The 58,877-nt window shown below is 49.0% G+C and overlaps 1 long non-coding RNA gene and 1 other non-coding gene across 3 annotated transcripts; one reads left to right on the top strand and one right to left on the bottom strand.

Annotated features, from left to right (window-relative positions):
* Positions 1–7,685: 7,685 nt before the first annotated feature.
* On the bottom strand, positions 7,686–7,820 carry LOC132006629 (U4 spliceosomal RNA). Its single transcript, XR_009401162.1, has one exon. It is a non-coding gene; the product is annotated as a U4 spliceosomal RNA (small nuclear RNA).
* Positions 7,821–24,509: 16,689 nt separating this feature from the next.
* LOC132006411 (uncharacterized) lies at positions 24,510–48,425 on the top strand. 2 transcript variants are annotated; one of them, XR_009401091.1, is made up of 6 exons: positions 24,510–24,577; positions 25,572–25,846; positions 26,704–26,794; positions 28,658–28,820; positions 46,258–46,342; positions 48,218–48,425. It is a non-coding gene; the product is annotated as an uncharacterized LOC132006411 (long non-coding RNA). The 2 variants fall into 2 exon arrangements; XR_009401090.1 differs by lacking the exon at positions 26,704–26,794.
* The last annotated feature ends 10,452 nt before the right edge of the window (positions 48,426–58,877 follow it).

Genomic DNA, 58,877 nt, shown 5'->3' with positions numbered 1-58,877 from the left:
AGGAATCCTGGGCTCTATAGATGCCCGGTCCTTCCCGTTGTGGGATCTCATGCAGACTCTTTCTGTTTTCTGGGTCTTGGTTTCCTCATCTGTGGCATAGAGAGGCTATGCTGACTTACCTCACAGGCTGTGGGGCAGATGGTGTGAGACAATGTGCAGTGCTTTGCCCGGGTTAGTGGTGGTGATGAAGGGGATGGCGCTTTCTCTCCCCTCTGAGGATGTTGCTGCCCATCCCTGGTGTCCCATTGCTGGGGAGGAACAAACCAAGGCTTTCCTGGAAATAGGGGGAATGTCGGTGGGATCTGGGAGAGAGCCTGTGGAGAGGTGAGGTGCCTCCTGTGGGACCATCTCTCCTAAGTGAGGAGAAATCTCTAACCCTGGGGCATCACAGGGGGACAGCAAAGCATTCGTGCAACTGTGTCCATTTCGCTGAGTCTTAATTTGTCTAAGTTATACATGCAATAATGCATTAATGCATTTTGTGGAAAAATTAGAAAATGATCTTACTTTCTGCCATCTCTACCATTGTCAACACCATATGTACATATCCTTCCAGCTTCTTTGTGTGTTTGTTTCTCTATGGAAATCAAGTCCTGTTGTGCACAATATTTCTGAACCGATTTTGAAAATCAACAACACGTCACAGACATTTTTTGCATTGACCCAGATTCCTCTCTGCCACCATTTTTGGTTAGGACTCTTCTGGCAGGCAGTTGGCAGGACCCCTCAATGTGTTGGAGGGGAGGACCTCCCTGGGTTTGTTCTCAGGCCTGCGGACCCCTGTGCCTCTGTGGAGGCGGGTGAGGTTTGGAACACACGGAATTGGAGACCCCGGCAGGGCAGGAGCCCAGTGGCAGGCCTGCCTCTCACAAGCCATCAACGCAGAAGGAAAGGACCTCAGGCCAACAGCTTCCCATTTCTGGGGCCTCCATAAAGGATTGATGGCATGGTGTAAGTGAAAGAGCTTTGTAAACTGGCAGCGACTATTAATACAAACTCATGGATGAACAAAGGATATCTTGTTGCCTTTGCGGGAGAAAATCCAATGTCTTGAGAGCCATAAAATACCATAAACGGATGAGGCTGGCCTGTGGGAGGGAAGAGAGCTGGAGAAAGAGAAGTCGTATTTTAGTTTTGAGAAATGATTTGGACTTTGAAAACTGACTTCTTCGTAAATGAGGAGGTGGGGAAGCTTGATTTGGAAGCAGAGAAAAAAATGATCCATTTCAAGAAAGCCAGAAGCAAGGGTTCCCAACAAGCACTTAATAGTGATTATGATGATGAGGGCTGACATACAGAGCATATATTATGTGTCAGACGCTGCTAGGATCCTCTGAACATCCCCAGGAAGTAAATACTGTCATTATTCCCATTTTATAGATGAGGACACCGAGGCACAGAGAGATTAAGTAACTTGTCCCAGGTCACACAGCCAGTGAGCAGGGGAGCCAGCCTCTGAGCCCCAGGACATGTGTTTCCCTAGACTGAACACACCTGGGACCAGGTAGGCTGGGCTGCAGAACAAGAGTACTCTGGCCAGATGGGATCGAAGACACGAGTATTAAATTGATGTGTCATTGTCTACTTGGAGACAACTTGCTGTGAGTAGCTTCATGGATCCTCAGGGAGACCAACTGGAAGGCATTTTGGTCTGTGACAGCTTGGGAAGTGGAAGGTCAGGGAGTAAGGGAGGTGCCTGCCTTCATTATTTCTCCGGGGCCCTGGGGAGGTGACCAGTGGGAGGGAGTGGTCCTCTGGGCTGCTGAGCCATGACATTCTTGACCATCAGCCTCCCCTATGAGGAACTAAGGCTGGTGAGAACTTCCGTATGGTTTAAGGTGGGCTCTGGGGTCAAGTTTGGGGCCCTGCTGTGGGTGCACCTTTGGCTGCTGTCTCTGTGGTCATCCAGGAGTGCCTACACTGTCTCCCTCTCAAGCATGAGCTGGTGACACAGCCACAGGAGGTGTCAGTGGAAGGGATGCCGAGTCACCTCTCTGTGGGGGTGTTGGAAGACCCATGGGAGTTTCCCTGAGGCCTTGGAGAAGTTTGGAGAAAGTTCCGCATTCCTTCCCTTGCGTTATCAACAGAGAATGGAGCAGCCATTGTGGGGGGCCTGGCCATTCTGTGGCTGCTGCTCTCAGAAGCCACGCCGAGAGGCCGGCAAACGAAGGGTGCGTTCCCACCGGTGGCGGAATGGTGGGGCTGCTCCGAGTGTGTGCCTATCAGAATCAGCAGGGCCTGCGAGGCAAAAGCAGGGGCTTCTGAACACCTGAGTGTGCTCCTGCCACGGGACTGATGCCCCGGGAATCATGGTGTCGAGGAGGCTGTGCTGCAGGGAAAGCAGCAGCAGGACAGAAGGTGCTGGAAGCTGGAGCGGGGAGGTCCCCGCATTGAGAATCCAGCAGAGTGCCTGAGTGGTTGTGAGGAGTGGTTCTGCTGATCTCGTCCGCAGTGGGTCCTGTGATGTGACGGGTGAGGGGGACCAAGGTCACCACCACACACTGGTGCTGTGTGGGAGGGAGCAGGGAAGCAGACAGACTGTCATCGTGAGCACCCAGTGACTGCTGGAGACCAGCCGGGGTGCTGGGTGCACGCAGAGGATGTCAGGTGGGCTCTGCATGGAAGAATCCTCACAGACAGGGAATCCCTGTGCACAGAGCTCTACCCCTTCCCACTAGGATCCCTTTGCAGGGAACTGTCCCTTTCCTGTATGATGTAGGACCTTTTTAAAAAAACCAACAATGTATCACGAAGGCCTGTGCATGTTGATCAAATTCATCTCATCTCCATGTTTAAGCTGGCTCCATTCTGAGGGGCAGTTCTCAAGACCCTTAAATGTGTGAGAAGGGAAAGCTTCCCTGGGGAATGATTTCTTGTCTCTCTGTGTGCATGTGTGTGCATACACATGTGCGCACACATGCGCGCACACACACACTTCCAAACTTACGTACTTTATGTCTCCACATATATTGTTTAAAAGGGCACCTTTTAGTTTGTTGGGGCATCTGGGTGGCTCCGTTGTTAAGCGTTTGCCTTCGGCTCAGGTCATGATCCCAGGGCCTTGGGATCGAGCCCCGCATGGGGTTCCCTGCTCAGTGGAGAGTCTGCTTCTGCCTGCTTGTGTTCCCTCTCTTGCTGTCTCTCTCTCTCTCTGTCAAATACATAACTTAAAAAAACTTAGAAAAAAAAATTAAAAGGATTTAGTTTAGAAATTTTCAAACATACACAGAATTAGACAGAAAAACAGAGTGGATCCTTCTGTAGTACTTATCTCTCAGCATCTGCAATTACCAACATTCTGCTAATTTCGCTTCCTCCTTCTCCTGGGGGTATTACAAAAACGAGTCATGATTCCCTGCTTTTCAACAGTGCTTTACAAAAGCATCACCTCACCCCATCCTTAGAGCGGTCCTGTTATTACACAGCCTTACAGCAGAGTGGGCATTATTCATTTCACAAAGAGAAAACCAAGGCTCAGACAAGTTGAGGAAGTTTTCCAAGGTGACACAGCTAGTGAGTAGCAGAGCCAGACAACACAGACCTTCTGATGCCTGATCAGGTTCCCTCTTACTGGATCATTCCAGCTGCATTTTAGGATGCAGGCAAGCTACCACCAGGGTAGCTCAGTTGGTGGAAGTGGTTGGGGGGCGTGGGGGGTGGTGGTGGGGAAATCCCTGGACTCTTACCTTACAAGGTTGCCTGGTCTAAGGCCTTCCTTTTAACCCTGTTGCTTGTTCCACCCTGCTGGTTTGAGGCGCTGGGGCAGGAGAGGGGCAAATTAAACTCTCTCAGGTTTTTCATCGGTGGCTTCCTTGGATCGTGGCTGCAGGATGTTTATAAAACTCTGAATCAATTTGAGGCGCAGAGATTTTCAATCAGGGAGGCAGATTGCGCTGATAGGGTCAAAAGGCCTGTCGCCAGCGAGGATCATAGCATCTGACATATTAATTTGAGCTGTCAGAACCAATATGTGTAACAGAGGCGTGGAGGCCCAGGTCCTGTTTCTGAAAAAAGAGTGGGAAAAGAAAAGGGGGAGAGGTGCTCCCCGACGTCAAACTAACATTTCACAGATTCCCGTAGAGCCAGCGCCGCCAGCATGGGACCAGCGTGCCCTCCATTCCTGGGGGGCCGGCGGGGGCGGCCAGCCCGGAGCCTGCTCTGCGGGGGTGCTGGAAGCATCCCAGCCACGAGGGCCCCCCTGACCGCCCTGTGAGTAAACATTACAAAAACACCCACTCTCTGTCTCTTTCCTTGCCTCCCCAACACCCTTTGAGTTCCAAGGCTCCCTTGCTGGCAGGGGAGGCCTCTCGGAGCCTGGGCAGGAAGTACGTTTGTTATGGAGAACCCTTTGATATCCAGTATGTGAGCCCTCGATGGCTGGGCTTCTCCAGGAAATCACCATGAATCCCGCCTCTCCCGAGGGTCACACACAACACACCTCCTGCCTAAGACCCCTCCCACGGCTCTCCAGTTCTCCTTGTCCCCCTCAACCCTCCTAATCCTGACCCTCCATTCCTTTCAGATCTCTCTCTCTTTTTTTTAAATTAAATTGATTTATTTATTTTCAGAAAAATAGTATTCATTATTTTTTCACCACACCCAGTGCTCCATGCAATCTGTGCCCTCTATAATACCCACCACCTGGTACCCCAACCTCCCACCACCCCCTCCACTTCAAACCCCTCAGGTTGTTTTTCAGAGTCCATAGTCTCTCATGATTCACCTCCCCTTCCAATTTCCCCCAACTCCCTTCTCCTCTCTAACTCCCCATGTCCTCCATGCTATTTGTTATGCTCCACAAATAAGTGAAACCATATGATAATTGACTCTCTCTGCTTGACTTATTTCACTCAGCATAATCTCTTCGAGTCCCGTCCATGTTGCTACAAAAGTTGGGTATTCATCCTTTCTGATGGAGGCATAATATTCCATAGTGTATATGGACCACATCTTCCTTATCCATTCATCCGTTGAAGGGCATCTTGGTTCTTTCCATAGTTTGGCGACCGTGGCCATTGCTGCTATAGACATTGGGGTACAGATGGCCCTTCTTTTCACGACATCTGTATCTTTGGGGTAAATAGCCAGGAGTGCAATGGCAGAGTCATAGGGAAGTTCTATTTTTAATTTCTTGAGGAATCTCCACACTGTTTTCCAAAGAGGCTGCACCAACTTGCATTCCCACCAACAGTGTAAGAGAGTTCCCCTTTCTCCACATCCTTTCCAACACATGTTGTTTCCTGTTTTGTTAATTTTGGCCATTCTAACTGGTGTAAGGTGATATCTCAACGTGGTTTTAATTTGAATCTCCCTGAGGGCTAGTGATGATGAACATTTTTTCATGTGTCTGATAGCCATTTGTATGTCTTGATTGTAGAAGTGTCTGTTCATATCTTCTGCCCGTTTTTTGATATGTTTGCCTGTTTCGTGTGTGTTGAGTTTGAGGAGTTCATTATAGATCCTGGATATCAACCTTTTGTCTGTACTGTCATTTGCAAATACCTTCTCCCATTCCGTAGGTTGCCTCTTTGTTTTTTTGACTGTTTCCTTTGCTGTGCAGAAGCTTTTGATTTTGATGAAGTCCCAAAAGTTTATTTTCGCTTTTGTTTCCTTTGCCTTTGGAGACATATCTTGAAAGAAGTTGCTGTGGCTGATATCGAAGAGATTACTGCCTATGTTCTCCTCTAGGATTCTGATGGATTCGTGTCTCATGTTGAGGTCTTTTATCCATTTTGAGTTTATCTTTGTGTATGGTGTAAGAGAATGGTCGAGTTTCATTCTTCTACATATAGCTGTCCAGTTTTCCCAGGACCATTTATTGAAGAAGACTGTCTTTTTTCCACTGTATATTTTTCCTGTTTTGTCGAAGATTAATTGACCATAGAGTTGAGAGTCCATATCTGGGCTCTCTACTCTGTTCCACTGGTCTATGTGTCTGTTTTTATGCCAGTACCATGCTGTCTTGGTGTCTTTGTAATAAAGCTTGAAATCAGGTAACGTGATGCCCCCAGTTTTATTTTTGTTTTTCAACATTTCCTTAGTGATTCAGGGTCTCTTCTGATTCCATACAAATTTTTGGATTATTTGCTCCAGCTCTTTGAAGAATAGCGGTGGAATTTTGATCGGAATGGCATTAAAAGTATAGATTTCTCTAGGCAGTATAGACATTTTAACAATGTTTATTCTTCCAATCCAAAAGCATGGAATGGTCTTCCATCTTTTTGTGTCTTCTTCAATTTCTTTCATGAGTGTTCTGTAGTTCCTCGAGTACAGATCCTTTACCTCTTTGGTTAGGTTTATTCCCAGGTATCTTATGGTTCTTGGTGCTATAGTAAATGGATTGATTCTCTAATTTCCCTTTCTGTATTTTCATTGTTAGTGTATAAGAAAGCCACTGATTTCTGCACATTGACTTTGTATCCTGCCATGTTGCTGAATTGTTGTATGAGTTCTAGTACTTTGGGGGTGGAGTCTTTTGGGTTTTCCATATAAAGAATCATGTCATTTGTGAAGAGAGAGAGTTTGACTTCTTCATTGCCAATTTGGATACCGTTTATTTCTCTTTGTTGTCTGATTGCTGTTGCTAGGACTTCTAATACTATGTTGAACAAGAGTGGTGGAAGTGGGCATCCTTGTCTTGTTCCTGATCTCAACGGGAAGGCTGCAAGCTTTTTCCCATTGAGGATGATATTTGATGTGGGTCTTTCATAGATAGATTTGATGAGGTTCAGGAATGTTCCCTCTATTCCTATGCTTTGAAGCGTTTTAATGAGGAACGGATGCTGGATTTTGTCAAATGCTTTTTCTGCATCAATTGAGTGGACAAGATGGACCTCATAGATATATACAGAACATTCCACCCTAAAACAACAGAATACTCATTCTTCTCAAGTGTACATGGAACCTTCTCCAGAATAGACCACATACTTGGTCACAAATCAGGACTCAACTGATACCAAAAGGCTGAGATTATTCCCTGCATATTCTCAGATCACAATGCTTTGAAACTGGAGCTCAATCACAAGGAAAAGTTCAGAAGGAACTCAAACACCTGGAAGCTAAGGGCCACCTTGCTTAAGAATGCTTGGATCAACCAGGAGATCAAAGAAGAACTGAAACAATTCATGGAAACCAATGAGAATGAAGACAGTTCAGTCCAAAACCTATGGGATATAGCAAAGGCAGTCCTAAGGGGGAAATACATAGCCATCCAAGCCTCCCTCAAAAAAATTGAAAAATCCAGAACACAGCAGCTGTCTCTACACCTTAAAGAACTGGACAATCAACAACAAATCAAACCAACTCCACACATAAGAAGGGAAATCATCAATATTAGAGCTGAGATCAATGAAGTAGAAACCAGAGATACAGTAGAACATATCAATGAAACTAGAAACTGATTTTTTGAAAGAATCAATAAGATTGATAATCCATTGGCCACACTAATCCAAAAGAAAAGAGAGAAAGCCCAAAATCATAAAATTATGAATGAAAAGGGACAGATCACAACTAACACCAAGGAAGTAGAAACAATCATCAGAAGTTATTATCAACAGTTATATGCCAATAAACTTAGCAACCTAGATGGAATGGATGCATTCCTGGAAAACTATAAACTACCAAAATTGAACCAGGAAGAAATCGACAACCTGAATAGACCGATATCTAGTAATGAGATTGAAGCAGTGATCAAAAACCTCCCAAAAAACAAGAGCCCAGGACCTGACGGATTCCCTGGGGAATTCTACCAAACTTTCAATTAGCAATAATCGCGCCTCGGATAAACCTCATTGGCTACGATACTGCCACTGCGCAAAGCTCTACCAAACTTTCAAAGAAGAAATAACACCTATTCTCCTGAAGCTGTTTCAAAAAATTGAAGCAGAAGGAAAACTTCCTGACTCTTTCTATGAAGCCAGCATTACCCTGATCCCCAAACCAGGCAAAGACCCTACCAAAAAGGAGAATTTCAGACCAATATCACTGATGAATATGGATGCTAAGATTCTCAACAAGATCCTAGCCAACAGGATCCAACAGCACATTAAAAAGATTATCCACCATGATCAGGTGGGATTCATTCCTGGGCTACAAGGATGGTTCAACATTCGCAAATCAATCAACGTGATACAACAAATTAATATGAGAAGAGAGAAGAACCACATGGTCCTTTCAGATCTCTTTGGGGCGTCCCACCACCGGCTCTGGATGCTCCTCCACCTCCCCTTCCTGAGATCTGGAGGCTGGCTCGTAAGTCAGCCTGCAGGAGCAGGGGGTGTGTCCCATCTGTGAGGGCCATGGGCATGCCAGGTAGAGGAGCTCCATCCCCGGGAGCCCCTGCGTGCCGCTGGGCTATGGCCAGGGGTGTTGACCTCCCTCATGCAAGGAAGAGTTACTTCTCATCCAGCAGAAACAATTCACACTTACAATATTGGGTGCAGCAGACACTTAGCCATCTTGAGAGGTGGACAGTGTCTTTGTGGTCACACGTGAGCACACGTGTACAAAAGCTGGGGTCACTTGCAAGTTGCTGAGGTCCCTCCAGAGAAGAGGTGAGAGGGGGATTCAGAGTTTGTGACATTCCAAGGCTTATGCTGCTGGGTTCAGTCCCTGTACTGTGACACCCTTCAGAGGTGGAAGGAGAAGGGGGTTTTCTGGGTGGGAGTTAGAGGGAGGGCTCCCTCTGGGACTCAGGAACGGACCCCACAGCTCCTTCGCAGCCTGAACCCCCCACCTGCTCACACTCAGCTTGCTGGATGGTCGCTTTTTACCTCCAGCCACTCTCTGCACCGCCCCCCAAACCAGCGGAGAACCCGGTTTTAAATACTCCAGGTTTTTCCTTCTCACAGCATTTTGTGCTGTGCAAAGGATACAGAGTTTTGAGGGAAAAAAACTAAAAAGTCTTGCTTGAGTTGTGTTTAAGAAATACGGAAGGCCTGGCTTTGTGGGGGCTGATGGTTTGAAGGGGAGGAAAGTGGGGGGCCACAGTTGTCAGCCCCCAGCTTTTCCCCCTTCCCTTCCCTCCCCTCCCCAAGGCAGGGTCAGTCTGCTTGTCTGCTTGTCTGCCCAGGGGTGTGGCAAAGGCTGCTTGGTCTTCTCATCTGACCAGCTTCTTGGGTCCCTTACAAGGGATGACTTTTCAGTCAGTTCCTCTCTCTGGGTGGAAAAGATACTGAGATTTGCACAAAGGAGTGCATTTCTTGTCTGGATCAGGATTTCCCACTACCTGCAAGGTACAGGTCAAAGGAAATGATGCAGAGGGAGGGAGGGTGGGCAGAGGCAGAGGCAGAGGCAGAAGGGTTTGGGTTATAGCTCACAGATACGGGGTTTCCTGTCAACAACATGGAAATGATCTAAGATGGGCTGTAGGATGGAAACACATATCTGTGAATATACTAAAACCATTGAATTTTATACTTTAAAGGGATGAAAATATGGTATATGAGTTGTATTTCCATAAAGCTGTTAAAATGAAGAAACAAAGAATATTCTTCACCCAGGGCCTGGCCTTGGAGGGGCAAGAGGGAGTCCCAGCAGTGGGGGCATCTGCAGAATCCATAAGGCAGAGGAGAGGCTGGAAAGGCGTTCCATCTCTCAACCCAGCCACGCTCGCGCCCAATGGATGCAGTGAAGTTCGACGTCTGTGGCAATCTGGCTCGTGGATGTTGCTGCTGGGGTCACTGTAGTTAGAGTCAACTCTGGGACCGGAGCCCTGCTTTCTGATGCTCATTCTCATGTCCTTCCCTTCTCCTCCCTTTGAAGAAGAGCTGAGACGAGGGCTGGGCATGGTTTGCTACCCATCAGTCCTTACAGAGTATCTAGTGTGGTGGGGGCGGGGTGGGGCAGCCAGCCAGAGGACGGGGGACCTTGGAGTATCGGCAGCATTAAGAAGATGTTTGGTACGATCACCAAAGACTCCATAAAGGGAGTGAGTGGAGAATGTGGAGAAATAAAACAAGAGATGTGGGCTAGACTTCATAGGACCTTTGGAAGCCCCCCGAGGTGTTTAGGCTGTATCCTGAGATAAACAGGGAGCCATCCACGAGTTTTCTGCAAGTTATTCTGGCCTCCAAATAGAGCCAAGGAGTTCTCCTGGGCTCCAACACCCGTGAAGCCCTTGGGTTAGCTTCCTGACTGCTTCCTCCCTGAGCGAGTTCTATGTGCCTGGCTGTGGGCTAAAGTGAGTATTTAACACTGAGGAACTCATTTGATCTCCGTAACAACCCAACAAAATACGTACCAGTATTACCCACACCTAGGACACTTAGCCCTCGCCGTGTGCCAGGTGGCTTCTCAGGGCTTTACACAGAACAGCCAACTTAGCGCTCCTGGACACCCTGTTTAATAGATACTATTATCACCCCTACATTATAAACCGGCAGAATGAGCACAAGGAAGATAAATAACTTGCTCCAAGTTGTACTAGCCACTTGCAGTTACACTCTAGAGTGGCTCTTCGCTTCTGCACCGGATGGCTCAGGCTACACCACTGTTTGCATCAGGCATCACCTGCTCCATTTCTCTGAGCCCCATAATAAGAAAAATAAAAGAAAGACATAAAATTTAGAGAGAAATTAATATTTCCCCTTTACTGTTAAATTCTTCCCTCTTCAAACAAACAAACAAATAAACAACCCTCCCAAACCCAAGGTGGGAACTTCCTGGCATAGGAAGGAGGGGAGGGTTGACCAGCAAGAGGCCAGAGGGTCACACAAGAGGGACAGGTCACACTTCTGGTGGGAGGGTATGGCAGGCAGAATTCTAAAGTGGCCCCAGTGGCCTTTGCCCCCTGGTGTTACTGTTATGACTATGTTACTGGTCATAGCAAAGGCAACTTTGTAGAGGTTGTTAATAATTAGTTGTTACTAATCAGATGACCTTAACATTGGGAGACTTTCTAGGTGGGGCAAACCCAGTTGTGTTGACACTTTAAAAGCAGAGAATATTCTCTAGCTGATGGTGGAAAAAGATGTCAAAGGGATTGACATGTGAGAGGAAGCTCATGCCAGGGGAATCCTCGGTTGATGATTTTTTAATCTTACTATTCCTCTGCACTTATTCATCGGAATTCTTCTAGAAAGACGTGCTTTTTCTTACAACTATTTAGTTAACTTGACATAGAGTTCATATAGGAAAGGCAGTGTAATGGTTTGATTCTTCCCCCTTATTTATCCAGTTTCAAAGACATTTTTTATCCTGTTAGACCAATCAAAGTGTCAAAGTCCAGAGAATGGATAGATCACAGAGTGCTAGAGCCAAAATGTGAACCTAAGCTTCTCCTGGTCCAGCTTGTGGGCTTAACATCGATACCTGATCACCTCCCACAAAGAAGGAAAATAGTCTTGAGATAATCAGGCAAAATATAAAATCATAGCTCTGTCAATCTATGGGTACATTTGTAAATACATAGAGAAAGATGGAGGAGAATATACCACAATTTTTATAGTGGTTGCGCCTGAAAAGATTGCAAATAAAAAGCATCCAGAGTTCTTGAGTTCTGCTGTTTCTGGTCCTTTCCTACAGGCTGCTAAGAGCCTATTGAAGAGGGATGCCTGGGTGGCTCAGTCGGTTAAGCATCTGACTCTTGATTTCAGCTCAGGTCACCATCTCAGGGTTGTGGGATAGAGCTCCTCCTCAGGCTCCACACTCAGCACGGAGTCTGCTTGAGATTCTCCTTGTCTCCTTCCCTCTGCCCTTCCCCTCCTCTCAAATAAATAAACCTTTTTTTTTTTTTTTTTTAAAAAAAAAAAAAGATATTGTAGAAGATACTGCGTTTCTCTTGTGTGACCAAGCAGGGCACATTTCTTGTTTGTAGAAGTCTTTGCTCTCTTTGTCCCTGAATGCTGACATGGGCCATACGGGGGAGCTTGGAAGTATCTTTCTTTAAGGAGAGAGGGGATGTGGGGCTCCTGGGTGGCTCAGATGGTTAAGTGTCTGCCTTTGGCTCAGGTCACGATCGCGGGGTCCTGGGATCGAGTCCTGCATCAGGCAGGACTCTCCTTCTGCCTCTGCCTCTCTTTCTCTGTCTCTCATGAATAAATAAATAAAATCTTAAAAAAAAATTAAAAAAAAAGGAGAGAGGGGATGTATCACTGTCCCTTGCTTCGAGGTTTCCTGTGGACTTTCTGTAGCTATAGTACACATGGTTTGGCAGGGAAGGGTGCATGCTCTTGAGTCCAGTGACTTAGGCTGCTGTCTTTGCTTAGTCACTTCCTAGCTGAGGGATCTCGGACAAGTTACTTAACCTCCTTGTACCTCAGTGTACTACTCCTCTCTGAGGGGGAGCAGAGTCATAGTCCTGGCCTCATCGGGCTTTAGAGGGTTAAATGAGTGAATGCGAGTGAGATGCTGGGCTTACATAGTTACTCTTGAGCAGGAGAGCTGGGAGAGTCACGGGCTCTGATAGTTTTGTAATTATGAGATTGTAGAGGGGGACCTCTTCCCCAGGTGCTGGGAGGATTACAGCCAAGCCCAGGTTCTGCCTCCTTGACACATACTTTTTCCCTTGCCCAGTTTACCTTGGCACAAAAGGATAATTCATTGGTATGTCCACATCCTGGTCCTCGGCATAAATCTCCCCTCCTGGCGCGTGTGGTGACAGCTCCCCAGGTCTCCTGCACTTTCTTCGCCCAGTTTCCCATTAATGTTGCCCACACGAAGAAAGGCCTAGTGTGCCTTTCTTCCCCCGAAGCCATTCTTCTTTGGAGAAGAGCAGGTAAGGGTGAGGGGCGGGGGCCTGGAAAGACCATCCTGGGCAGAGGGTGACCTTGAGATCCCTGGCTGGTGGCTTTAACAGTGGCCTGGCCTAGAAACACGCAGGCCAGCCACTGTCCCACCTGCCCCAGCTGCACCCTGCCTGGCCCTTGGGGGTGGACAGGTGGAACAGGAAGCTGGTCCCCGCCCTGGAGGTTGGGGAGGTGGGGGAGGCGGAGAATGGTTATTTGCGAGGCTCATTCTTCATTCGATTTTCTTCTCATGTCCCACATTTTTTTCCTCTTTCGCCAAACAAGCGTACACCCCTTGGCGGTTGCCAACTGTTCTGGGCCCTCATAATACATCAGATGGTCTCGCATACATAACTCTCTCCTTTGGGTCCCGCTGAAGCCCAGAGTCTCAGTTGGGATCCCCCAGGAGTGAGGACAGCCATTCCGTTTCTTTCACAAACATTTGGATTTGGGGCCAGAAGCCACTGTAGAAAGGACAAAAAGAGAAAACGGTTCTTAAGGAAGTGTCTTTCATTTTGGGGCACAGCTCAAGGTGTATCAAGAACGTGAATGAACTTTTCTCATTCACTCATTTCATTCGCTTTTTTATGCATTCATTGCAAGAATATTTATTGATTCTTTAATATAGTGCTTTTCAAACTTTTTTTTTTTTTTAAAAGAGGAACTCCTGCCTCTTTAATAAAATCGTCATGAAACTCAATATGCAAGGGTCAGAACTGAAATTCAGAGAGATTTGGTACTTGCCCCGGGCATCTTAGCTAGTTAATGGGGGTGCTGGGTGGTATCCAGACATTCTCATTTCTAACCCTTAGGTCAAATATGCCCTGGTTATTTGGAGCATTTATGGAGAAGTACAGGCAGTCCCAGACTTATAAATGAGTTCCGTTCCAAAAGTTCATCTGAAAGTCAGTTGTCTGGAACTTGGAATGTATTTTTCTATAGAAACAGAGGTACTAGGTGGCTAGGTTCCCAGACTAGCCCACAAAAGCCTTTTTAATCCATAATGTGTTGGAGTTCTAGAACTAATGGCTCTCTGTTAGCCCGGTGCCCCTAACAGTGTTGCAGATCTTGTGTGCATCCCATCAACTGGACAGTGAGAGCTCACCTGTGGGCAACGTGGCTGTCTCTCCACCCCACCCATGTGGGACACAGGACGGAGTTAGCAAGGGTGGGAAAGGGGCCTATGCGTATTTGGAATAGTCACAGCCAATGTTCTTGGTCCCAACAGAATGTAAACTTCATGAAGGAGGTGATTTTTCTTTCTTTTGCTTCCTGCTGTATCCCCAGGTCATAGTGGCCCATAGCAAGTGCTGCATACATCCTTGTGAAATGACTACATGCACTACTCGTTCGTAATTTCTCAGAGAATAGACCCTCAGTCACTTGCTTAGGCTCATTATTATTACTATTATTATTAAAGATTTTATTTATTTATTTGACACACAAGGGGAGCAGGGGCAGAAAGAGCATAAGCAGGGGGAGTGGCAGGGAGAGGGAGAAGCAGCCTCTCCGCTGGGCAGGGAGCCCAATGCAGGGCTCGATCCCAGAACCCTGAGTCACCCAGGCGTCCCTAGTTATTTCACATACAACTCCTGCAAGCCTGGTTACTTAGTTTCCAGGCCCACTCTATTTAGAAACAGAAGTAAAGGCTGATCTGTTGGCTGATCCCACCAACAACAGTCAGAGGTGACCACCATCACGGGAGGAGACAGAAAAACTCTAAGAAGCAGACATGCATGAATTACAAAAGCACAAGAGTCTGGGTCATTTAGCTCAAGGAACCTTGGGAGTCATTATTATATAATAGACATTAATGCTCTATAATTTATCACCCCTATTTAAGGAGGTAGAAAAGTATGTGTGGATACTGTGTAAAACTTAATAGAAAAATAACATTTCTTAAGGAAACAGACTACCCTGTTACCTGGAAAACCAATCTAGATCACAGAGTGAGGACACTGCCAGTTCTGAGTACTTGTGTGTCCTAATTCATTAGACTAGAAAACGATGGACTGTGTGCTTTAGTTACTACAGGGGCTATCTGGGGCTCCTGCTGTGCTCTCAGTCTTTCCTTATTGCAAATCTAAGTGTATTTTAGGGGACGAGGACATTTCACCCGTATCACATCACACGTGGCCCAGCATGGTCTTCCGGAAGACACATAATGGAGAAGATGGAGGCAGCGGTGGTTATCTCTGCAGAGTGGACATCTTTGGGGGCACTTGGTTTGAAGACAGAGCATGGGCTTCAGAGTAAGACAGACCTGTCCTCAAATGGAGGCTCTTCTGCTCACCAGCTGTGTTACCTTGGAGTGGTCATTGACCACCTTGGGCCCTAGTGCTCTCTGCCTCAGAGTTGTGAGGTTTGATGGAACCAGTATATTTAAAGTGCCCGGTGTGGGGTATTATAGATAAGATATTCAGTGAACGTAATTCCTTCTCTGTTTCCAGGGGGTGTCCTCCTCTCCTGTTGCTGGGTTTGAGTGTAGAGTAGTATTTGTGTGTGTGTGTGTTGGAAAGTGTGTGAGAATGTGTGTGCGCGCATGGGCTTGCCTTTCTCACTCAACAACTCTTCCCCCCAGCAGTTCTGCTCATTTCTTGCCCTGCTCCATGTCCGGGTGGGCAGTCGGGCAAAGGGGTATAGTCTAAGAATGCTTTGCAAATTTTTGGGATCTATTTGACCCCTCTGCTATAGGTTGTGATTTGATGTTGGGAACCGGCAATATGGCATCATTTCCAAGAACAAATGTTCTTGGCATGGAAAGATGACAAGAGAAACATACTATCTGTTCCTCCCTCCTGCCCTCCTCTCTCCTGTGACCATGATATCCACGAGGATGACAGCGACAGGAGTGAAGACAATCAGATACGAGACCACTCGTCGTCCAACTGTCACACACTGAGGCATGGGGTTACTGGCCAAATTTGTATATAGATGTTCTTCAGATGCTCATAAGTGGGCCAGGTCAGGGGCTTTAGTGAAATGTCACTGTCAAGTGCTCAGATTCCCCTTGTGGACTAAGGCACTGACTCTTCCAGTGGCTGGAAGCTTGGATACTGATGGTGCTTCAGGGTGTCCCCCTCCAGGCACTGCCTTGAAATGAAGGGAGGGGCCTCCCTGAGGTCATGTTCTTTCTCCACAGGCACCCCATGTCCAGTAACTGGGCAATGTGGTATATAAAGATGTGGTCCCCTTGCCTCAATGTGGGACAGCTCTGACGGCCATCCCAGCTCCAGAGCTCTTGAGGGGATGGGCTAAGGCCTCTGATTCGGCTTCACTGCAGCTGAATGAATGTCAGCGTCTGCCTGGTCTTCCTTCCTCATGCCCTCTCAGGGACACTCCTCAGTAAATCACCTCAGGCAAAGTCTGTGTCTAAGGGAGAGTCTGTGTCTAAGTACATACAGCACTTGGTATGGCAAGAGGTGCAAGGAAGCACACGTTAAAGTAGGATCTGGAAGCCAGGTCGCCTGCCAGCTGGCTGGCAACCATGACCCCCTCTCTGTTGGCTGGGGATGAGCTAACTGACCTGGGCGTGCGGTAGCAGTTCAATTGTTAAACCTCTCCCTGGTGGTGAGAGGCGATGGGTTACTGATGGGAGGAAATGTCTCAGATGTAGTATCTCAGGTGTCTGAGAGGTCTGGGGTCTGCGGTGATTCTGACTCAGAAACTAGTTCCTGGGAGCAATGGATGCACTGGAGAAAAACTAGATGCTGGGGATAATTCATCGCCAACTTAACACCTTGGACCTCCTTGGAAACCCAACAAGAGAATCTTCTTGCCTGGAGCTAAGGGAGAAAAAGGTGAAGATTAGGGCTAGGATTTTATGATAAGGACCGCAGAGCTCCAGAGAAGGGCAGACTCTCCAACCCAGCAGGTCTGTCATGCCAAAACCAAGGTCCTGAGATTTGGGAGGGCAACATTGAAGTTGACACACTAAAATATATTGAGTCCCCACATTCCTCTGTCCTCTTAGCCTGCCAAAGCAGCGCACTCTTTCCTGTGTAAGGCTCACACTTTCCCCCAGCTTGAAGACGGTAGACAGTGGACAAATGGATGGGGAAGCTTAAAGCAGTGAATACACTAGAGCAAATACACTGTGTGAGACTAGAAAAGCTATCGGTGTTCTCTAGGAAGGCCAAAGCACTCCCCCTACCCAACCCTCCTTCATAAAAATGACAAGCGTTGTTGAGAAACTTGGCGGGGTGGGGGGCTGCCCTCTGTAGGCTAGGGATGACCCTGGGAGATTCTCATACAGACCTTCACTCCCTTAAAGCAGTGGGGATGATAGGGTCCCAAATAGGAGAGGCCCACTGGCATTAGAAGCAAGGTGGGCACAATTATTATGAAGAGTGAGGACAGAGTAGTCACCGGGGGGCCTGGCCTGCAGAGAATGGTGAACATAGTTAATAGAATGTAGTCCCTAGGGACACACTAGATGGACAGATAATAGAGGTATTGCTCATCTATTCAACCAAAAAAAATTATGGTTGAATGCACAGGAAGCTGAGGGCAGTTGTCCCCACAAGAAGTTATTCCTTTCCTAGTTTCTAGACCTGAGTCAGTATTTAGATCAGGGCCCCATACTGAAGGAGGGGTCAGGTCTCCAGAAGAAAGGGGCCTGTATTGCCATAGCAAATAAATAATGGCAATCATTTCTTCAGTTTCCCCCTACAAGGACATGTGGCTGTTTACCTGGGTAATCATTCACAGGGGAGAGGGGAATATTCAGACTTGTCAAGGACTTCCGGACACAGGATCTGTGTTATAATTAACACCAGGAAGCTGAAGCTTCAGTATGGTCCTTGGGCTCACAGTGGGTCCACTAGGATCTCCCTGTCACCCAGTGGCCATTTCCCTGATCCCTGAAGGTATAATTGGAAGAGACTGAGTCATTGGCAGAACCACAGCATTAGTTTCTTAGCCTGTTGGGTAAGAGCTCCTGGAATAGGAATCACCCAAAGATGATGGGAGAGGGACGTCTGTGGGTGGGCCTGGGAAGTGCCGGAGGACACGAGCAAGCTGCTGGTGCAGGGGGGTCAGACTCTCACGCCTGCTGTTTCTGTGTGGGTGACCCTTCCCCTGCTCACACTTGTGGCTGCAGGGGACCAGCGGGTTCCTTTAGGACCAGGGACAGAGGAGGAAAGAGCTGAGCTTGGTTCATTCATGGGGTTAACCTGGTAGGTGTGTGAGAGCCCAACCTGGGTGGCAACTAAATTACTCCTCCACTCAGGAGGAGGCCCGAAAGATAGCAGCCGAGAGGGGTTCTCCCAGTGGGCGGGCCCTGGGCAGGCCACCTGGTGACTCACCCAGTGTGGAAAGAGGAGCGGCCTGAAGGAAGAATATGTACAACTCTTGGGCATGGTGAATGGCTTGGCTGCTTGGTTATGCACCCAGCAGGAGAAATACCCGGGCGACGAGGGGCCAGCAGTTCTGGGAAAGAGATGTGTGGACGGGACGAATGGAAGTAGCATGAAGTGTGATCTTTGTATCACATATTAAAGCCCATTAGGGAGTGCCCATCATGGAAGAAGCACTTAACCAGGTTGACAGAATCACTCAGCCACTTGGTCCTTTCTTATCAGCTCCCTCTCTTGACCTCATTTTCCATGCTAGCACTGTGGGGGGCATACACCAAATAGTCACAGTGGCAGAGACGGAGGCTATGCCTGGCCCAACAGCATAGGTTGCCACTCATTGAAGGTCTAACTTGCTATTTCTGCTGTTGAATGCCTACACTGACAGCACAGGGTTCCAACACTGAGGCCCAGCCCTCCAGGAGACCAACTATCCCCTTGGTGGCATGCTGATTATATTGGATCTGTTCTACTACAAAAGGGACAGTGATTCATCTTGATGAGCATCGACATGTATTCTGGGCATGAGTTTGGCTTTTTTGCCCAGGAGATGTCATCTAATACGGGTTTCTGAGGGCTTGCAAAGTCTGCTTCCTATGGTATCCTGTACAATATGGCATTAGGCCTAGGGACCCACTTAGAGGAAAGGAGGGGTGACGGTGGGCATGTGACCGTAATACCAGCTGGTCCTATTAAAGTCCTGCAGCCTAGAAATTGTTGGCCTGATAAAGAAATGGAAAACACCTTCTGAAGGCATGGTCGAGGGGCCAGTAGAGCCGATCCCCAGCAGGATAAGGCACATTCTCTAGGATACAGAACATACCAAAATTAATGACGTGCATGTCTCCGGTAGGTAGAATACATGGGGCCAGGACATGAGGGGACAGAGAAGTGACCCTGCTTGTTGCCACTTCTCACTCATAGCGACCCATTGAGGGAATCTGCTTCCCATCCTCACAGCCTTAGGCTACGTGGGACTCAAGGTAGTGCTCTCTAGAGAAGGAACGTTTCCACTGGGAAGTGAAGCAAAAGTCTCATTGAGCTCCACTGATGGCTGCTGCCTGAGCATTTCCCACTCCTTGTATCAAGAGACAAGAAGGCCAGGTGGGAAGTCACTGCCTGGTCAGGGGTACTTGACCTTGATCACCAGCCGGGGCAGGGGTGCTAATACACAATGAAGACAGAAGGACCCGACTGTCCCTTGGGTATCTCATGCTATTTCCCTGTCCAGTTTTGACAGAGAATGGAGAAGTATGGCAATCATGTCCTGAGAAGGGCATGGTGACCAGGGGCTTAGACTTCTCAAAATGAAGGTTTGAGTCACCCCATCACATAAGGCTCCTAAACCAGTGGAAGTACTAATGGGGGGGGGTGGGGGAGTCAGTGAATGGGGAGATGATGAGTGTCAGTGGCAGCCCTAAGACCAGGTACAGTGGTAGGAACTTTAGTTTGGCTCCCCTGGGAGAGGAGACCAGCCAGAACCCCGGGGGTGTGAACTTATCCTGAGTTAGTGAAAGCTAGTGGCTGAATGGCTGGACTGTGGAGAGTGCTATGGCGTGCACTCGGCCTGAGGAATACTTTACCTCCAGCCACTGGCTTGTTCCTCACTGCTGCTGGCTCATAACCAGGTCCCACACTCCAGAGTCTGCCCTCTGCGGGAAAGGGCTGCTTCGCGGCCTGCATCTAAGGACTGGTTGAGTCAGGGTTACGGAGCATGAACACATTGCTTCAATGCAGGACCTCACCGAAGGCCAGCCCAGCTTCAAAGCTCCTGGGGCTTTGGATCAGGTGCCTGCTGTGACTTAAACCTTGCACCCTATTCTCAGTCTTGACTTTTCCTGGAAACCCTGGGCTATGACAAGGGTGCCTATAGGCTGATTTTTCACTTGACACCCAGCAGACTAACAGTGCCAAAATCTTGGTGGCTTAACACAAAGGAGAATTCTGATGAGCGTCTTTATCACTAATGGAAAATCTGATGAGGTTGCTTCGGTTGTTTGGCTCCCTTGAGTCCTTGACTGTTGGCCCCAGCCTCACTGCCTGGCCTCCACTGTCTCTGCAGAGGGGTCTCTACCCAGGAAGCACACGGGGTCCTTAACCACATGGGCCTGGACGTGATGGCAGCCCTTTTGCTCATGTTACCACTGGTGAGTCACATGAATTGGCCTAGCTGTGTGGGGCGGGGAGGAGGTGTTGGACTTGAACACCGTGGTCCAGAAGACCACTCCCCAGGAACGCGACACTATGTTGAAGGGGGCAGGAACCTTGAGGGGTCAGTCGTTGTCTACACCGTACCATCTTAAGCAACACTGTGGAAGATGGGCGGTCTGTCTTGACTTCACTCAGCCTCTCAATGCTGTTCTCCCCTTCTAGGCGCTGGCCTCTGACTGTTCTTTGAAGACTCGCCTTCAGAGAGCAGTTAAACGACCGCTTAACTCATCAGCCAATAACCCAGCAATGGGCTTACGACCCAGCCCTTCCTTGAAGTTTCACTTCCCTTCCTTCCCACTTCCGCAGTCTTTTCCTGGACCCTGTGTCTTTGCCAGCGCCATGACCCCCGCCTGGAGCACCATTACCTTGTAGCTGGGAAAGCAGGGCTTTTCTCACGCTTTAGGAGCCAGCTCAGAAGCCTCCTCCTCAGTGATCCTGACCTCTTGCACACATTGGGGTGACAGCATTTATCTCACCGTCGTGCCTCTTCTTTTCCAGGGGCCAACGTGGTGCATAATCATGAGGCTGTAAACGTCAGAAGAGCCGCCCTGTGGGGTCAGGGATCCTTCCCACTGCTCTGTGACCAACCCCTGCCCCTGGGGGACCTAGGACAGTGCTGGCACTGCAGTAAGCACTCAGTTAGCACTTGGTGGACAAACAATCTGTTGTAATCTTTCTGCCCCGGCACGTTGCCTGGCATGTCGTGGGCGCTCTGCTGTTGAAGGACAGTGTTTGCAAGGTCAGAAGTGTTTGCGATCTCAAGTCGTTCTTGCTCGTGGTGGAGTTTCATGACGGATAGTTCTGAATGTAAGGAGTCCTTCTAGGTCATGTTCAAATTATTCCTCCCCCACCCCCTCCACACAGACAGATGTGCACACACAGACGTGCACACATGCACTCCTTTATTCCCGGAGCCCTCCCTCCGAATCCTTTTTGAAAATGGAGGCCCAAGGAAACTAGTTCTTGTAAAACTGGTTCTTGTAAAACCATTTCCTTATTTTTCTACCCAAAGAGGATAAACCCTAGTGAGAGGAGCCGTTGGAGTCCCTGCCTCCGCCCAGCCCACCCCTGTGCCGTGGGCCCCCACCTCCAGGGCTGGCTCGTCACCAGACACGATTGTTCCCACAAAGGCACAGAACTTGAGACTTAAATTGGATTTGCCTGTGGCTTTGTGCTCTTCGAGTCCTCCCTCCTTTGTTTTTGATTTATCGTTTTAATCAGTGGTAGTCAATCATTCCCTCTCCATCTTGCTCACCATAAACACAACCCCTTGCCAAAAAAATTATGACTGTATTAAATGATTTTATTACAGTAAACTGCAGATTGTACAGTGTAAACACAGGTGCTGCTCAAACTCTACACCCTCCAGCTCCGTCCAGACCGGCATGGGTGCGACGGAGAGAGGGGGAGCCCTCTGGGAGCTGGAGGACAGGAGGTCATTCGGTTCAATGCTTTGGCACCGAGAGAAAGGAATGAAGGTCTGGAAGGAGAAGCCTTCGTCTCAGGTCATACTGATGCCTCATGGCAGAGCGGGGATTGGACCTGGGGTCATCCGATGTCTAAAATCCCTTCCACGACACCTCTCCTCTCCTCGTCCAAGTTCATGTTAAGCATGTGTCACTATCGTCGACGGTGGACGATGAATTTGTGTCTTATAATTCCTCCCAGGCTTCATCTTTCTGTCCCACGGTTGGGGTGACAACAGAACACAGGACAAAGGGCAGGTAGGTCTTCCTGCCTCCCGAAATGGCACGGGAGTGGCAGAGACTTCCTCTTCTCTTAGGCTTGGTGTCTCGGGCATTGTTCTGGGAATAGGAATGGGGAAGTCTGTGGGAAGCCCACACAACAAAAGGAGGCTTTTCCTGGGATGAGGCATTGGGGGAGCTGCCCAGCCCCGCGCCCACTGCTCAGTGAGCAGGAGAGCTTTATCCTGCCACAGTCTGACCACCTCGGAAGGTTTCTAAAACGGCTCAACCAAGATCCTCGGGAGCCATGGAGCTGGGTTTCTTTTGGTACAGGGATGGATTAAGGAAAAGTAAGAAACACTCTGGCGTGAATTTTGCCAGGGGAATGATCCCAAATATTTTTCATCACTAACCATGCAAAAGGCATTGTGCAGACAGGAGATTTAACAGAGATCTATCAATCTGCTCTTGGAGGAGTAGATTCTGAAGATGGGACTCCTTGGGACAATCCATGGACACTTCCCACGGGGACACTTCTTAGTCTTGGGGAATACCATGCATACACACACACACACACACACACACACACACACACACACGCAACGTATGGATACTCCACAGTCCTCTACATTTTGTCTTAACGTTGGCTGTTTTCCCTCCTTCCTGTTTGTTTCTTGGTTTTGGCACATCTGGGCCTCTGTAGTAAACAGACCCAATGTTTACCAAGTAGCTCCAAAGGTTACATTGGCTTCCAAAAGTTTTTATTCCTGGTTCGTCTGGATAAGTTTCAGCTCACAAGAGAAGCTGTTTTCGCTGAGCCTGGGCTGTTCGAGAGAGAGAGAGGCAGGAACACAGGCCCATCTGTTGGAGATTGGAACATAAATAGCCCCCTTTAAAAATAAATCTCCGCTTTTAACTCCGTAGATAAAAATATCTGAATAAAGGACAATTCTTAATCTCCACCTTCTCCCCTGCTTGACTCAAGCGTTTCTAAGTGGAGTTTTTTCCCTTCTCCTTTTACAGGTTTCATTTTGGCTTTGATTCTAGCGAGTTTACTGACAGATTACTTCATTTTAACTATATGGCTTTTCTGTCTAGTGGGAGGCATATTTCTAAGTATCATATTTATCAAAAGAGCTCTGCAAAACAAGGGCCAGAATTACTCTTTTGATGGTTCCCCCTCTAACTACAACCACAATAAATTTTGTGAGAAAGAATGCTCAACTGGGGACCTTTTATGTTAAAGCCGAGAACCGGGGTTCAGACATTGTCACTCTCAAACCTCCACCACTTGGGCCTTTTTTCCCCCTCCTCCCCCCCTCCCCGGGCAGAAATCTCACATCTGGTCTCACTTGCAAGGCTGGTCCTGGGCTCCCAGGGGCTCCATATTTTTCCCCCTATAACTTTAAATCAGAGGAGCATTTCAGTAAATCACAGGGAAGACTTATTTATTGGACATAGTTTTGGGTCTCTTAAAGCATGGAAAATAAATTTAATGAAGCGTTCGGAGCATTTCTCCAATCTTTTGAGGGATTACTTGGGGAATTTGTCAACTGCGCCAAGCCCAGCAGCCTGATCCAGAGAGATGGGAAGGAAATGATGGGAGAATCTTCTCGGGGGACCCAGGTGGGTCCTAAATCACCCCCCGAAAGATTAATAGAAGGGGGCCTGGTTGGCAGCAAGGTTGATTGGCGGCATCGCCGTTTATTTAATAAACTATCATTTCAGCTGGAGGGTGACTTTAATCTGAATTACATTTTGTTTTTGTCATCCACTCTTGCCGAGTAATTTATGGAATACCATAGCATGCTTCTTGGCCTCCAGCAGCAGAGGGAGGTGAAGACGGACCCGGGGAAGGAACAAAGAAAGACAGTGAACTTGAAGATCAGGGAAGGCAACTCGGTGACCAGCTTGAGGAGCACAGAAGAGCAGTCAGGAGCAGGAGGGACCGAAGGATATGCGGAGCCTGGCTGGGCATGCAGCCTCACCTCCCGGGGCTCGGTACCTGCCCGCTGGAGCGGCGTGTCCCTGGGGTGCGAGGGTGTGTGCTCCCGGGGCGGTGGGGGCCATGCGTGGGAATGGCTTGGCCTGAGGAAAACTGAAAGGAGCTGATCGTTCATAATCAAGGGGTGAGGACTTGGATGTGGAATCTGAATTTTCTAGAACAGATCAGAACTGATGGGTACGTCCCCAGGGGCAAGGTGGTCTGCCACCCGGTTGGGTGGGCAATTTCAGTGCCGGTGCCCTGGAGTAGGAGATGAGGGTACATGGGGCTGGCTCTTCCTCTCTGAGGGAAGTCAGTTGGAGGAGGTGTTTTAAAGCTTTAGGAGCCTGGGGCCCTGGTGTTCCGAGTGGTAGCAGTGATTCTTTAGGACCGGAAGATGGAAGGCCAGCTGGGGATGTAAGGAACCTTTGGGAAGATGTGCTTCCCCTTTGGATGGGAGGTGCAGGAAGAACAAAGATCTGTTCATGAGGGCTGACAGGCTTTGTGCTTAGAGGCAGAGTAACAATGACATTATTGTATTTACTGCAACAGCAACCACACCCTCCCCAGAAGCGTGTTGCTTCTTTACCTTCCGACTCGTCTTCAGCTCCGTCTCTGGTAAGAAGGAAAAGGGCTGGAGTTCTGGGTTTTAAGCTAATGTGGGTAAAGGGAGGCACAACGTTGGAATGCAAAAAGGAACAAAGGTTGATGGAGGTGCTCAGGCAACAGGGGTGCAGCAGGGGGAAAGGCACTGTCTTTCCAGCCTTCACACCTTTAGGATCCTCAGGGGCCACAGAGAATTCTGCATCGGTGGCCAATTTTCTTGGAGTTTCTTGGATGTCTTGGAGAGGTTTTATTCTCTAATTTCCCATCATCTGGTATGAACTCTTACTGTTCTGAGATAGTCTCCCCTTCCTTTTCTTTTCCTCTTTTTTTTTTTTTTTTAAGATTTTATTTTATTCATTTGACAGAGATCACAAGTAGGCAGAGAGGCAGGCAGAGAGAGAGAGGTGGGGAAGAAGGCTCCTAGCCAAGCAGGGAGCCCGATGCGGGGCTCGATCCCAGAACACTGGGATCATGACCTGAGCTGAAGGCAGAGGCTTTATTAACCCACTGAGCCACCCGGGTGCCCCTCCCACTCCTTTTCTTCTGAATTCTTTGCTTTTTTCAGCCTAAGCACATCTGTCCTTGCCTGGGACCTACTGGGTCTCCATGTGTTACAGGATTTGTAACCCCTTACTGCCCAGGTTCTTTGTCATGCTGCTTCAAAGAATGAAGAGGGAGACCAGACGAAAAGTGGTGGGCAGCAAAGCAAAGTTTATTAAACAAGAGTATTAAGATCCCAGAGAGGGAGGGTGACCTGAGTGGCTTTGTCCTTAGAGTTTCTAAGTTTAGGTGGTTTCATGAACTCCTTTGTGGAACTTTCTTAAGCAATCAGAATGTGTGGAGTCATGCCAATCAGGGCTTTGGTCAGGTATCTGCCTACCTATTAGGTTAATGTCCACGTGCTCATGGTCTTTATTTTTCTTTCTGAAGTCTGGGGGCTTAGGTCTTCACTGCGCCTTGCCTGTGATATTGACAAGTGCTCTTGTGCTTCATTGTTTTATTTCAGGACGTTTTGCAGAAGTCATTTCTGCAAAGGCTGCAAAGCAAAATGTCAGTGCAGTCCTGTCTCAGCTGCAAAACAGAATGCCAGGACTGTTTTATTGTAGCTGTCCTGACTCTGTATTTTCTTGCCGGGGACCCTGGCCCTGACCACCTAAATGTCCAACTAACTCCTAACACATGGACCAGGTGCCGAGAGCCAGGGAGCTCCCAGGGACCAGGCAGGAGGTGGCTGCTGGCACGAGGAAGGTCGGTGGGGAGGCAGGATGACCTGAATACCAGGTGAGTCCCCACTCTCTCCAGACTCCAAGCAGAGCACGGATTGGGATCTCTATTGGTGGAGTAAATTCAGATGGGTTATTAGGTGTGGTGTGGGGTTTAGAGGATTACAGGTGCAGGTTTTGCTGCTCAGCAGAAGCCTCAGCCCTGACCTTCATGAGACTTCCCATCGGTGTCATGTGCACACTCTTCCTGACTGCTGAGAGTCCCCCACCAGCTGGCATAGGCCAGATTTCGGCTTTGATTTCTGCCTGTCCCTGCATCACTAAAGTCTGGCCCCCGTGGTTTCCCTGAACACATGGAACTCAGATTCGCCGTGTCCCTTTTGCTTTTGTGTCCCTTCTCTTCCTGCCCATCTATCCAGTTCTACCCACGCTCTGAGGCTGAGATCAAGTTTTCTCCTGGAACATGTCCCAGGCCACGTGGCTTCCTCTCTCTGGCTTCCGATCCCCACCGCTCTCTTTAGCATGAACCAAAATACTGTTCTGAATTGCCCATATTGATCCAGTGTTTCTCTGGAGTGTCCTGTCTCCTTGCTGGTAAATGAGGGATTCAGCTGCAAAGCATACTTTGCAGGTATGGCATCCTAGATGCTATGCCTGTTTGTCTCATACCCTCATCTGGACTGTAAGCTCCTTAAATGGAGGGACACAGTCTTTTCCTCGCATTGACTAGCCCACTGCTGGGCCCCGAGTGGGTGTTCCATAGGAACTTTTGTTTACTTAACCTCTTTGTATACTTTTTCCTACTGGAACTGGAAGTCTGGTCTTGTAGTCCGCCCTGAAGGGAAATTGTTCTGCAGTCTACGGATGTGGCAAACATTGCCATGACATCTCAACTCTGAATGTATTCTGTTGCAGGGAGTGGACACTGGGGAGCTCTGCCCAGCATAGGAAGCTGTCTTAAGAAAGGGGGCCAAGGACACCCCCTCCCCAGCACATACATTTGGTGGTAAAGTAGAAAATAGTGCTCAGCTTGGTTCATGTTTTTGTTTGGCTCCTTAAAACCCACGGGACTGGGACAAGACACATGGCCTGTGTGAGCTGCGTTGGCTTACCTCTGAGATGGCATTTGTGATACCTGCCTGTGTCTCTCGAAGGGTTGTTGTGGGAATAAAAAGATAAGCCACGGGGAAATGCTCTGTAAATGATGAAGCTAAGAGGGGTAGGTGTGAAGTGTGGTTACTTAACGTCTCAACATAAAAAGTCAAAAAAGTAAAACATGAAAATGAAACATAAAAAGAGAGTCAAAGGGCTCTCTCTTTTCCTTCCTTCACTGATGGACAAAGAACCACTTCTCTTCTCTGGATAATAGTCTGTAGAGACTCTGTACCCCCTGCCCTGCCAAAAATAAAAAATAAAAAAGAAGAAAGAAATCAAAAGGAAAAAAAAAAGTCCAGGAGTGAGAAGGAACATCCTGGTATATTCTGAAAGTTGACTCTGAGAAGAGAGGAAAACATGAGCAAACAAAAGCTGTCACTCACTGGCAAGCTGCTTCCTCTGGGGAATAATCTCTGTGAGGAAAAACTCAAGATCTGAATGTTGTTGCCTGGGAGCAGGCGCAGAGACTGTGGCCATGGCTGGTAAAACAGGAGCCTCTGGGATGGAGCCTTTTCTGCCCATTTTTGGGGTATCAGAAGCTCTGAGGGGGTCATGCTATTGGTTAAGAGTCTGCCTGAATGGGTGCCATGTCCCTATTTCTCAGTATCCCAGCAGCTCTCGTGAATGGTGCCAGGCCTTGTCCCACTGACGTCGACTGGAACATACCCACCCACCCTTGGACTCTCACACACTCGTGCCTCTCTTTCCCTTATCCTGTCCCCACCTCCCTCTTCTCACACCCATTTGCCTTGCCTGTCAATTGTCACCCCATGAATCAAAGTCAGAGAACTTCCCAAAGTTGGCCACTGGGCCTCTAACCTTCTAGAAAGCTGTTTGTGTGTTAACAGACAACCCCCCCCCCCCCCCCACCAAACCAAGCACCATCATGACTTTCCAAGATGATGATTGAGTTTTTCCCCTGTTCTGCTTGATAGTTCTGCCAAAGCAAGAAAAATCCTCATTGAAGTCTAGCAGGAAATCCAATAAAAATTCTTCAAAAGATGGGCTTGACATTGAAAAACAGCAAAATTATAAAATAGGCCTTAGAAAAGAGAGAGGAGAGTTATTATATCTGGCACCAAGCAAAAGCCCCGAGACCCCGTCCAAATGAGCCATCACAGATTGAAAGTGTTTAGCTTCCCGTTGATTAAATATGGAGAAGGACCCAGGGCCTGCCAAGCCTCGGGGATCCAAAGTTTGTTTTCAGTCAGAATGTGTTTTCAGTCAATGGAAAAAATGGTCGGCCTGCGCTGGGCTATGTAACCGAGAAGCCCCAGGTTTGGGGTGAGTAATGGCTGTGAGGCAGAAAACCATGAGGGCTGTTAATCATCCCTCCCAGGCCCCTGTAATTTAACTCAGCGACTCATTCCACTTGGAAGGCTCCCCCCATCCCCTTTCTTCCTTCTCCCTCAGTTGATTTTTGCTCAGGGGGGAATAGATGAGTCCTTCTGATGCTTATCTCTGTGTTTCAGTTGTGAAGACTCCTCACCCGCAAGACATCCCTCTCCCGGGACAGGTCCCCATTGCCCCGCTTCTCTGAACACCCCCGGGACAGGAGAAGCGAAAGAGGGGCCGCGGTCACATCCGTGGGGTTCTTCCAGGGATCTCTCTTTGTCCCATGAACTTCCTGGAATGGAGGCCTGGAAAAATCTCTTCCTTCATGGGTTTCCGAGGTGTTTACTGACATTCTTTAAACTGGGTTATCTTATTCCAGGCTTGCAGTTTTCTTTTTTCCTGAGCTCTCCTCTGGCCTGCTGCATTCCCATACAATTAAGAGGATAGGGAGCCTGGTTTTGAAGGTCATGAAAGGCGCTAGGAGTGAGACTCTGAGGCAGAGAATGAGGAGGAGAGAGCTGGCGCGCAGCTGGAACTCTGAGGTAAGCGGAACCTCCTTTCCTGTCAAATGCAAACACCTCTTCTATTTTTCTGCTTCAAGTTTTACACCCTGTGAGCAGCCTCAGGGGAGCGGGGATGCGGGTGCATTTCTGATTCTCTTCCCTGTGCGCCTTCCTCGGGGCGGGAACCAGGGTCTTCCCTGGAAGGATGGGTTTCCCTGGCTTCCCCTCTCCCGATGACCGTGATTCATGGGGCCCACTGCACCGAAATCTGTTTACAATTGCAGGGGGTAGGCCCTGCTGAGCATTCTTTTGGTCTGTCGTTCCTTGCAAAATGGTGGTTGGCCTGAGCCGCAGCTTGATCACACAGTGTGGGCGGCTTGATACCTTTCGGTTGGGCACCCAAATTTGGTTATAGGAAGTCACTCCGACCAAATATTTTTTGAGGACTAGGCAAATAAACTAGAGAAAATGAGTAAATAAATAGCTTGAAAATGATGACATGTGAAATGCTCAGTGGTTTAGTGGAAGCAGACTCTTTCTTAAGGAGAGCAAGTCTCAGGCAGCTCGGCTGCAGAGGCCACCGGCCCAGTCAGTGGATGCCCTGAATAATGAGCGACGAAGGGGTCAGGAAGAGACCGCTCCATGGGGCTACGTTGCCCCAAATAGCAGCTAGATGGGCTTTGGGCAGGAACGTAAATAAACGCCGTGGAGAGGTTGTAGCGCGTCTGTACGCAGGCGTGTGCGCATGTGCGTGTTTGTACGTGCGCGTGCGCAGAAGAGGGAGCTGCTTCGGCTGCCGCCATTCTGGGGGCGGTGGTCAAGGAGGACCTTATAAGTGAGTCAAAGCTGGTTTTCAGGTACAACCCTCTTTCTTCACATTATTTTAGTCCTCCTCCTCTTCATCATGGCTATTATTTATTGAGTCATGGTGACGTGCCCGCATGGTGCTGGCAGCTTTCTGTGTTATCTGATGTAGTCCTTCTAACAGCTCCTTAGAACATGCCTTATTTGCCGCCTTCGCAATAGGTATCTGAAATTCAGCTTCCAGAAGAACCCAAAGCTTGACAGTGACAGAGTCAGGATCTGAACTCAGGTCTTGTCTAGTTTCCTGCCTTGAACCCACAAAGGCAGTCTGGTGGGCAGGTTCTGGCAGGCAGTCATCCCAGGGCCCAGACATTTGGAGAGAACCCAGTAGGGTCCAAATCAAAAACCCCACTTCATAAGGGGAAGAAAACCAGAAGTCTCATCAGGTGGGGAGCCTGCATTTCAAAAGTTGTGGAGGCTGCTGAGTGCCTCACGGACAACAAGCAAGCCCAGATTGGAAGGGTCAGTGGCGGGTCACTGTCACCATCAATCACCACAATCCCTTTGTCGGGGTGAGTGGGAAGGGCCTGGGTTGGGCACCAAGCAGAGAGGGTGAACCAACAGAATTGAAGGGACTCTGCTGGTGGCAGGAGATGGGAAGGGGCATTCACAATTCTTATGCAAATCTCCATGGTTTGGGGAATACCCTGGTGGGAGAGAATATGCTATCTCTAGGTCCCAGAACTGTGATGATGACCGGCATTCCCATAACAAGCTAGCGCATCCCGAGGTTGAGTCACCTCTAAAGAAGACTTGATTTTTTAATGTGTCTGTTCATCCAGTTTGCTCATCCAGTTTGCTTCCTTGACCCACATCACCACAGAGCTGGAAGTTATCAAGAAATACATTATGATGTATTCAGAGTCAATTACCATTGGGGAAAATACATAATATATATAATATATATAATAAATATATAATACATTATTGTATATTATATATGTATCATATGATATACATAATATATATATATATATATATATATATATATAAAACATAGGTGCCAGGCACTGTTTTAAGTATATGCATGCATTAGAGGGAAGTCTAACGAGACTGGCGTAGGTGGGAGCTCCTGTTATCCCGACTTTTCATATGAAGAAACTGAGGCACAAGAAGGCAAAGTAACTTGCCCATGCGGCTGAGGAGCATTTAACACCAGGCTGTGTGGAGAAGGCAGAGAGGTGGTGGTACCTTCAAGAATGGGGTGAGGCATGGCTCAGACACCTAGCCTGTGAGAGGTCAGGGAGGGAGAGCAGAGCTGTGTGAGTGGGCAGCGCTGCAGGTGGGGGTGCGGTAGGGGGGGGAGCTTGGGTCCATTGTAGGATGGGGATCTTTGTGAGCCAAGGCTAGGGTGAGACTGGTTCTGGGCTCTGCTGGGGAGAGATAGGGAGTCTGACTACAGAGCAGGGTGTTTCTGGGGTGGGGAGTGCGCAGACTGGCGGGCAGGCTGTGGGCAGGTAGGTTTTGAATGCCAGGCAAAGAACTTGGTCCGTTTCCTCTGAGGACGTGGGGATCCCTGGGAGGTTTGGAGCCTTGAGCTGGCACAGCATAAAGGACAAAGTACTAGGAGACCTGAAATCTAGGCCTGACTCTGCCTTTAGGTGTCTTGCTCAGCTCAAGGTCACACAGCTAAGTCATCTTTGGATTCCAGCTTTCTCATATTTTAAATACAAGGATTAGGCAAGATGAATCCTTCTGGCTACAAAGTTGGCAGCAAACCCCAAAGACTCTAGGAGGGTTTTTGAGGAGGATCTCGGGGGGTGGTGGAAGAAACTGGAGGCAGTGAAAACTTGGAACCAGAGAGTGTGGAACTAGAAGGGATCTAAGCGCCCCTCCACTCACATTTTACAAGTGGGGAAACAGAGGCACAGGAAGGGTAGATGGTTTCCTTAAGCCACATAGAAGGTTATTGCAGAGCTGAGGTGACAGTCCAGCTTCTGATCCTTAGTCTTCGAACATGCCTGTGCCTGTTCTCCTTCAGGTAAGAGTTGTGGGGAAACTTGGCTTGGATCAACGAAGGAAGGAGGTAGGAGGGAGACTCAGCCTGTGTACTATCCACCTTCATTCTTAGCTGGTTTTATCAGACTGGCTGGGTGACAGTCCCCAAGGGAGCGGAGCTCAATGGAGCTCCTGATCTTTGGCTCCAGTCCTGGCCCTGCCATGGACTTTGGGTATACCCTGTATACACTTATCTGGAAAATGGCTGGGACTGACCCTGCTCTGGGCTGTGAGCTGAGGCCATAATGTCACAGGAGCCACCAGTGGGGATGGAAGCCTGAAACTGAATGGAAACTGAAGCCTGTGGTGTGGCCAAAGGCACAGGCAGTGTGGCAGCAGAAGGCTGAGGCCCTGCGGTACTTTCTTGCGTCTCTCCTTCCAGGGCTCTGTGCCTTGAACGTCCTGTGGTGGGGTGAAGGGGCAGGTGTTCTGGCTTGGAGCTGCAGGGCTGGGTGCAGGTGAGGCTGTGGAGGGCTGTCTGAGCCTCTGACACTTGCATGAACCTCCCTCCTAGGTTCTTATTAGAGCTGCTCCATGTCAAAGGAGTCTGGTAAAAGTTAACAGGCCTCCCTGCCTCCAGGAGATCAGAGGGACAACTGGAGCTTGCCGGGGTCAGGGAGAGGTCACTGAAACTTGCTTGATTGGGTTGTCAGGGAGCTGCCCCTGGTCTGTGGGCCTGTCCTGTCCCCTCCCCTGATCCAGTACCCAGGGCTCCTTCCAGAGTGACTGACTTGACCCTTCCTTTGTCTAAAGGCCCTTTAGAAGGTGTCTGGGCTTCCCTTAAGGCCCCTTATCTGTTGGCCTGGGACCCAGTGCCTGTGGGGAGGGAAAGTGATGCAGTGGGGAGAGATCAGGACAGCTCTGAGAATGAGGTACTGGGCTGAACTGGGGATGGGCTAAGCCTGGCCAGGTGTGACCCAGCTCCCTGACCCCTGGTGGCCTAGAGTGGGAGGAGGTGAGGATGGGGCCTGGAAGGAGGCCGTTGGTTAACATTTACCAGGACCTTTGAAGATGTAAATGCTTCCCCAGGCCCTGTTGGGATTGATAGGGTCAGAGTTCACAGGCATGGCCGCCTGCTTCTCCAAGTGGGCTGGAAATCTTGCAGACAGATGGGTTAGGGTCCCATGCGATAGAACTTTCCCCAGGGGTGGAGGGCTCATGGGAAATGCTATTTCTGGGGCTCTCCTGCATGAGGCCTACTGATCTGGAGGTCTTGGAAGGGGCTGACAGAAGCTGTCTTTTCTGAATGCTCTCATTTCAGTATGCTTAGGGCATATTTAGTCCCATTAAGGTCAGTCACTGGAAGAAGAGCTTCCATCTCCTGCCTTTCCCTGATTTGTACCTTTCATTCTACAAATACTAGATTGCTTGCGGTTTCCTGTTCAAATCAGGTTCTTTTAGGCCTGGTGCCCCTCCTGTGCTAGTTTCTTGAGGCCATGTCCTTCCCCACCTTCTGAGCCTGGTTAACTTCTATTCCCCCTTCTGGATCATCTTCTCCAGGAAGCCTTCTGAGAATGGAATCTGCGCCACTGCTCTGTTCTCCTGTAGTATTCAATGACTTGATCAACTACTATTTATGTGGTATGTGCCAGGCTCTGTTCTATTGATAATGCACCAGTGCATTAAAACAGACCGAAATCTTCCCTCAGGGAACTTATATTTTAGATGGTAAAGACAGTGAACCATTGTATAACCCTTTTAAAAAAAAGAATATTTTATTTATTTATTTGAGAGAAAAAGATCACAGGTAGACAGGCAGGCAGAGAGAGAGAGGAAGGAAGCAGGCTCAGAGAGCCCAATGCAGGGCTCCATCCCAGGACCCTGGGATCATGACCTGAGACAAAGGCAGAGGCTTTAACCCACTGAGCCACCCAGGTGCCCATGTATAACCCTAGTTTAAGTGCTTTACATGGGTTAACAAATTCAATCCTCAGACCGTCCCTATGATTAGGTCAATTATTAGTTACGTTTTACATATGAGAATACATAGGTGGTGAGGAGCAAATTTAATTTAATTTAATCCTTACAGCAACCCTATGACATAGATATTATTTTTCTCATTTTACAGATGAGGAAACTGAGACAGAAGGTTAAGCAATTGGTCCAAGGTCATCTAACCGGTAAACAGGGGCCAGGAAGGAGAGCTCGAAGCCTGGAAAGGATTATATTGCCTCCCCATGATAAGAGTACTCGGTTTCTGTAGTGAAGCAGCTTCTTTCCCTGTTTAAGTGATCTGCTCATCCTCTCCATTATCCTGGGAGCTACCCCAAGGCAGTGACCTTGGCTTATTTATCGCTCTTTTGAACTCCTATTGTGTTGGGTACTTAATTGGCTTCCAGCAAATACTTGTCTATTGATTGACAGCTGTGTGTGGGTGGAGATGAGAATAAAGCAGCTAATATTTATTGCACATACCCTGTGCTGGGCTGTGCATTGGTCCTTGCTAAGCATGATCTCTTCTAGTCCTTATAAGAGTCATGTGAACTAGGGGCACCTGGGTGGCTCAGTCGGTTAAGCATCTGCCTTCAGCTCCGGTCATGATCTCAAGGTCATGGGACTGTGCTCTGCACTCAGCTCCCTGCTCAGCGGGAAGTCTCCTTCTTCCTCTCCCTCTGTCCTGCCCCTCCTGCTTGTGCTCCTGCCCTCCCTCTCTCTCTCTCTCTGTGTGTCTCAAATAAATGAGTTCTTAAAAAAAAAAAAAAAAAAAGAGTCACTACCTTAGCTGTCACTATCCTGAGGCTGGCAGCCAGGACATGCAGGAGATGGGACCCTTTCCTCCGTGCCATGGGAGGCCGATCGAAGGAAGGGTGGCCAGTCTGAAGACATGGAGCCTGAGTCTCCTGGCCTTTGCTGTTTTGGTGCCCACCCGGCTAGGAGGCCTTGGGGACGTGAAGATGGGTGGGTCTGCAGTGCTAGGGGCTGCCTCCACGTCTGGTTGAAAGGCATCTGGTGAAGTTGAGCCTTTGGTTCCAACACGATTCCTACCTGGAACAGACATGGGAGTATTCCTGCTCTATGTTTGGTTCCTTTCTTCTGACATCTGTTTCTTGTTTTTGTTCTTTTTTCTCTTTTTGCTTTTCCAATTAGGAGACCAGAGTCAAATCTTCTGACTTACCTGCCCACATGATAGGGTTTTGCAGAGTGGCCGACTGGGTATGTCTGGAGATAGGGGGTGCAAGGGATCGACTCCCGGTCGCCCAGCTGAACAGGGGCCCAGAGTGTGCACTCAAGGCCTCCTACCCTCTCACTCATGCCACCAACCTCGTTCCTTTCCAGAGTCCTGTCCCCCACAGCAGATAGCAGTCTCAGGTCCCCTCAGCCTCTCTTCGATGATTGCCCTATTTTGCTTGACTGAGAGTCAAAATGCAGGACTGCACCCAAAAGAACTAAGCTCACTTAAATCACTGGCAGGTAATTTGATAGATGAATTGGCCAGCACCCACTGTGGGAATTAAGCAAAGCCTGAGCTGTGGAGACAGTGGGAAACAAGCTTGAGCGACTGGTAAGCGGGTGGCCTCATTTCACCCAGGGACAGCCCCAGCCTCAGTCCCACAGCTCAAGTTGGAAGGCTTGTGTGTGCCATGTGGATAGTTGCCATATCTCTCTAGGCCTCTTCCTCCAAAATGCAGGACCAACAGGCCCTGGGTCCTTGCTGACTCACCTGGCGTTAGGGTCTCTAACTTAGTGTCCAGGAGGGAGTGAGTGCCACTGTGTCCCTAAAGTTCACGTCTCATCTCCTGGTAAGAACTTAAGCAAATGGTCTTGTTTGGTGAACTCACTTATTTGTTGAACGAACTCGGAACAAGGGTGTTTCAGCAGATGGGAGCTGCATTCTACAAATGGGTGTTTCCTGGGCCACGTGCAGGAACTGACCGCTTGCCCAAAGCTGCAAGGCAACCCCCCCAACCTCTCTGCAAAGGGGCCCAATGCAAAGGGGAAACTTGTAGATCCTTTCATCATGATGGGGATTGCTAGCTCTGACTTCAGATAAGCAGAACAAACAAGCCTCAGCCCAAGTGGGAACTGGTTCTGCCCCCTCTCTTTGCTTTTCTAAATCATCAAAGCCAAGTTCCTAAAGCCTGACTGTCTCACGGTACTTTCTGATGGTTTCATTGTTTTGTTTATTGTGCTTATGACAAGTGCTAACAGACCGCTTTCAAAGTGTGTTGATATTTCGGTTGTTTTTGAATGGCCCTTCTGTTTTTCGGCATCTGGACAGCATTAGAGTCTGGCCCCAGGGAACCACAGGGTCCTATAAAAGTGTACCAGGTCCCCTTCTTTAGAGAACACTGGCCATGGCAAGATCAGACACCCCATCTGGGCAGGAACAAACACCAAAATCAAGAGCAGAATCATGAGACAGGATTCAGCAGCCAGGCCTCTGCTGGGTGGGGGCCAGTGAGCATTGCCAGCTGGCCCGTGGGTGTTCTTTCTGTCCACGGACGTACTGTGATGTTCCCGCTGGAGGACTTGACCCAGCGGAGGGACTGGCATAGGGTGATGTCACTAAACGCTGGTGGTCATTGATGGGTTCCCACTCTGTCTTCTCCCAGGTTGCCTGGAGAGTCACCAGCATAGTTTCTGCAGGGGACTCTTGGGGACTAGACAGGGAAGAAGCAAGAGGGAGAACTGCATGAAGTCCCAGGGAAAACCAGAAGAAGCACCACTTAACCTCACAGCTCTCCTGGAGCATCTTTGCAACACTGCCCGCGAGGGCTGAAGTGAGGAAAATGTGAAATGGTCCTCCTAAGAATTGTCTTCAGTTTTTATGGCCTTTCTTTTCCTACTTGTTATGCTCTGTCCTGTCCCCAGGCCCTGCCCCATCCTGCATTAGAACCAGCTTCCTCCAGCAGGAGGGCACCTCGGGATACAGACAGGCTCAGAGGGAGGGAGTCCCACCTATGATCTCAGTGTGAGTTTAGCACAGACTCCACTTCATTTCTTCAAGGTCATCTCTGATTTCTTCCTTCAAGCTCGCTGAGATTTTCTTGAGCTCACGTACTTTACTGGCCTCTACCTGAGGTTCTCTTGTTTGGTGTCAGGAGTGAAAGGGCTCCTTTCTGCCTGACCTCCAGTAACTCTGGGGCTCTGTAAATCCCTCATTCCCAGGTTTAGCAAGTCCCTGGACTTGCTCTCAAGGTCGAATGGGATGGAGACTGAGAGGGGCAACAATGAGCCCTGGTGCCACAGATCTAGGGGTCCCAGCACTCCCAGTGAGGGGAAGAGTTAGCTCTGTCAGTTGGATCTCAGACGAAACCATGGGAGGCTTGTGTGTTCACGCACATAGACTCTTTGGGGGTGGTCAGGAGCTGCACAATTTGATCGACTGGTGATGGTTGGTCTCTACCTGTGGTTTTAGGGCTGGAGACCCACTAGGCCTCAAAGTTCCTGACTTTATGGCAATACTCCCTGGCATTTCCTTCTTGGTATATACCATCATGTGATAAATTCTCATTGATACTGCCTGTACTGACCTGGATCTTTCTATTGAAGTTTTAACACTCTTAGGATTACATGTGTTTCCGCATTTACCTTAGCTCAGCGGGCACCCCTGATAAAACCCTCAGTGGCACCACTTAGTTTCTCAGGAATCACGCTGCCCCTTGATTCCAGCGAGGAGACAGGGAGAGACTCTGGGTCCAGGACTGGACACATCCCAATGGGCTGGACTGATTGGCCTCTGAGAAGCTGAACGTGCCCACTACTAAGGCATGAATATTCTCTAAGGACACTTGCTGATTTCCAGTGTGATTCTCTGGGTAGGCAAGAAAGAGAACTGAGGTCTTCTGCCAGACAGTATATGTATGTATGAGTGTGTGTGTGAGAGTGTGTTTGTGTGTATGTGTGTGTGAAGGTGTGTGCCCATGTGAGAGTGTATGTGTGTGGATGATTGTGAGTGTATATGAGTGTGTATGTGTGTGCATGCGTGAATGCTTGTCATTTTGAAAAATTTCAAACTTTATGTAGCAGTTTCTTTCTCACCAGGATCTCTGCTTGTGTGAAACTTTAATTTTATAGCTTTGGCTGTTAATTCATCATGGGCACCACCATTAATAAATATTTATTGAGCTTTCACTGAGCACAGCATGTTGAAATAAGAACTATATATTTGACTCAAGAGGAGTCAATAGCAGATGGGGTAGATTCGGGGAGGGGTGGGAGAAATAATCATTGAGGTTTCTTTCAACCTTGAGAGTTTATGACTTTATAACTAAAGCAGTGGGATCCACTTGACACCCATTGGGTAGGGCAGCCAGCTCAGACGAGAGAGTGGGGCTACCAGAAGGCAGTCCCCTCCAGAAATCCCACCCATGTGTGGTATGGGTGCACACATCTGGAAGCCTTATGTCCTTTTGGGGATTCAGCTGCAAAGGGATAGAGTGAATCTTTTTGGCCTTTCCCATGATGCCCTATGAAAGTAAATATTTGCTGATGGAGTGATGCCTTGCCATTTGATTTTGGAATTTACAAGAAGCACAGACTTGGGGACGTTGGACACTACTGATGCCTTGGCAGGAAAGGACCAGTTTTCTCCTGTTTTGTGGGGTGTTAGTGGCAGCCCGGGGAAAGCCTCCATTGGAGAGAATTCCAGAGTGGTGTCGGCTCAGAGCAGGTCTGGAGGGAGGGTGCGTGCCTCTTGTGGAGCTCAGTTAATCAGATCAGAAGCAGTCTGCCCGCCGCAGCCATGACTCAGGTCTCCTGGGGGGTTTTCTTCAACATTATGAAGATGAACATGGCTCTGAGAATTCCCTTCAGACCTGGGCTTTGTGCTAATTGCCTCCATATTTATAGGAAGATGGGCAGCCCACGGTGGGAACCTCTGGAGTGGAGGCTGGGGTTGTGCTTAGGAGAGTGGCCTTGCTCTGGCGGGGTTGGGAAGAGGTAGATTTGAGCCCGATGAGGTTAGGACATTCCTGCTGTCAGGTGGGTAAGTTCCTTTGATGATGGTCACTATTCCCTTGGCACCAAAGTGAAACTGAAACAGAAACCAGGAGTAGTTAAGAGCCCAAGGTAACACTGTCAGAACAGGGGTCTCAGAGTCAAGGTAAACAGCAGAGGTAGAGTCCATCCAGATCTGTCACCTACCAGTTCACAGATGTTCTCCTGCCATGGGTGGGGGGAGGGAGGCAATCCAGCACTGCTGAGTCTCATAAGACATGGCATTAAGTGTCTTGCAAGCTGCTTTTCTCCTGAGTTAAACTGGCAGTATTCGGGGTGGGGATGGCTGATAGAGAAGTGAGAAACTAGGGAGTATACTAGCAGCTTCTGTGTGGCGTCAGTTTCCCTGTTTGTAAAAGAGAAGATAATAGTGGTAACTATCTCACAAGATTATTGGGGCAGATAGTAAATGAAATAATACATACAATGAGATTTGCATCATGCCGGGAATACAAGTGGGAACTTACTATCTGATGCCATGATAGGGAGGTGGTTTAGTGGTTGAAGATGCAACTCAGGGTCCAACGACCTGAGCACAGAGAGGTTAAGGGCCCTGCCAGGTCACACAGCTGGTGAGGAGCACAGTCATAGTGAGCTCCCTAGTTCTGTTCTGGGTGTGTTTCCAGACCATGACAATAAAGCAAGTATTACAACAAAGCAAGTCAGATGAATTTTTTTGTCTCCCAATGCATATAAAAGTTATGTTTACACTCTACTGTGGTCTATTAAGTGTGCAATAGCACTGTGTCTAAAACAAGTAGAGTTTATTGCTATAAAATGCTAATCATCACCTGAGCTTTCAGTGAGCTGTGATCAGTGATCCCAGATCACCGTAACAAATATAATAGTGATGCAAACATTTGAGATATGGCGAGAGTCACCAAAATGTGACAAAAAACACAAGTGAGCAAATGTCGTTGGACAAATGGTGCTGAAAAACTTTTTTGATGCAGGGTAGTCACAAACATGCAGTTTGTGAAAAATGCTGTGTCTGAGAAGTGCAATAAACTGAGGTACTCTTTCCAGACTTCTCCAAGCTAGATCCTTTGGTCTGGGCACTGGGGTGCGGCTCTCTGAGCACCAGGGCTGTCACAGGAGCTGCCTATCTTAGAGTTTGGGGTGATAGGACTTCCGGGTTCCCCTAGACAGCTGCTACTTGGTAAGGGACAAAGCCTGGCAGGGCCTCTAGGGGACTGCTCCTTTCCTCCCTCCTGAGACAGCTCTGGGGTAAGCCTGAACAGCTGCCCTTGTCTACCCACAATCCAGTGAGGGTAGATGCCTCCAGGCAGAGCGGAAGCCACATGGTCCAGGCAGGGTAGGGGTGCCCCAGGCGCCCTGGGGATCTTGTCGTGGCTTTCTGTCAAGCCTCTGTTGGTGCCTGGTTCCCCCATAAAGCCATTATGTACTGGGAGAATTAATCATGCCGTTAGGTAAGCATTATGGCACTTTTATGGCAGCTTTGAAGCTAATCTGTCATTAATGCCTGCTGGATTATCATGATTTCTTGCAGTTGTGATTCATTAACTCAAAGCCTAATAGTAATTCTATTAAACATCTCCCATCACCGTTTGCCCCAACACGTCCCCACTCTGTTCTATTGTGCTGCTGCAGTGGTGTGACTGGCAACCTGTGTGGTCTTCAAAGAGATGGACAGGTCCCCCTGCCCGCAAGAAACTGCCCAACCAGGCATCCGTTCCCTGCCCAACCTCAGAGCCCATCTCCTCTCATGCCAGCTGGACTCTTCAGGCCATTCTTGCTTTTCTCCCAGAGGTGGCCGTGTGCTGTTCCTGAACCACCCGTGACTGCTTTCAAGATGCCAGACTGGGCACACTAAGACGAGTACCCCACGGCTCCACAGGTGACTGTCAGACCTGTGGGGCTGACTGGCGGTGGTGGGAGTGAGTTTGGGGTCAGGAGAGAAATCGGGGTGCTGCCAAAGAAATGTGTTCACACAGTCCCCTTTCCCTCCTTGCTCAGAGCTCATGGAATTCACAAAGGGAGGAGGCAGCGCAGGGACGGTAAGCAGGGGTGGCACACTGTTGACTGTGGGCCTGCCAGCATTAATAAAATCCCTTGGTGAGGTTTTTCAGAAAGAAATGGTTCTCTTAGGCTGGCTGTTCTCTGCAAAAGGTCAGCTTCAGGGCACGGCTTGACGGATGGGCTGTGAGTAGGCAAGAAAAAGGAAGCGGGGAGAAAGGGCTGATGGGGGTGGGCCGGGAGGAAGCCAGTGGAGGACTGGAGTGCAGGCTCGTCCCGGTGCCAGCATCTTGCCCCTCATTCCGCGTCATCAATCAAGCCCGGCACCAGTATCTCTGCAATTTGTAATGCCCCTGCCCCCTCCGACCTGCCCAAGTGCGCACCAGCGCTGACCCTCCCTGCCCTCATTCAGGCCTATGATGCTGCCTTGGTGATGGATGGCTTCTCCTCCCCCGGGGATCGCCTCGCCACAGCTGGGGGAGCATGGGCAGGTAACTGAGGTCAAACCCAGGGCAGCCACAGTGACCCAGTCACCCAGGCCAAGGGACTCTCTGTTCCCAGAGGCAGCAGGTGATGCCAGGGATAGAGAAATAGAGCTGAGAGAGGAAGCAAGAGAAAATTCCAACTATATAAGGAAGGGGGGCGGGGGGAACCAAACCAAAAAACCTCTCTGTATCCTGAGGTCTTCCAAGACTTCTAAAAATCTCCAGCGTGGTGTGATGTCTTCTGCGTACAGCTACAACATTGCCTGTTCCACTCCATCTGTGTTTTCTCACGCCTGTGCGCTTTAAGAACCACTGAAATGGAAAACAAGTTAAAAAATACATAGATGTATATATAGTGAGACGGAGAAAGAGAGGGCAGTACTCTACAGCCTGTACTAGCTTTTTTTTCCCTTTCTTTCTTTCCTTTTTTTTTTTTTTTTTTTTTGCCAGTGTTTGTTGTAGGAAAAAGTGTATAAAAACAAACCCTAGACAACTGGAGTAAATATTCTCAACACATCAGCCGAGGAGAAGTCAGGATCCAATGTTTCCATCCTTCCTCATTCTGGGCAGAGCTGGAAGGGAAAGAAAGGATCTCTGCCCGTTTTCTAGCTTCTAGGTGGTGTTCTCCGTCTCGTGTTCATGGGTGGAATGGTTCTTGGGGAGGAGGCTTGCAAACTGCTCAGTAGGAGACTGACCAGCCGGCGGGGGGGGGAAGGTGGCCTTGGGATGCTCCCGCCGAGAGCTTAGAGGTGTTGGCGCATGCGTGCGTGCCTGTGTCTGTGTGTGCACGTGTGCGTGCGGGAGATGCCTGCTTCCGCTGCGAAGTGAATTGCAGGTGGATTAAGTTCTGTGTTGGTGGACCCATCCTTGGCCTTGAGGACCGGGGAAACTGTTCTCTGACAGCCTCGTGGCCTGGCCCAGACTTCTTTTGGAACTTCAGGGGCTGAGTAGAGAGTCCAGGAGAGGGTGTCCTGGCGAAGGAGTTTGGAGACTGTGGACTTCTGAGTGAGTGGAACAGAGAGCGTGGGGCAGGATGGCCTGGCAGGCGATGGAGGGGTCGGACTTGGGGCTGGTGAAGCCAGGAAATGGAGGAAAACACAAACGGATAGGCGGTGGAAGGAGAGAGGAAGGGACAGGAAAAGCGCTGAGAGAGAGATCCAGGAGATAGATGATCACGGGACAGGAGTCAGCAGGGAGAGAGGGAGAGCAAATTTAATGAGGGCAACTTGAAGGCCAGCTTTAACCAACAGCTGGCGGGGGGCCGGGTTTGATCTCCTTGTGAGTCAGGCCGCTTGATTAATTGTGGCCTGTGGAGGAGGATGGACACCTGGCCCTGCTGCTGAGCTCTTTGATCTCCGGGTTTCTCAGGGCCTGTGGGAGGGGAGGTGCTCGCCTGGCTGGGGGCTCCCTGAGAAGGAAGCCAGGCGGCCCTGGAGAGGCTGGGAGAGTTAGGGCAGTGGGGGTGGGGATGGGGGTGAGAACATGGGGTGGGGGAGATGGGAAGGCAGGAAGGCAGACAGTACAAAGGGCGGGCAGGTCTGGAGCTGTGAACAAAGCCCCCTGAGAGGAAGGTCAGCTGAGAGAATGTGGAATGGAGGCAGCCTTTGAAGGGGAAGTTTCACCCATAATCTCAGGGTGATTCTGTGGTGAGGGTTCCTTCACCCTCTGTCTTACACTGTTGTGTAGAGATAGCTGAACTGTGAGGGGAGGACCAGGCAGAAGAGAGCTATTTGCACAAAATTGTGTTATGTTGCTTCTGGCTATGGGGCTAACTAGTTTAATCAAGGAGTGAGTTCTACGAGGGGCACAAGGAGAAGGGAAGTATAGGGCTCCCTGGAACTGGCTCATTTTATGCATGTTGGATGGAAACAGATTTGAGAAAAGAAAGCGACATATTGCCAAAAAAAAAAAAAAAAAAAAAGAACCCTCAAGAAGAAGGAAAAAAGGAACTAAAACCCTAATGCCCTTAAAAAAGAAAACCGAAAAAAAAAGTCATATATTATGTCTTTGGACTAAATCCATTGGTGTTCTGCCAACTTCAAATAATAGTGTAACTTGATTAAGAAACTTTACAGGATTTAAAGTTGTTGGCTTTTCTGACTCCTCGCTCAGACTTCTCTGTAAGTCACTGTCTATACCAGGCTAATTTGTTCCCAGATTCCTTAATCTTTTGCAAGTTGGTGATGACGTTTATGACTTGGTAGCCATATTGGAAGGGTTCATGATTTCTTTTGCTTACAACTTCCACGCACAATTTTTGGGTGACTTAAGAATGTTACCCTGAAATGTCCTGCTATTGAAACACTGTGTGTGTGTGTGTGTGTCTGAATGTGTGCCTCTGTGTAAGCTATTTAAGCTTTATATGGTCCTGCTCTCCTCTTGGGTGCACAAACTCCTGCCCATAGCTGCCTTAAGTCTTGGAGAGACACAAGAATGGGACAACAAGAATGGCCCCCTAGGGTTCAGCCTGCACACGGAGCATAGACAGGACTCCAAAGTCTCTGATGGCCAGGTGCAAAGGGAATTCCGGGAGCAAAGGAGGACCGTTTTTCTGGCGGTGTTAGAGTTTGGACTGCATGACATCAGTGTGTTTGGGAAGGCACTGACCTCGCCTATGAATGAATGCCCAGCTCTGTACTCAGTCACCAGCTCTGGGCCTCGGCCTTGCCACTGCATCTCCCTGGGGCTTCAGCTTCCTCATCTATAACACGGGGTAAGAAAAAATACTTGCCTCACAGGCTTGTTGTGAGGATTAAGCACATTAGTATATGTGAAAGCGGCCTGTAAATGATGAAGCCTTCAATTAACAGCAGGCCTTAGAATTACTGCTTACGTTACAGAAGCCCGGGTCTCTTTAAACACTTGTGTTGACAGCAAGGATGTTTTAATTTCAAACAGGGTTTGTTCATGGAGGGCATTAGAAAATGAGATCCCATGTTACCTGCTCTCCCTGGGGCACCTGCTCTTCTATAATTATTATTTACTAATAAGTACGTTTTGTTCATAAATGTCCCATAAAATTCAGCTGAAATCCTTTCCCCGGCTGGCCTGGCTTTTCTGGGTAGGGCTAGGCAGGAACACGCTAGCAGCACCTTCCGGGTGGTGGGGCTCTTGGTCTGTGAGTTGTCGTACTCGGCTTTTCTGCGGAAGGCCTTGCCGATTTGACCCAGAGGTCTTCTGTCAAATCTTGCTGTTCCCACTTCAGCCTGTTTTGCCTGTTTGTGAGAGGAACGTGGTAGTCCTTGAGCCTGGGCTTCCTGGAGCTTCATGGCTGTTTCTCCGTGGGGCTATTGCTTCCATTGACAGCTCGGTGCATGGTGCCTGGAGCTCAGGCTCTGGTTGGAATGTGGCTTCTGATGTGAGACCTATGGGACATGGGACAAGATGGGGAGGACCGTGCTTAGCCTTCGATGGTTGCAGTGAGGATAGAGACTGCCTATGTAAATCAACATCTGGCATCTAGCTGATGCTCAGTAAAGGATTATTTTTGTAGACCCCTGGTCTCAGCCCTGGCTGTACACTGAAATGGTGAGGGATAGTTCCAAAGCCTGGGCCCCACCTCTAGAAATTCTAACTAGTGTCAGGTTAAGCCTTAGCATTAAAACCCAGGTGATTCTAATGTGTAGCCAGGGTTCAGAAATAGCGCTTCTCAAATGTAATGTTCCTACAAATCACCTGGGTAATCTTATTAAAATGATTCCTTTACAAAGGATTTTATTTATTTGAGAGAGAGAGCACACGTTGGGAGTGGCAGTCAGAGGGAGAAGCAGAATCCCTGTGGAGCAGGGAGCCCGACGTCCTGATGCCAGGACCATGACCTGAGCTGAAGGCAGACTCTTAACTGACTGAGCCACCAGGCACCTTAAAATGAAGCTTCTGGGTCAATATGTGTGGGGCAGCAGAACCTGTGCATTGTTGACAGGCATGCAAATGCCTATGCGGGGACCACATTTTGGGTGGCAAGGCTCTGTCCTTCCCTGATCCTCATAGCTCAGTGTACGACATGGCCATGGCCATGGATGGGAGACCTGGGAAGCAGGTGCAAGTGAACACAGGAAGAAGTCTGAGAGGCAGCTCCAGAGGCTTGCTGAAGGGTGTTCCCACCAGGTACTGACCTGGAATCCACAGTCCTCCTCAGTACACACACACACACACGTGCACACCTCCTTCTGAATCTAGTCTCAAACACCCATATAAGTAGCAACCAGATGCTGTTTTACAATATTTCAATATCTTTTCAGGTTTCCTAGTTTATTTTGTGAAGACAACCAAATGAGTGGAAACACTGGCTGTGGAATATGAAGGGCCCAGGTCACGAGTTTAAATGCCCATTTGTGATACTCAATTAGAAGAGCAGTCCCTAACTGGGACTTGTAAATAGTTAGCCCAAGATGCTTACGTGGCCGAACAAAATCCCCGCAGGGGAGTGTAATCACAGAGCAGATCCCAGGGAGGCTTCGTGTAAACCACTACTAATACTGGCCCGTGAAACAGGATGCCCTTTTGAGAGAAACAGAACCAACTAGAACAAAGGGCTTCTGAGTTGTAGGAAAGAGTCTTCCTGATAGCACTCGGCCTGGAAGATTTCTTCCCACCCCACAACGACAGGCATGTGTATAAATGACCACCTTCTCCCAACACAGAGGCAGACAATTGGGGCATGTGGGGATTGGCACTTTTGCAAAGGACACTGACAAAATGGGTTTTCCAGAGGGGTATTAATGCTTATGCCATATTTCATGAGTTTATGGAATAATAGAGATAGGAATAACTGGAGTTATATGGTTGATGCAGAGCCCTCACGAAAGAATGCTCTTTGAGAAACTGGGAGTCCTCTCCAGTTAGATGTGCAGCTCAGTCCCAGGAAGTGAGGCGTCTGACATTCCTGCAGTGGTATGGGTCTGGGCCTGTTAGCCTGGCACCAGCCGGTGTGGCAGGCATGATCTGATCGGCAGAGGTTGAGCGATTAGGACCGCTTGGAAGCAGGAAGCCCTAACCTGACCTGGGTTGGGGGATCTCACTGGTCACCAAGGAAAGGAACTTTGCCCCATGGCTGAGGGATGGTAGTTGAGGCCAGAACCACATGGTGGCCACCCCTATATTTTTGGTTGGAGCCTTCAAATGGTTTAAGTTCACTGTCAAGCAAATAGCATAGGGTGTTGCTGTGATATATGTCAGGATCTTCTTAAAGTCCCTTTCACTGTCTTTCTAAGGCCAGGTGTTGTTGGAGACCTGTGTCAGGACAAGATGAATCCAGCTGCCAATCCCTGGTGAGATCCTGGTGCATCGGGTAGTCAGGTAAGGAGCCCCTTTTAGGGGAAGTCTCCTGCACATGGTTTACTCTTGTCTTGAGGTGACACTCATTCCCAGAAATCCAGAGGCTGAGCCCCAGGCAAGCTTTAGCGGGCTTCCTGCCTCCAAGACGTCTGGGGCCCACTTGCATGCAGAAATCGACATGTACCGTTCCGGAAATCTTATTTTACTGCTCCTTTCCCTGCCAACAGTCCCCCTCCTTTGTCACCTCCTCGTTCACTCCTCTGGAATCCTAGTCCCAGATGTGACTTCTCTGTTTCCTTTGGCTGGGAATTTGCCGTTTTCCCATAACCCAGACGGGTTGCCTGTTAGAGAAACCAAAAAACTCCAACTTTCTGGGAAGACATCTAATTAAATTCCCAAAGAGGGAAGAGGAAAGCCCCCTGTGAAACACACAGATAGAACCCCACAGGACATAATCACCCCAGCAGAGAAAGTGCCCGGGATAAGCCTAGTGAACCGGTAACGTGGTGTTCTCTTTCTTAATGTCCTCTGCAAAGAAGCTGGCCCCGGGTTTAAAATAGCCCTCTGGTACAAGCAACTATTTAAAGAGTATTGGGGTCTGAGAAATGCAAAACAAAGTGTTGTTGATTAAAAACACATGGTTTGTTCTCGAGGCTCGAGTAGCCGGCAAAATCAAATGTGACAGTGTTTTGGCTTTTTCTATCCCACAAGACATGATGGTGATTTATTAGAGTGATGTCAGCTGTGGTTAAAAAGAGTTTGCTGTGTTGTCTTAATAAAAAGAGGCTTACCTTGGCGCTGTCAAACGCCCTCTTTCCCTGGGGCTTGAGGCGGTGGCTGCTTGGGTCCTTGGCCCCTCCTGCGGGGGCTTCACCAAGGGGCAAACATCTGCCTTGGGGAAGTTCATGAGGCCACAGGGCACCGAGCGCACCTTGATGGAGGTGCGGGATGGCCTTGAGGGGCTGCGGCTGGCTCCGGGTTTGTTCAGCTTGTGGGGAGCATAGATGCCACAGCCAGCTTGGAGCTGGAGCATGGCCTGGCTTGGCTGGGTGGTGGGGCCTTTGGCTAGAGGAACCCCCGTGGAAGAGAAGAGACCCTTAGCCCCATGGCCTTCTGCAAGTAACCTAGACAGAAGCTGATGATCAGCAGGGTAGATGATCTACAGAAAATGGTGAGAAACTGGGATCTTAACTCAAAATGAAGACATTTCTTAGTGGGAAGTTGTTGGTTATAAGGAAGAGAAACCCCTTGAACAAATTCAGATGACCAGGATTACTGAAAGGACTCACCAGTCCTTCTTTCAGACATGTAAGAAGAGACAAGGCTATCTGGGGAACAAGGTGGGGCCAGGACTGGAGCCTCTTCCTCTACCTTCCATGGAGCCATGCGGCCTGGGAGCCTCCTCTCTCCTCCTTCTGTTCCCAGGGAAACCCCTGAGAAGGGGGAAGGGAGATTCTTCATTTTTACTTCTTCATGGCCTTGGCTTGTGTCAGCCGTGCCCAATGCTACATGACCACATTTTTGTTCAAATACCATCATCTTTCTCCACTTAGTCTCCTTGTATCAATTCCAAATTCCTGAGAGAATGAATCCAGTTGGTGTGACTTGAGTCAGATATCTCTGTCTGGTCCATTTGGCAGCCACTTGGGAGCCAGGGCCAGGGGTGTGTGGTTCCAGGGAGCCCGTATAGAGGTGGGCAGGGAGGACGCATTAGGGGGTCGGCCCCAGAAAGGAGCCATGTTTGTTACCGGGGCAGTTGAAGACAGCAATTACAGGTGTGTGCTTTTGTCCTAAGGATCCGGGACTTTGTGGGAGAATTTGATACTGTGATTTCTGCAGTCAAATGCTCTGCCCTTGAGCTATATCCCCTGATACTGTGATTTCTTTCTTCTGTAGGAAGGAGAACCATCCCAGTGGGAGGATGGAAACCCAGAAGACACCTTTAATTCTTTCCCGGAGACACACCCAGGAAGTGAGAAGATGACATTATTATTTCTTAATGTCTGGATTTCTTTTCTAATTACAAAGAAACACGTAAATGACTGTAGGAAACTTGGAAAACAGAAACACACGAAGATGGAATAAAAAGCACCCATGATCCAAGTTAAGGGCTGTTAACATATTGGTGTATTTCCTTCTATCCTTTTTTCTTTAAGTAGTAGCCTGAGGCCATGTGAATGATTGGAGCTTAAGATCTATCTTTTGACTTTAATTATGTGTCGTCAGACTCTCTAAGACTTTAGGATTGTTTTATGTTTATTCCCATAGCTTTCCTGGAGCGTGTCCTGTAGTTTTTCCCCTGCTCTTTCCCCCTTCCCTGCAGGGGGCAGCTCAAATAGAACCAATGCTTGCTAGTACCCCTGTGTTGCACCCACTTTTGCGCATGGTAGCGCCCCTCCCAACCCCCCACCAGCGTTTCAATGGTCCCTTTCAAGCCCTTTTTTGGGGGGGCGGGGGGGGGATTTTTTTTTTTTTTTTTTTTTTTTTTTTTTTTTACAACCACAAATCTGATCTCCTCTTTCTTCACTGAACAATCTTTACTGGTCATCCTTTGCAAAAGGTAAGGCAGACAGTGCCTTTACCATGTCCCTCCAGCCCGCTTTCTCCCCGTTTCTAGCTGTGATACCCCTCCTTTCTGCTCGTGGACCCTCTCAGTGGCCCTCCCACCTTAAGCCTTCACGCTGTCCTCTCGCCTCTTCTGGTGGCTTTTCCGGACTCAACATCCAGACTGAGTTCCATGTCTCTTTTTTCAGAGAAGCCTTTTCTCACTGCGGCGCACTTACAGTCCCTCAACATCCCCCTGTACTTTGCCTTGACCAAGTGGACCATGCTTGGCAGTTGTCTGCGTATTCGCTCGTTTATTATGTGATGTCTGTCTCCTGGATGGCTGCGAAAACTCCTCGAGGCAGAGCAGATCTCTTGTGGTGCACGCCGTACCTGCGGGGTGCAGGCTGCTGTCATCCCCAACTCGGCTGCCACCCCCACCTCCCCGCCCTGTGACCGCACCTGTCCTGGAGCTCAGTCTCTGCTTGTTGAACGAGTGAGTGAGCCCAGCGCTCAGCTGGGGCAAATGCATCAGGGAAACATCACTGTGTTATAATATACTGGGAGGTCTGGGGAGACAGGGTGGTTTCCGACAAAGCCTCGGCGTGCTCTGCTGTCACGACCCTGGTCCAGCCCCAGAGGTGCCACAATGTGCCTCACATTGTGTGAGGTCACAATGTGACCTGTGTGCACGAACATGCTGGCGCGGAAGGGTTTGCAGAGGTCTGGTGAGCGAGGTGGATTTCCGGCGAAGTATCTATATCTTGGCGAGGCTCTGCTGCCCTCTGTGACCCACATTTTATGGGGAAGAGATCATTCTAGAGCTCCTCTGATGGTCGTTAAACATCCTGGAACTGAACGCTTCCATGGGGCAGAGCTGTCTGCCTTTGAATCAGCCCGGTAGACCCCTCCGGCTGTTCCATAGATTTTGCCTCAGTTAAAGATGGATTTAGCTTCCTTAGAACCTTTATCGATTGCCTTCTGAGATGCTTCTCTGGAGGAGAATTCAGTGGACGTTTATTGAACACTGGCGCGCCGTGCCAGGGAGGGACCCAGGTGCCGCCTGTGGAGGGCTGCGTCCGACAGGTGGGAAGTTAAGCTGGAGCAGCACTGGGGTCTGCCATGTGCTGCCACATCATTATCTTAGTTGGTCACAACAGTCCTGTGAGGTGCATACTGAAGAAATGGAGGCTTTGAGCACGACTTGCCTGAAAACCCAACAGTCTGCGCAGGAGGGAGCCACAGCTCCAGCTTGTCCTTTGACTCCAGCCCCACAGTCCCTTTTACTACCCTAGGTTGGAAATATGAGTGTACTTTTGCTTCGTGCTGCCCCTCAGACATTTGAGGGTAGCTGAATTTTCTCTTTCCCTGGATCAGCTTGATCCCCCCCACCCCCAAACTGGTCTTCCTTGGCCTTAATCCCATGGCGATGCCCTTGCAAATTTGCAAGTCATGGCTACTACTGTACAGCACTCTTCCATCTGTAAATAAGAGGGTCTCAACCTTGAAAGCTAGATTCTGAAGGGGAACTCCGGGTGGTGATCCCCTGCTCCCAGGCAACGAAGCCAGTTGTGAAGCCTAGGGCAACTCATAAGGTGCTTTGCCATCAAGAATCGTGTAGTGAGAGATGGTGGATGTACAGACTTCCAGAGCAGTGTCTGACCCCTGGAACATCTTTTTCCTGACTTCCCTGCTAGGGTACGACTTAACCAGTCATGTTATGGGATCCTCATGACTAGCTGAGGAATGTCATTACACTCCCTACAGATCTATTCGATTTTTGGCTCAATATGTAAGGCAAAAAAACAAAACAAAACAAAACAAAAAACTGGCTCTTTGTAGCTTCCAATGAAGTTCTTCTTGTGGGCTGGGAAGCAGAAGGGCAGTGCCTCTCCCGCGTGCCTCTCCCTCTCTTACACTCCGCACACGAAGTGTGCAGAGAGTCCCAGCCTGAGCCCATCCTGGTCAGGCACAGCTGAGCAGGCACTGGTGAACAGCTGGGGTGGGCCCCCACTCAAAGCCTATTTGCATGAGAGGCCATGCAGTCTTCTGGGACGGAGGTGGCCGGAAGAAGGAAATAGCACAAACAGCTGACCTGGGAACCCAGCTTTGATTGCAGCAGGGCGGGAATAAATCTGAGCCTGGTCTGCTGAATGGCTCACAACTGGGTTTGGCTCACAACTCAGCCCCTGCTGGGCTTCTTTACAAAACTCCTGAAGAGCAGAGAGTCTACACATACAAATGGGAAGCATGGTGTGCTAGTACCTGGGGAGCCAGCTTTGGGACTTGCTCTCAGAGTAAAACGGGGCGGGGATGGGGGAGGAGGGTGAAGGGGCCCTCTCCTTCATCACCTCGTGGAACCCAGCAGTACTTGGCCTCAGGGGTGCCTCACAGGGCCTCTGGTACTTCAGTGGTGTCAGTGACAACAGGGCCCAGTGAGCGGTGGCGGAACGTGGGGCCCTGGAACAAAGTGGTGTGTGGTCAGAAAACTGTGTGTGTCTTGCACATATATGAGGCAATTCCTAAGGACCTAGACATATGGGGGGGGGGTGGTAATTATGGAAGGGCTAACACCTAAGTGAGCCAGTATACGCGAAGCCATTGTAGCCAAGTAGGCCCAGGAGGCTGGGGCCGGGGACCAGCGTCTCATCCTGACTGAGCATCCCAATGTCCTCTGCCACTTTTCTGACCCATAGTTCTAAGGCCCCCACGGCTCTCGTTACACTTTTCTGGAACCACTTCAGGCTGTGAGAGCCAAAACTGTTTGCCATAAGAGTTTTCAGAAATCCTAGAATTAATATGGCCTAGGCTTTTTTTTTTTTGACTCAAATGAAAGCTCATGCAGACGTGGCATGACTAGCGAAACTCTGTGTTCCCAGCCTGTAAAAGAGAAATGATGGCCCTGAGTCACATAACTATACTTTCCTCTCTCTTTCAACAAGGACTTCCCCCACCGGTTTGGGGGTGGTCTGAGCTGGGGACTGAGAATGTGGGCACAAATGTACCTTCTCTTGCCGGGGAGTTGTCCTTCAGCTATGATCCACTTCTGGTCCTAACCATCTAGGAGGAAGGGAAACACGTACAGTTTTTCTCTGTGTAGACTGGGTTGACGGGGGCGACCTCAGCAAGCAGTCCCAGTACACTTCTCAAAGCCAGTGGTGAGGACTCCCTTGTGGAAAGAGTGTGGGCCACACTGTATAGAGTAAGGGCCCTGTAGGCAGCTCCAGACAGATGTGGAAATTGGACCTGTGACCTTAAAACATGGGACAAATGGACAACCCAATAGTCCTCAGAAAACCCCCAAGAAAACCTGCCCTGGAAAATGTCCTGCCATCTGCTGAGGCCCCTGATGGTGGCCAGGGAGGGGCCCACGAAAGCGCGTGGACTTGCTGGGAGGTCAGAAGTAGCCTCTGCAAATGTCTGTCTTTGGTGGGGACTGCACCCAAGCCCCGAGATGGCCTGCAAATGTCAATACTTCATCTATCATCTTGCTCTTCCTCTAGAGTTTACATCTGTAGTCAGGGTTAGCAAGTGGATTTTGCTTCTAGGCCAAGTGCAGTTGATTCACAGAAGCATTGTTGAGAAGGATTTTGAGGCAGGTGTTGGGATTAGCTGGCCACCATGTCTTCTGTCACCCTGGTGGGGAGGAGGTTCCAGTGTTGTGGGAGGCAGAGTAACTGTCCCCTCGAGATTAGGTCCACGTGCTCACTCTGCAGCCTGCGGACAGGTTATGTTACATGGCTGAGAGGAGTGAAGGTTGCAGACAGGCTGACCTTGAGATATGAAGATTATCCTGATTGAGGGTCCAGGTGAGTCCAAAGTCATCCGAGGGTCCTTATAAGTGAAAGGAGGAGATGGGAAGTCAGAGTCAGTGATGTGATGTGAAAAAGGCAAGTGGATATCACTGGTTTTGAAGATGCAAGAGACCACAGGCCCACAGATGCAGGCAGCCTCTAGGAACTAGAAAAGGCATGGGAAAGGATTCTGTCCTGCAGGCTCCAGAAAGGAACAAAGTTCTGCTGACACCTTGACTGTGAGAACCATTTTGGACTTGTGGCCTCCAGAAACAATGGCATTTTGTTATAGCTACAAAAGGAAACCCATAAAATCTCCTCCTCCCCTTCCTCCTTCCCCTCACCCCTTCTGTCTGTCTCCCCTCCCTTCCCTTCCTTCCTTCTTTCCCTTCCTCCCTCCCCTTCCTCCTCCCTCCCTTCCTTCCTAGAAGGACTCTGACCCTGCATTATGTTGAGGATACTAGCCAGGTGGGCACAACAACAGGCTGAGTCCAGAAATGATGCTCTTGGGATAAAGCTCTTTGGTATAGTAGGAGCCCACTGGTGAAACAAGAATAATTCTTTTAGAACACAAATACCTGTGATTTTGTTTCTTTTCCTGGATCTCCTGGGGAATAGTTGTGTGATTGTGGGTGAGTCTCTTTACTTCTCTCTTGGTCTGTGAAATGGGGAGGATGGACTAAAATCAGTGTTTTCTAACCATTTGTTTTTTTAATTCATGCCACCTCAGCTAGGGAGATTATGTTAAGCATTCCTTGTTGCCACTTATATGACGAAAGCAGTCTATTATCATGTTTTTAAATTTTGAGGTAAATCATAAATCACGTTTTTCAAATCACACATTCCTCTTTCCCTCTACCCTGTTTCTGGGTTTCTGGGCAAAGCACTCCTCCCTCTGTCCTGCCTTGTTGCACACAGTTGAGAGTCCTCCGTTTGATGGTTTGTAATTTGTTCCAGATATAAGATCATTGGGGTCCAAGGGTATACGTATTCTGGAAGAGAGGAGACGAGGCAGCCTTTCTTGTTGTACATCTCTCTTCCTGGGGACCCTCTCCCCCCATTCCTCTCTGCCCGGACCAGTTCTCCTTCTGCGCCTCTCCCAGGCTGTGAAGTAGCAGGCAGGCAGGCCTTCTGAGCAAGCAGACCATCTCTCAGCAAGATTGCCAGCGTGGTTATCTTTTATTTCTGCCGTGTGCTATAGCACAAGAGTGATCTCAACTTCAGAGATTATCACCTCTCATCTTTTCTTCTCTCTTTTCTCCCTTCCTTTTTCTTCCTGCAAGATGATAAAATTACCAGACAAGCCCTCCCTTCCTCCTGGCCTAGTCAGACCTCAGAGATATTTACTTCTCAGGTAAACAGCTGTAATCGCCCTAACCAGACTTTATCACAGTTAAGCAAGTTAAATTCTCCTGGTTTAACCCCCCATGTGCTGTGGTTTTTTATTTTTTATTATTATTATTATTATTATTATTATTTTGAGTATAAAGCTTTCGACATCTTTTGATATAATAACTCTGGGCCACTGGATTTGATTAGGCACCAGGCAAAGAGATTTCAATGTGACTGAACTGGAAAAGAAGGGACCCTCTACGAAACAGCTCTGGGCAGAAAAAAGTCTGTGGAAAAGCACATTTGCTGACAAGAGGCAAGGAGGGGGATATGCAGGTATTTTGGAGGGCTTGGGGACTCTCACTAGTCATGCCAGCCTTTGGTGGCCAGTCAGTAACATGAGGTCCAAACAGTCAACCCCCACGTTCATGTCTTTCAGCGTTGTCCCTAAACCACATGCTGGGCACAGTGACCGGAAGACGGGAGAAACGAATGGCACCGTGCCTTAACTTGGAGACGTGTCATTTCTCATTGGAGAGATCTGATGTACTTGCAGTCTAGAAAGCATCACAAGGGCAGATTAAGGCCAAAGGCTACAATCAGACTTGGTTCCAGTGATCAAGAATTCCAGGGCGTGGGGAATGGTGAGAGGACAGGAGATCACTATTTGACCAAAAGGTGCCGAACTCACATGGAGACTGGAGCGAGCCTGGGAGGCTGGATGGGCCCTGCGTGGGCAGGTGGTGGCGGCAGGGGCAGGGGCAGGGGTGGGAGAGTAACATTCCAAGAATTGGCACCAGGTCAGCAGAACATGGGGCTCGGGAGTTGGGAGCTGCGTGTCATGTCCAGTGAGGAGACCGCAGGCTCGTTCTTTCAGCCCAGAGGCCACCGCGGCTGCCTCGAAAGTGCCAGAGCTGTGCTCAGAAGCGCTTCTCGCTTCTATGTATATATACTGCATGTTGGCTTTTCTTTCTTGTCGACCTTCCAGTCACTCCTAAATTCGGTTCCCGTTTGTTCTCTGCCTCTCCCTGCCTGCCAGTGCCACCCATGCTCTCAGCCAAGCGGTGACATTTTCCCCAAGCACAGCCTGTGCATGTTTAAAGCCTGAGATGAGTGTTGGGGTTTGACTCCTCCTGCCACCCTCCCTTTGAGTGTGTGCATGCGTGTGTGTATGTGAGAGTGTGTATTTTTGGCCTCAAATCCCCATTAAAGAGAAAAAGAGAGAAAACTGCCAGGGCTGAGGATCGAGAGGTAATTCGTGGAGCCTAAGAAACCACCCTCCTGTCCCCACTGCAGCCAACACTTTGTCGGAGGGAGACCCACCAGCAAGTTGGTCGTCCCTCTGAGAAGTTAGGGAGCTGGGGGGCTGGGGCAGGCTTCTCCCACCCATCCTTCCACTTAGGGAAAGACAGGGCACCCGGCCACCTCTCCCTGTCCTCTGGGTGGCATCTCCCCAGAGGGTCTTGGGAATTGTGTCCTAAATGCCATCCCATTAGCCCGTCTTCCTCTTCTTGTACCTTCCCCTCTCCCAGCATCCAGGTGCCCTTGGGTCTCTGGGGGGCCAGGACAGTGAACAGCTACTCAGTCCAGTCTGAGCATGGTATTTGCTCCCGAGGGTGAGAAGCATGGCACCAGCGGCAGGAATGTTCCAGACCCTCAGCATGTGTCCTGCATGTGTTCCTTGTTACTTCTCAGTGCCTGCCTGGGCTCTTCAGTTCTTAAATGTCCATCTCTGAGCAGGAGTCCCTTGTTACAATTTGTCAGTGTGTGTGTGTGTGTGTGTGTGTGTGTGTGTGTGAATAAAAAGCAAGGGTAGGCTGTTTCCTTTAGGTACCTACCACTGAAGTACCAGAGATCCCTCAAATTCATCTCTTCACCTCTTTTCACATTGGTCATTTTAGGGGGAATTAGGGCTGTACCCTCTTTTGCTCTGAGTGCTTATATGCTGTCAGGCATTAGCTCTCACTGTGGATTGTCATTTTGAGGGGCAGCTGGGGAAAGCACAGCTTGATGGGGCAGTTGTGGGAGGGGAGAGGAGAACCTAGGGAATCTTCCTGGAGAGGTTCTCTGAATGGCCGAAGGGGCAACACTGGCCTTCTAGGTGACAAGAAGGAAGGCAGAACACAGCAGGACTTAGGAGGAACAGACTCTCCTTTCATGCAGTGGCCTTGGGCAAGGGTGATGGGGGTCAGTGGGCGGTGTTTGGGACAGGGCCCCAATTCCATTGGGACTAGCTGAGCTGTCAGCAGGCAGAGTACCATATCCCCACATTGGGAGAAGAGGAGGCTTAGCAGGTTTTACTCTAGCCTGTGGCTGCCTGTCTTGCTTCTGGAATTCCTGACCCTGGTTTGGAGATGCTTCATCAGAAGCATGTCATGACAGGATCATTCATCCTGTGCATTTGTTCTAAATGTGGTGAGACACATGTAGTAATTTTAAGACCATAAGAGTGAATACTGACATGCTGTACATAGCTGTTGAAATGATGGAGGAATCCAGTGGAAGAATATCTGTAGAGCACCTATCACCTCCATAGCTTTGGACATCATGTTTCCCATCACAAGACTGTGCATGAAAACAACAGTCATCATACTGACATATATCATCCACTGAGTGCCAGGCATTCTGCCATATGATCCCGACAATAACCCTTTTACTAAGGAAATATATTTAAAGAGGTTGAGTAACTTGCTTATGGCTACATAACTAGTTAGGAAGCAAGGCTAGGATTCAGGCTCAGCTCCAGTGCCACACCCGCAAACCAGAACATAGGTGAACATACGAACAGACTAAATCAAAAGAAAAGGTGTGAGATTAGATGCTCAGGGCTGTGGTTCTGACCAATAAATCTTAGGGGAGGTGGTGAAGAGAGATGGTCTCTGGAAGCTCAGGTGGTGACAGAAGTTTCTGGAAGGATTTGAGGCTTGAGCGGGATTTAGGTAAGTAAAAAGGTGTACAGAAGGCATTTCAGAATGGATTTATGTACAAGAGTGAGCCTGAGGTGTGTGAGGGTCAGTGAGAAGGTAAGATAAAATGGAGGCTTGGTTTAGGGAAGAAGACAGCAGATTAGCGTGGTTAAATGTTAGAATCCCCAGTCACTCTGTGTGAATTTGGGCAAACTAATAAACCCTCCCAAGGCCCAGCTCCTCATCAGTACAACATGGATAATGATAGTACCTGCCCTACCATTCTGTGGTGAGTACCGTGAGGTGGTTCATGGGAGGGGCTTTGCACGGTGTCTGGCACATGCCACATGCATGACATCTGAGTGGAGATAGTTATCTTCTCACTTGATAAACTCCTGGGTCTTCGTGTTCTCTTAACTCTTCCCCCTTCTTCAGGGTCCTCCAGCCACTGAGTCATCAAGTCCAATTGATTTTGTCTTCGTATTCTTTGTTCTTTCTTGTCCTTGTTCATTGCCACCACACTGTTCTAGAGTCCTGTCATGACGTGCCCGAATTATTGCAACAGACTCCTACTATCTGCCGCCCACACTCTTTCTCCACATCATTCTACCTCGTACGTTAACACTGGATTATCCCCCCACCAAACACTGCTCTCTCCATCTTACTTCCTTGCTCAGAACCTTCCAGTGACTCACTCTTGCCTTTGAGATGAAAGCCAGGCTCTTTAGCTGAATCACCTACATCCTACTTTCTCATCTGCCTCTGTTTCTCAACATGGTTGCTCTTACTGCTCTACGAACATTACCAACATGCTATGTTCTTTGCCATCAATGAGCCTTCAGCTTGATTTCCTCCTCCAGGAACCCACTCTTCCTCTCCATCTGGCCAGACACTAATCTCCCAGGCTGGCTCATCCGAAACCCACCTCCTCTGTGCAGATGTTCTGACTGGTCCAGCTCATGAGAGCTTTCTCCTCAGTGGACAGCTGTTGCACTCTCCCTGAGCCATACTCATTTCTGGCCAAGTGTGGTCTTGCTAAGGATGTACTGTCAAGAACAACAAAAAAATCCCCCCGGGTGGGCTGCAAATTCTCCACAGAAGGCCACTTTACCCACCTCTGCTGTCCCCTGTGATTCCCAGCATAGACCAGGACTGAACATACAGAAGGCACTCAATGCATTTTTTAAAAAAGATTTTATTTATTTATTTGACAGACAGAGATCACAAGTAGCAGAGAGGCAGGCAGAGAGAGAGGGGAAAGCAGGCTCCCTACTGAGCAGAGAGCCCGATGCGGGGCTCGATCCCAGGACCCTGGGATCGTGACCTGAGCTGAGGGCAGAGGCTTTAACCCACTGAGCCACCCAGGCGCCCCACTCAATGCATTTTTTTAAAAAGATTAAGTTTGCTGAATAAAGGTGGCGAGTGAGAACCATGATAATGAAGAATGGAAGGTGGGAGAGAAGAGCCTTCTTCCCAGTGCTGAGAGGGTGATTCGGGTCCTGCCGCAGAAGCTTGTGGCTCAGCTTGGCCAGTCATTCACGTTGCCGGAAACCAGCAGCTTCTCTCCCGTGCTTCCCTCTGGGCCATCCCTACCTTCTCCAGCCTCGCTTTCTGCCCTCAGAAGCCGTTCTTGGGCTTCCTGGTGGAGCTTGCAGCCCTCATAGAAGGTAGACTGAGCTGGGATTGGTGCTTAGGTGGATGTCTTGTTGCTGATACCCCAGCCTTGGCCCTGCTGGTAGTTCACCACTGGGTGGGAGGGTTTATTTAATGTCTCAACAGATGAGTCAAGAGTGTTTGAATGAAGAACAGCACACAGCAGAATACAATGCCAAGCCTTTAACAATAATATGTGGCCGTTTGTTGTATCCTTAATGACAATAACAGCAATCATGGTGATAATCTGATGGGGAGAACAGGGCAGAGTGAATGATGGTTGGGACAAAAGAGAACCTGATTCTCATCCTGGGGACTTGGGGTTTC

This window comes from Mustela nigripes, chromosome 18 (genome assembly GCF_022355385.1).
Source record: "Mustela nigripes isolate SB6536 chromosome 18, MUSNIG.SB6536, whole genome shotgun sequence".
Lineage (NCBI taxonomy): Eukaryota > Metazoa > Chordata > Mammalia > Carnivora > Mustelidae > Mustela > Mustela nigripes.
This window is presented reverse-complemented; position numbering and strand designations above follow the sequence as displayed.